General features: G+C 53.9%; 3 protein-coding genes across 8 annotated transcripts; 1 reads left to right on the top strand and 2 right to left on the bottom strand.

Annotated features, from left to right (window-relative positions):
- On the top strand, window positions 14,658–23,774 carry NES (nestin). The gene is made up of 4 exons (XM_018046299.1): window positions 14,658–15,574; window positions 16,627–16,751; window positions 18,530–18,603; window positions 18,839–23,774. Exons 1-4 carry the CDS (start codon window positions 14,792–14,794, stop codon window positions 23,233–23,235), a joined length of 5,379 nt encoding a protein of 1,792 aa, XP_017901788.1. The 5' UTR covers window positions 14,658–14,791; the 3' UTR covers window positions 23,236–23,774.
- BCAN (brevican) lies at window positions 31,835–49,532 on the bottom strand. 5 transcript variants are annotated; one of them, XM_018046296.1, is made up of 14 exons: window positions 49,328–49,532; window positions 45,298–45,408; window positions 44,236–44,610; window positions 43,793–43,967; window positions 43,365–43,492; window positions 42,356–42,649; window positions 40,197–40,430; window positions 38,998–39,639; window positions 35,502–35,609; window positions 34,664–34,822; window positions 33,979–34,061; window positions 33,474–33,618; window positions 32,690–32,880; window positions 31,835–32,362 (listed from the first exon to the last, which is right to left on the bottom strand). In XM_018046296.1, the coding sequence occupies exons 2-14, from the start codon at window positions 45,386–45,388 to the stop codon at window positions 32,255–32,257; spliced, it is 2,733 nt and encodes a 910-aa protein (XP_017901785.1). In that variant the 5' UTR covers window positions 45,389–45,408; window positions 49,328–49,532; the 3' UTR covers window positions 31,835–32,254. The 5 variants fall into 5 exon arrangements, with proteins under 5 accessions (XP_017901785.1, XP_017901786.1, XP_017901783.1 ...); XM_018046297.1 differs by having other exon boundaries at window positions 49,332–49,532; XM_018046294.1 differs by having other exon boundaries at window positions 33,474–34,061.
- HAPLN2 (hyaluronan and proteoglycan link protein 2) lies at window positions 63,058–68,426 on the bottom strand. 2 transcript variants are annotated; one of them, XM_018046292.1, is made up of 7 exons: window positions 68,301–68,426; window positions 67,692–67,753; window positions 65,421–65,526; window positions 64,864–65,217; window positions 64,551–64,667; window positions 64,225–64,407; window positions 63,058–63,827 (listed from the first exon to the last, which is right to left on the bottom strand). In XM_018046292.1, the coding sequence occupies exons 3-7, from the start codon at window positions 65,506–65,508 to the stop codon at window positions 63,547–63,549; spliced, it is 1,023 nt and encodes a 340-aa protein (XP_017901781.1). In that variant the 5' UTR covers window positions 65,509–65,526; window positions 67,692–67,753; window positions 68,301–68,426; the 3' UTR covers window positions 63,058–63,546. The 2 variants fall into 2 exon arrangements, with proteins under 2 accessions (XP_017901781.1, XP_017901782.1); XM_018046293.1 differs by having other exon boundaries at window positions 67,692–67,750.

Genomic DNA, 68,709 nt, shown 5'->3' with positions numbered 1-68,709 from the left:
GACTCCTCACTGGCAGCTGGAACCCAGAGGACAGGCTCCTTCCCTCAAGCGGGCTCAGGGACTGGCAAGAGGAGCAGTGTGGGCACTCCCCCGTGGGCACACTTTCTCCACCTCTCTCTTCTCTCTTCCCCACCCTGATCCTTTTCCCTTCCTCCTCTCTCCTCAGTCCCCGACTCCAGCTCCTCCTGGCTGCGTGCCAGCATTGTTCCTGCCTGGCTCCCCGCTCCCCTCCTCCTTCCCTCCCTGCTCCCTCCAGCCAGCCCAAGGGGCACCAGCCTGCCCAGTCCCTGCCCCCCCCACCCCCGCCCCGTAGCCCCACGCTAGAGGGCGGGGGTGAGACGAGACCTTTCTGGTTCCATCCTCTGCTTCCTCGTTGCTGGGCTTTCTAGTCCCCACTGACGGCTTCTACTCTGCCACAGAAGCCTGGAGAGCTTGGATTACTCAGGGGCCCTGGTTATTTTTAATGCCCTGGGCTCGGAAGATAAATATACCTCCCCTCCCCGCAGCTGCCCGAGACAGACCGACACCTCCTCCAGATTCCCTCCTTCTCCCACCATTTATCCAGTCTCCTCAGACTTGATAAATGCCTTTCCCCTGACAGCCCCTCTAAGTGGGTCTCCCCACCCTAGACTCCCAGCAGGAAGACAAATTGACCCCCAAACCCCATAGATGAGGTGGGAGGTGTCCTGGGATCCTGGCTCCACCTAGTGGCTTCTTGAGACATCACACCCAGCGCGCCCTCAAGAGGCTGCAGCCAGGCCTCAGAAAGCCCTGGGAAGGAGGCTCTGGCCAGGAGTCACTCCTTGGCCGCAGCCTCGGCCCTTGGACCCCCTCTTCTACTTGACCAGGTGAGGGGCCGGTGGCCAAGAGCCCACTACTTCTTCCTCTCCCTTACCCCACTTCATTTCTTCTTGATCCCACAAGGCAGAAAAGTTCTTCCTGGAATTAACTTTCAGGCCTCTTGCTTTGGCTCAAAGAACTGAACTCTGGCAGGGAGTTCCCTGGTGGTCCAGTGGTTAGGACTCGGCGCTTTCACTGCCACAACCCTAGCTCAATCCCTGGTTGGGGAACTGAGATCCCACAAGCTGCTCAGCACACCCAGGGAAAAAAAAAAAAAAACACAAAAAAAACACAAAAAACAAAACCCACTGACAGTTGTTCCTGGCTGGAACTGCAGCTTTCCAGAGAGGACATGGAGGGGGGCTGGGGTCAAGACAGACTGTTTTTCATTCTTGAAGTGTTGGAATCCCTGGAGTTGAAGAAGCCACCAAGGTCCTCTAGGACAGAGCCCAGAATGGATCACCCTAGAGTGTCCTGTCCCCCAATAACGGGGCTCACACTCCATCTGGTGGCAACTTCCTCCAGGACAGAAACAAGTCCTGTGGTCACCTCCTTTGTCTGGGCTGGCATCTGGGCCCATAGCTTCTACCCATCAGGTCTGGTTCTCATTTCTGGGCCCCCTAAGAAAAATCTGGGCCCTTCTACCCAAGGGCCCCTCAGCCCCTCAAGCACTCCATCAATAAAGAATTACCTTATGCACAGAGGTGCACCTCTCCATTCCCCTTACATCTCCTCCCTCCTCCCCAGAGGGAACCACTATCCTCTCCTTTTTTATTCAAACCATTATTTTGCCTTTCAAAAATATTTTTACTACATATGTGCATATCTCTAAATAGCACATGGTTTACTGTGCGGGTTTTACTGCAGCTTGCTTTTCTCTCTTAACAAGATGTTTGTGAGGTTCATCCACATTTGTGTGTTTTCACAGTTGCATTGAATGAACACATCTCACAACTGTGGAAAATTTAAAAACCTGATAGTACCAAGACAACGTGGAGCAATGGGAATTCTGTGCACTGTGGATGGAGAGTAAGCTAGTATACCCACTGTAAGAAATGGTGTGGCGGGAATTCCCTGGTGGTCCGGGGTTAACACTCCGTGCTTAGTCGGGATCAGACAAGCCTCACTACCAAAACAAAACAAAATGAAAATCCACTGATGTGACAGCATCCAGTGGAAGTGAAGACGTGCCTTCCCTCCCAGCAGCGATTTCCTTCCAGTTGGCTCCCAAGAGAGCAGGACGCACAAGCACACCAGGAGACCCAGCAAAGAATGTTTGCAGCAGCATGGGGGTAACAACCCAACACCCCTCAGCTTATTCACTCATTCATTCATTCCACAAACATACACTGAACGCCTGTTGAGGATCAGGTGCTTGGACAGACTGAGGGGTGACCTCTCTGTGCTCAGGTAGGGTGGGTTATTATCGCCCCCATTTTACAGATGAGGAAGCTGAGAACCACAGGTTAAGTGTCTCTCCAGGACTCAAGTCTGCCACCAGAGCCTGCACTCTTTTTTACCATTAACTAATTAATTTGTCTGCATTGGGCCTTAGTTACAGAACGTGGAATCTTTCGTTACAGTGCATGGACTCACTAGTGGTGGTGCCTGACCCTAGCCCTAGCCTTAACCCTGAACCTTGTGCTGTGTTTACTGAAGCCCACACACTCTCTGCTTCTGGCAAGTGGGTTTAGTTGCTCGGGGACATGTGGGATCTTAGTTCCCTGACCAGGGATCCAACCGGCATCCCCTGTACTGCGGGGCGGATTCCTAACCACTGAACCACAGGGAAGTCCGCAAAGCCTGCGCTGTTAGCAGTCTTGCCACTCGGTGGGTGCATTATGGAGTGTCTGTGCCCCTCTCCAGAGGGGTGCCCAGAGCCAAACTCAGCTATGGAATGTGGCCAGACCAACGTGGGTTTAGACAATCAGTCAGCAAACACCGGAGGGGACCTCAGTGCAGGCAGGGCATCGGGTACCGCCAAACACAGATGGCACCTTCCGTGTCTGTTCTGGGACTCCAGCTCGGTCCCAACCCTGGCCCCCAATTCCAGCTCCAGTCCAGCCCCAGGTGGCTTTCTCTGTCCACTTCTCAAATCGGGTAGGTGGGTTGTGGTAGGGTGAAGACTGGATGATTTTAACCAGGGGAGAGAGGTTTGAGTCTAAAGTTAATCGTCTCCCAGCTCCACGTGGCCCAAGGTGGTTCTGAGTGAGATGCCAGAAGAAGCGTGAGGGATGGCAGAGATGAAAGACTTCCATTTAACACACAGCCAGGACATGGAGACAGCCTAAGTGTCCATCAGCAGAGGAAAGGATAAAGAAGATATGGCGTATGCGCGTGCACACACACACACACACACACACACACACACACACACACACCGGAATATTACTCAGCCAAAAAAAGGAACGAAATTTGGTCATTTGTAGAGACGTGGGTGGACCTGGAGACACAGAGTGACGTAAGTCAGAAAGAGAAAAACAGGACTTCCCTGGTGGTACCGTGGATAAGAATCCGTCTGCCAATGCAGGGGACGCAGGTTCCATCTCTGGTCTGAAAAGATTCCACATGCCGCAGAGCAGCTAGGCCCGTGTGTCATGGCCACCGAGCCCGTGCACTGCACCCGCTGAAGCCCATCGCCCAGAGCCTGTGGCCTGCACTGGGCAAGGAGAAGCTGCCATGGTGAAAGGCCTGTGCACCACAGCGAAGAGCAGCTCTGGACTGCCAACTAGACAAAGCCCTCTGCAGCAATGAGGACCCGTCACAACTGACAGGTAAGTGATTTTTTAAAAAGAGAAAAACAAGTACCATATGTTAATGCATATATGTGGAATATGAAAATAAATTGGTGTAGACGACCTTATTTACAAAGCAGAAATAGAGACAGACACAGAGAACAAACAAACGGATGCCAAGGGGGAAAGGGGGAGATGGGATGAATTGGGAGATTGGGGTTGACATATATACACTGTCAACTACAAATTGGCACTTGCCATATACCTCGACAAGGATTAATTCACATGCTACTGCAGCTGCTGACCTGCACCTTCAACACCCCTGGAATGAGTTCAGGGTAGAGAGCACTCAGGGGGGAAGATTGGCACAACAGGTCTTCAGATAGTTAGATATTCTCAGGAGGCATTTTATGAGCCCAGTTCTTGTATCTCCCCATATCTAGAAAAGCACAAAAGTCCTTCATGTTGATGACTATTGCTCACGACTAGCAAACCTTCCCAAGACTAGCAGAAACCTTCTGGAAAAATACGTGCTTGGTCGCATGTATTCCTTCTTCACCAGAATCACACATGTACTGACATTTCCCTCTCTGCCTCACTGGAGCCGTTTCTCGGAGCTAATCTGAGGTGCTGTCTCCCAGGCTGCAGTCCTCATTTTGCCCCCAATAAAACTTAACTCACAACTCTCCTGTAGTGCATTTTTTAAAAGTTGACAACACTGTTGACACTATGTATAAAATAGATAGCTAAGGAGAACCTGGGGGCTTCCCTGGTGGTTCAGATGGTAAAGAATCCGCCTGCAATGCAGAAGACCCAGGTTCAGTCCCTGAGTTGGGAAGATCCCTGGAGGAGGGAATGGCTACCCACTCTAGTATTCTTCTTGCCTAGAAAATCCCATGAACAGAGGAGCCTGGTGGGTCCATAGGATCGCAGGAAACACACAAACTTGTCTGTGAAAAAAAAATTAGTCTTCCCCACGTGGTCCTCTATGATTCATCCTCTGACCCCACGGTGCACCCCCCACCCCACTCCTCTGCCCGCATTATCACCTTTTTCCCCATAGGGAGGTACAGGCTGAGTCAGAACTCTGAGTTCAATTTCTATTCGTGTGGTCTTGGATAGGTTACTTATGTTCTCTGGGTTATTTCCTTTGTAGGAAGTCATGAATGACAATGATAATATTACCGGCCTCACTGCTGCTGCTGCTGCTGCTAAGTCGCTTTAGTCGTGTCCGCCTCATAGACGGCAGCCCACCAGGCTCCCCTGTCCCTAGGATTCTCCAGGCAAGAATACTGGAGTGGGTTGCCATTTCCTTCTTCAACCGGCCTCACTACCCAGATATAATTTTAAAAAGAAACCTTGCGCGCGCGCGCTCAGGATTTCCCCAGGGAATGTAGCTTTTCTTGAGGTAATAGCGCCCCCTGGTGGCTGTGCCCCACTGCAGCCCCTTTTAATATTTTGCAGGGGTGGACACCCGAGCTGAGCCCGAGTCAGGCGACAGCTTCTTAGCAAGTTGCTCATCAAACCACAGACCCAGAGAGTCAGAAGTGAACAGCTCATTATTCTGCCCTCTATCTTCCCTCCCTGAAGGACCTAGTCCATGCCCACAGTTCCCCTTATCCACTCCATTCAGGCATCCTCTTTCTAAATGTGATCCTCAGCCCAACACATTAAGCATCTCTCCCTGGGCCACTATCCCTCTCTGCCCTAGGGCCATGCCACGTGTATGGGAATCTTTCCTGCCCTCCTTCCTCTCACATCTAACTCTTCCTGGAATGAATGCACCCTAAGCATCCTCATACTCTTCCCTCCTCTCCACCCCTAGGTTCCAGTCTCATCACTTCTGAGGTGGCAGTTGCCTCCCCATCCCATTAGGCCATGACTGTCTCCTTTCCACCCCACCTGAATTCTATCTTTCTAAGATGCAGAGCTGGTCAGGTTACCATAGGTTAAGTTTAAAACCTTTTCAAGGCTGCTTGCTGCCTGGAGGACCAAGGCCCAAACTTAAACCTGCTGCAATTTCCTTTGTCCCCTCCCCCTAGTTCATCACTTCGGTCAGTCAGTCAGTTCAGTCACTCAGTCGTGTCTGACTCTTTGCGATCCCATGGACTTCAGTATGCCAGGCCTCCCTGTCCATCACCAACTCCTGGAGTTCACTCAAACTCATGCCCATTGAGTCAGTGATGCCATCCAGCCATCTCATCCTTCGTCATCCCCTTCTCTTCCTGCCCTCAATCTTTCCCAGCATCAGGGTCTTTTCAAATGAGTCAGCTCTTCTCATCAGGTGGCCAAAGTACTGGAGTTTCAGTTTCAGCATCAGTCCTTCCAATGAATATTTAGAATTGATTTCCTTTAGGATGGACTGGTTGGATCCCCTTGCAGTCCAAGGGACTCTCTAGAGTCTTCTCCAGCACCACAGTTCAAAAGCATCCATTCTTCGGCACTCCAGCTTTCTTTATAGTCCAGCTCTCACATCCATACATGACTACTGGAAAAAACATAGCTTTGACTAGACGGACCTTTGTTGGCAAAGTAATGTCTCTGCTTTTTAATATGCTGTCTAGGTTGGTCATAACTTTTCTTCCAAGGAGCAAGCGTCTTTTAATTTCATGGCTGCAGTCACCATCTGCAGTGATTTTGGAGCCCCCAAAAATAAAGTCAGCCACTGTTTCCACTGTTTCCCCATCTATTTGCCATGAAGTGGTGGGACCTGATGCCATGATCTTAGTTTTCTGAATGTTGAGCTTTAAGCCAACTTTTTCACTCTCCTCTTTCACTTTCATCAAGAGGCTTATTAGTTCCTCTTCACTTTCTGCCATAAGGGTGGTGTCATCTGCATATCTGAAGTTATTGATATTTCTCCCGGCATCTTGATTCCAGCTTGTGTTTCTTCCAGGCCAGCGTTTCTCACGATGTACTCTGCATATGAGTTAAATAAGCAGGGTGACAATATACAGCCTTGACGTACTCCTTTCCCGATTTGGAACCAGTTCCAAATCAAGCCTCTCTACCCAATTGCATTCTACGGTTTCCACCTCTGTCTTCCAACATGCCTACTGGCTCCCTGAGGATGAGGCTCCCCGTAGTCATTTTTTTATCCCTTCATAATATTTATTTAGTGCCTCTGGTGCACCTGGCACACAATATGTGCTTTAGAAATATTATTTGAATAAATTAACATGGAAACCAAGACTCAAAGACGTGAATTGACTAGTCCAAGGTTGCATAGAGAGACAAGACTTTTTTTTTCGCTCCATTTTATTTTTTAAATTTTTATTGGAGCATAGTTGCTTTACAATGTTGTGTTAGTTTCTGCTACACAACAAAGTGAATCCGTCGTACATATCCCTATATCCTCTCATGGTTGGATATCTTTCCCTTTTAGGTCACCACATAACATTGAGTAGAGTTCCCTGCGCTGTACGCTAGGCTCTCATTAGTTCCCATCTTATACATGCGTGTGTGTGTGCACGTGTGCGTGCTCAGTCGTGTTAGACTCATTGCGATCCCATGGACTGTAGCCCGCCAGGCTCCTCTGTGTATGGAATTTTCCAGGCAAGAATACTGGAGTGGGTTGCCATTTCCTCCTCCAGGGGGTCTTCCCCAACCTGGGATTGAACCCAGGTCTCCTGCATTGGCAGGTGATTCTTTACCACTGTGCCACCTGGGAAGCCCAGTTTACGTATTATATATCTCCCCTAGAGAAGGAAATAGCACCCTAGGCTAGTATTCTTGCCTGGGAAGTCCTGTGGACAGAGGAGTCCGGCGTGTTACAGTCCTTGGAGTCGCAGCAGAGTCAGACACGACTTAGCGAATGACGGCAAAGTGTGTGTATGTCCATCCCAACCTCTGAATCCATCCCACCTTCGCTTCCCGCCTGGATATTCATGTTTGTTCTCTACATCTGTGTCTCTAATTTCTGCTTTTCAAGTAAGTTCATGTGTACCATGTTTCTAGACTCCACATGTGTTATTAGATGATATTTGCTTTTCTCTTTCCGACTTCATCTGTATGACAGTCTCTAGGCCCATCCATGTCTCAGCAAATGGCACTAGTTTGTCCCTTTTCGTGACTAAGTGGTATTCCATCGTATGTACGGACCATATCTTCTTTATCCGTTCCTCTGTTAACAGACACTTAGGTTGCTTCCTTGTCTTGGCTCCTATAAATGGTGCTGCAATAAACATTGGGGTGCATGTGTCTTGGAAAAATATTTCTGTATTTGGCCTTAGTTATAGCACGTGGGATCTCAGTTCCCCAACCGGGAATCAAACCCAGGCCCCCAGCACTGGGAGCAGGGGAAGTCTTAGCCACGCGACCACAAGGGAAGTTCCCTGCATGTGGTTTTGAACTGTGGTTTTCTCCAGGTATATGCCCAGGAGTGGGATTGCTGGCTCATGTGGGAGTTCTGGTTTTAGTTTTTTGAGGAAACTCGGTTATGTTCTTCATAGTGGCTGTGTCAACTTACATTCCCACCAACAGTGTAAGAGGGTTCCCTTTCCTCCACACTTGCTCCAGCATTTATTGTCTGTAGATGTTTTGATGATGCCCCTTCCATCCGGTATGAGGTACCACCTTACCCTTGTCACAGATTAGGTGAACATGGGTGTGTGGGTTTATCCCTGGGCTTTCCATCATGTTCCACTGATCTCTATTTCTATTTTTGTGCCAGGACCACACGAGAGATAAGGCTCTTTGTGCAATGCTTTTCCCATCCTGCTTGCAGTCCCTCGGTCCCTCCCCCAGCATGGAGGATGGGGAGGCCATCTGGAATTAGCGAAACGAGAAGGGTGCAGAGCCATGCCAGCCCCATCACCCCTCCAGCTGGGAAAGGAGAAAATGAAGAGAGAAGAAACATTTCTGTCTCCTGGCTCCAGCTCCAGCTCTAAGCCTCCCTCATGTGATGGGGAAGAGCAGGATGGAAAGGCAGGGTCCAGCCAGGACCCAAGGCTCTCAGGCCAAAGTCAGACTTCCCCCGAGGGGCCCTGGGCTAGCTCTCTGCTCTGCCGATCACTTCCTCAGCACCAGCTGTCTTTCTCTCTCTAGTTCTCCAGATCTCTTGGTACAGAGCTTCCCAAAGTTGTCATCTCTCTTACCATCTGGTCTCCATCCCGCTCACTTCCTTCTTCCCATCTCTTGTTGCCAAAAGACTTATGACTCCTTGCTGATGTTACGCCTGTCACACATGTCCAGCAGGACCCATCTAGTCCTGGAAGAGAGAAGGGGGATAGGGAGATAAAAAGGAGGGGCCAAGTTAGGAGCGAGGCAAGAGTGACTTCTCGGGACTTCTCTGGCAGTCCAGCGGTTGATACTCCACGCGTACAATGCAGCGGGTAGAGATTCCATCTCTGGGTGGGAACTAAGATCCCGCATGCTGCAGGGCCAAAAAAAGAAAAAAATGGGTGACTTCCCAACCCTGCCTTAGCCTCTGCATTAAAAACAAAGAAGTGGGAGGCAGGGGAGTTAACAGAATGAGCAGCTTTAGATCTTTCTGACCACTGCCGGAAATGACACTGTTGTGTCTGCCTCTCTTGTCCCTTAAGGACACTTTGGCAGGCCCCCTTCTGAGACCTCCTTATCCAGTGCTACAGCCAGACTCCCTCAGATTCCCTTGGCAGTGGTGATTCCCACAGCTTGCTGCCCGTTGGAGAGCTTCTTGCAGAGTCCTCTTGGCACATAGAACCTCACCTGTCCCTCTTGGTGGTCCCCTCTATTCTTAGCCACCTCTCTTCAGCGTCTGTGTCTTTTACTCAGCAAGGCCCAGGGAGCAGATGAACCAGGCCCCTGCCCTAGAAGACAGCTCCCCAGAAGTGGGACCCCAGTGTGCCTCTAGTGGGATGCCCAGTCCTGAGGAGTCATCCCCTTGAAAGGCCTCACTGACTTGCCTGGGTGGGTGTCACCTTTCCCCTCTGAGCAGAAGAGGGGAACCCACACCTGCTCTCCAGGGCTGGCCCCCTGCACTCCCGTCCTGCTGCATACAGCCTCTTTGCCCTCTGTCTCTCTCTCTCCTGGAGACTGGGACAAGGGTATGCCCTTCCATATGGGTCTGCCAACTTTCGTTAGGATATGTATGGCGCACAGAGCCTGTTATGTTTTAGTTTGAGAACGCACCTTCAATCCTGAGACATGAGTAGATTCAGAATGTCTTCATCGGGGACTTCCCTGGTGGTCCAGTGGCTAAGACTCTGAGCTCCCAATGAAGGGGGGCCCAGGTTCAATCCCTGGTCAGGGAACTGGATTCCACATGCTGAAACTAAAAGATCCTACATGCTTCTACGAAGACTGAAGATCCTGCGTGCCCCAACTAAGACCTAATAAAAAAAAGAGAAAATCTTCGTCAAACCGTATTCCAAGCTGGCTTACTAACTGCTCATCTTCCTCTGGGATCAATTCCAACCTGCCAAATTCCCTCTTAAAATACTGTGTCCAGAACAATATTCCAGAAGCGGGGGGCAAAAGGAGTGTCGCCACTCCTGATCTGGATGCCTTACATCTGTTAATCACTTGTATCCTTTTTACTTTTTTAGGTAGCTTCATCATGGCCCTCGGTTCACGATGAGGTTGCAGTCTGCCAAAATCCCCAGGTTTTCTTTACGAGATAGACTTTACTCTTTCCTTATGCTTTTGATTTTTTTGAAATCTAAATCAGATTTTACATTTATCCTAATTAAAATCCACCTGGTTCATTGTTTCTCCTATTCTGTCAAAGCCTAACTCCCATTTTCTGAATAATATGTAGACTAATATGTAGATTTAACCAATACAGTTTCTGTGATTTCATCCGTCTTTATTAAAAGTTTGTGATCTTCAGGACCAAGGACAGAACCCTGAGGGCCCAGGGAGCCCTCGGCTTTGTCATAGACGTCTCTGGGAATGGCTACTGAACTGCGTGTTTTGTTTGTTTGTTTGCTTGTTTAAATTTATTTATTTTAAATTATTATTTTTTAAAATATCTATTTATTTATTTGGCTGTGCCAGGTCTTAGTTGAGGCATGTGGGATCTAGTTCCATGACCAGGGATTGAACCCGGGACCCCTGCATTGGCATTTTGGAGTCTTAGCCACTGAACCACCACAGAAGTTCCTTGAATTACTTTTTATTGGAGTATAGTTGCTTCGCAATATTGTGTTAGTTTCTGCTGTACAGCAAAGTGAACCAGCTATACATGTTTCAGATACACATACCCCTCTTTTTGGGACTTCCTTCTCATTTAGGGCACCGCAGAGCACTGTATAGGGTTCCCTGCGCTATACAGCAGGCTCTTGGTAGTCATCTAGTTTGATGACTACATAGTAGATAGCACTGTATGTACGTCCATCCCAATCTGCCAATTCATCCCCGCCTCCTTTTCCCGCTTTGGTATCCATAAATCTGCTCTCTGTAGCTGTGTCTCTATCTCTGCTTTGCAGATAAGTTCATCTGTATCATTTCTCTAGATTACACATATAAGTGATATTAAACAATATTTATTTTTCTCTTTCTGACTTCCTTCACTCAGTATGACAGTCTCTAGATCCTTCCATGTGTCTGCAAATGGCATAACTTCATTCCTTGTTATGGCTGAGTAACAGTCCATTGTATATAGGTACCACATCCAGGTCTCCTGCATTGCAGGCAGATTCTTTACCATCTGGGGGCTTACTGGGGAAGCCCTCAACATTCCACTGTTGTACCGCATCCTCTTCATCCATTCCTCTGCTGATAGCCATATAAGTGAGGTGAAGCCGCTCAGTCGTGTCCGACTCTTTGCGACCCCATGGACTGGAGCCTACCAGGCTCCTCCGTCTGTGGGATTTTCCAGGCAAGAGTACTGGAGTGGGTTGCCATTTCCTTCCTTCTCTGGATAGACATATAGGTTGCTTCCAAATCCTGGCTATTGTAAACAGTGCTGCAGTGAACACTGGGGCTCATGTCTATTTTTTAAATTTTTATTGTTTATTTTTGGGTGGGCTGGGTCTTCACTGCTGCGTGTGGACTTTCTCTTGCTCCAGGGAGCAGGGCCTCCTCCTTCTTGCAGTGCACGGGCTTCTCACTGTAGCGGTTTCTCTTGTTGAGGAGCATGGGCTCTAGAGTGTGCTCTCAGTATCTGCGGCTTATTTGCTCTGTGGTCTGTGGAATCTTCCCCAAGCAGGGATGGGATCCATGTCCTCTGCATTGGGGGGTGGACCACCAGGGAAGTCCCCTCCATGTGTCTTTTCGGATTATGGTTTTCTCCAGGTATAGGCCCAGGAGTGGGATTGCTGACTCATGTGGGAATTCTGTTTTCAGGTTTTTGAGGAACCTCCATACTGTTCTCCATAATGGTGGTACCAATTTACATTTCCACCAACAGTATAGGAGGGTTCCCCTTTCTTCATACTCTCTCCAGCACTTATTTGTTCTGTAGATTTTTTGGTGATGCCCATTCTGACCGCTGTGAGGTGATGCCTCATGGTAGTTTTGATTGGCATTTCTCTAATAATTAGTGATGTTGAGCATCTTGTCACGTGTGTTTTGGGCCATGTGGATGTCTTCTTTGGAGAAATATCTATTCACATCTTCCACCCATCGTTTCATCGGGTCATTTGTTTTTGATATTGAACTGCATGAGCTGTTTGCATATTTTTGAGATTAATCCCTTGTCAGTTGCTTCACTTGCAAATATTTTCTCCAATTCGGAGGGTTTTCTTTTCATCTTCTTTATGGTTTGCTCTGCAAAAGCTTTTAAGTTTAATTAGGTCCCATTTGTTCGACTAATGAACTTTGTATCCACTCACTGTAGAATCAGGTAACCTATGTGTCCTGGGCCCAGGGACATAAAAAGAGCAAGCAAAGGCCTCACAAAAATCGCAGGAAGAGTGCAACCCCGCCCCTCCGCCCCAGGGAAGGAGAAGACACCCGGCCTGCCTTGCACCCACTGTCTCCTGGCCCATGGAGGGCCTCATTTTCCTCAGCTTCTCATCACATCAAGCAGTAGTTTTCTGTTTAGAACTGGCTGGGTCTTGGTGTCAGCTCCACCAGCTGTGGTTGTGGGACCCACCTTCTCCTGCCTCAGGAAAATCAACATCCCTCCCTCTCTTCTCCAGCATTTCAGATCATCTCTGCTTCCCAAGAGTCCCCAGACTCACAAGGGTGGCTCATGGAAAAGGTTTGCTCTAGCTTGATGGCTTTCATAGCGATAGTCCTCAAAAAGGCTTTTTGTACAAAGACTTCCCTGTACCTGATCTTGTTTGATCCTCAGAACAAACACCTGGATATGGATAAGTATTAACCTCCTTTTTAAAACAGGTGAATTGAGGGTCAGTTGGAGAACCTATGTGATTTGCCTAAGGTCAGTCAGCTAGAAAGTGTAAAAGTCAGACCCAGGGCTCTCTGCATGAGACACAGTGCCAAACGTCTCGCCTCTGGGTGACAGTGAGGGGCCCAGGAGAGAAAGTCTCCACCCCCTGCCACTCCCATGTCTCCAGGGGACCCCCTCATGGATCCCAGGGATCTCAAGTATCATCTCTCTCTGAATAGCCGGGAAGTGAAAAGGGAAGGAGAGACTCCAAGTCAGCATTCCTGGGCCCAACCCTCGGGAGGCCTCAGCCCAAACAGAATGGCAGGATTTGTGAGGTAATGTGGGGGTGGAGATGCCTCAGCCTCCCACACCATGCCCACTGGCCTCTGCCTTCCAGTGGACCAGTGAATTCAAACTCCACTTGGCCTAGTGGGATAGTCTCCAGGTCACTGATCCTGCTGTGCTCCCTTCTCAGAAACCTTCCCCATTCTCCGTGCTCCCCTGGGTCTCCGTGGACTCCTAGATGCTAAGTATTATGATAGCCTTATTGGTTACCCCCACCACCATTGTTGCCCTCCCATTACCAAATCATGAGCTCCTCCAGGGGTGGAACAGACTGCTGACACAGAGTAGGTTTCGAGCTAAATTGGATGCACATGAGCAGAAATTCCTTCCCCCTTCAAGGAATCTCATTATTCTCCGCTCTCCCCCTCTGACGCTGCTTCCCCTTTACAAGCCCCAAATCCCACCTCCTTCACTACCCAGTTCAAGGACCTCCCCTCCTCCAGAAGGCCTTCCCAGCTACTCCCGCCCTCAGAGAGCTCTTTGTCTCCTGAACTGTGAAGCTCTCAAAGGGATGCTTTGCGGATTCAGTCAGATAACGTAAATAAAATGTTAGAACATGATTTGGCACATTCCAAAGGCTGGATAAATTTGGACGCCTTGTGACTAAGAGATGCCTCTTTCTGCTTCCTCTTCTTGGCACAGTCTCAGAGCCACCAGGGGGCGCCCTCTGCACAAAAAAGCCCTTTCACCGAGGACCGGCCCGAGTGTCCTTCCTCCCCTCTGCCCCGCCACTCCCGACCCCACCCCACCCCCCGCGAGAACTGAGAGTGAGAGGTGGGGTTTCATTACCTAAAAGCTGGGTATATGAACTTCAGGTTATATGAAAGACGAGTAGAAAGGATGAGGTGAATAATGGAAAGAACACCCTTTTGCCTGCCCTTGTTTCCTGATGGAGACTGAGGACACAGGGTGTGCGTGCATACGCGGTGTCTTCCAATGCCGCATACTCGATGTTTTCCAGGCAATGTGTTTTCTGACCTCTGTCTTCAATGCAGCCTTCTCCCAGTATTTCAGGAGGGTGAGTCTTTGCTATTTAGGAAAAACATGGCCACATCTATCCTTTCAGCCGTCCCATGAGAGTTCCATCAGCACTCCCATTTTATGGATCAAGAAACTGAGTCCGAGAATTCAATGACTGACACTTTTCTTGGATGCCCTGAGTAACAGACTCGCACCCCCTCGCAAGCTTGAATCCCCTGGCACCCCTTCCACAGGCTCAGTTCTGTGTATAACCTCCTTTTATCTGGGGTGATGACCTTGCCTCACTGCCTCCTTCGCCTGAAAGCCACCGCCATCGGATCGGATTTTCCCGGCTCGGCTTTTCCTTTGGTTCTGCTCTGCAGTACCCCGGGGCGGCAGGGACAGAGGCTGCCGCCGTCGCTCTGAACCCTAAGGGGTTAAGGCCTGGGTCCCGCCCCTTTTCCCGCCAGGCTGGCGGGAGTATGAATAGCCTCGCTCCCACTCCCGACTCCCAGTCGCTCCGGTTGCTCCTTGCCCCGCCCCATCATTGTCCCCATCCGCGTCTTTTCCCTTACGTCCCCAAAGCTTTGAGAGCTGCTGGCTTCTCCTGGTGCTCAGAGTCTCTCCACCTTCGGTGGGTCAGACGAGCAGGATGGAGGGCTGCCTGGGGGAGGAATCTTTTCAGATGTGGGAGCTCAACCGGCGCCTGGAGGCCTACCTGGCCCGGGTCAAGGCGCTAGAGGAGCAGAATGAGCTGCTCAGCGCGGAGCTCGGGGGTCTCCGGGCACAGGCCGGGGATGCCTCCTGGAGGGCTCGTGCCGACGACGAGCTGGCGGCCCTACGGGCCCTCGTCGACCAGCGCTGGCGGGAGAAGCACGCGGCCGAGATGGCGCGCGACAACCTGGCAGAAGAGGTGGAGGGCGTGGCGAGTAGGTGCCAGCAGCTGCGGCTGGTCCGGGAGCGGACCGCGGAGGAGGTGGCCCGCAGCCGGCGTGCGGTCGAGGCCGAGAAATGCGCCCAGGCCTGGCTGAGCACCCAGGCTGCGGAGCTGGAGCGCGAGCTGGAGGCTCTGCGCGCGGCGCACGAGGAGGAGCGCGCCGGCCTGAACGCGCAGGCTGCCTGCGCCCCCCGCGGCCCCGCTCCGCCCCGGGGTCCCCCCGCGCCGGCCCCCGAGGTGGAGGAGCTGGCTCAGCGGCTGGGCGAGGCGTGGCGTGGGGCAGTGCGCGGCTACCAGGAACGCGTGGCGCACATGGAGACGTCGCTGGGCCAGGCCCGCGAGCGGCTGGGCCACGCGATGCAGGGCGCCCGCGAGGGTCGCCTGGAGCTGCAGCAACTCCAGGCAGAGCGCAGCGGCCTTCAGGAGCGCAGGGCCGCGCTGGAGCAGAGGCTGGAGGGTCGCTGGCAGGAGCGGCTGCGGACCACTGAGCAGTTCCAGGTGAGGAAGTCGGGGGCGGGGACTGGGCAAGACAAGGCTTCAAGAAGTCCTTTTGGGGTTCAGAGACCTGGGAAGGAGAGTGGGCAGTGGGGGTGGCTGTAGATTTAGGGGCCACTTCTTAGAAAACCATGCCTGGTACCACCAGCCTGGACTCTTCCAACTCTAGTGCAGGGTTGGAGGTTCAGAGTCCTCTCAAAGTACACCTCGAAGGGCCGAGCCCAAGACGTTGCAGCAGTCTCCTCCCTGTCTGGATGGCACCCTCCCACCCTGATGGCCTCTGGGCCCCTCCCTAGGCTCTGCTATCACTCAGAAGATGCTCAGGACTTGGCCTCTCAGTCTCCAAGTTCTCAACAGCCCTCCTCCCCTTGGCAGGAGAGGGTGAGGGGCCCTGGATGGGGGGCCACCAGCCCCTTCTCCCTTGTGAGGGCTCTTCAGCTCCTGAGTACATTCCAGAGGCCTGGGACAGCTGCTCCCCCTCACACTGCGCAGATGTGACCAGCAGCTGAGAAAACAGCCTCCTGCCTGGCCGAGACAGAGGTCTCACTATCCCCCACTCCCCCTTCAGAGGAGAAAGATTCCAGAACCTGAGAACGTGTGGGAAGTGGAGGGGGCGGGGCCGAGTGTTCCGAGCGGGAGACAGTGGCTGGGACGCGGGCTGTTTGGCTTCCAGTCCTGCAGGCTCCAGGCCTGTTGATTAATCGTTTTTCCTTCTGCTTCCACTTTCCCCCCTTCTCCTCCTCTCTGTTACCCAACTCCTCTCCTCCCTCACCTCCCCCTTCCTGTGGGAGTTGAATTCTGAGCCGCATGTGCTACCATTTAATCAGCATCCTCAGAGGAGGAGCCAGGCCGTGGGATAGGATTGAGAGGGGCCCTTCGCAGAGGCTCCAGAAGGGGGTTCTCTGGGCAGGGAGTGGGGTAGGGGAGGCAGGAATCTGCTCTGCGGAGAAGTTAATCAGGAAGCGAAGCTGCTGCTGCAGCAGCCAAGGGGGATGGAGGTGCGTGAGGGGGAAGGAGCCCTCCCCTTCACTGACTACCTCTGGCTTGCTCTGCAGCTGGCCGTGGAGGCCCTGGAGCAGGAGAAACAAGGCCTCCAGAGCCAAATCGCCCAGGTCCTGGAAGGTCGGCAGCAGCTGGCACACCTCAAGATGTCCCTCAGCCTGGAGGTGGCCACATACAGGTAGAGCCTGACCCTGACCCATGCGGACACACAGATACACAAGTCCATGTGGGGGCAGACTCCTCGCCTGAAGGGGCCCAGAGCCACGGGTGAGGTGGGGGCTCTGCCACCACTCGGTCCTGTGACCCTAGGCTAGGCTGATCCCTTCCACCTAAGCCCATCTGCTCTCCTATGGGTTCAAGACTGGAGAAGTATCCTGTGCCGAGGACACCCTCCAAAGAGCGGTGGTATAGCTGAGTGGGACAGCCTCGAAGGAGAAGGCTGGACACCTACAGGTCATCTGCAGCCAGAACATTACCCTCAGGGGGCTGAAAAGCACAGTCCCTGTGTGTGCACTCACACCAAGAGGGTGATGTCCTTGAGCAGCCTCAGGAAGGAGGAACCGCAGGTGTGGGCTGGTGGCACCGACTTGCCACCTGACCTGGGCCTCAGTCTCCTGGTCTGGAGGGTGGGAGATGGGCTAGGTGACGACCAAAGTCCCTTCCATCCTGAATGTCCGGGGGCCTGACTCCTCTCAAGCCTTGGTGCCCTTGGCCTTGGCCTTGCCCAGCCCTTCTACTGACCATACCCTTTTGGCTCAGGAAAGGTTGAGACCAAGGAAGTGCTTCTTCTCTGGCTTTGTGGCTTTGGACAATCCCACAGTCTCACCTGGAAAACTGACCTTGTTAGCCAAGGCCCCACTGATGGAGCCTGAGGAAGGAAGGGGCTTTGCCATGGTGAAGGCAAGCCCACAGGGTGGGGCCAGGGCTGGACAGCCTATGAGGACAGTGCCCCCAGAATCCACAGACGAACAAAAGCAGGGGCCCTGGAAAAAGCTCAGGAGGGGAGGGGAGGCAGGGCCCAGAGAAGGAAAGTCAGTGAGGCTCCAAGGATGAGAAGGGAGGGGCTCCACCTCCACAGAGATCAGAGAGCAGCGCGGTGCTGCAGCAGGAAGAACCGAGAAAACGCTAACCAGACTCAGAGATGATGAAGAAGAGCACAGAGGCAGTAGATGATCAGCATAACTTGTCGAATTGATTGGCCCTCCTTCCCTGCAATTGGCCCCCTCCTTCTCAGTCCCCATGGGACACTAAGGCAGGGGCATGGACACAAAGACCTTCATTGCCCTGAAAGGCTTGGGATCCAGAGTACTTAGAGATCCCCAGATAAGAGCCTTGACCCCTAGTCAAACCACTGAGGGGAAAGGTCTGGGCAGGCTTAACCTGGGTTTTGAGGCATGAAAAGGATTTGGAGAGAGGGAGCTGAATTCTTTTGTTTTTGTCTGTAACCAGCTCTGGGGGCCCTGGGGGAGGAGGAGGAGGAGGAGGAGGAGGGAGCCTATCCCATGGGAACGGCCTGAGAATTCCCACTGCCCCAGGGAAGCCCCCTCCTCAGACCCTCCAGATGGCAGTGTGGACAAAGGCAGCAATTAGCATGAGAATCGGCCCCCCACCCGGAGGATGAGGTCATAGGCCTGGGATGGGGAGGGGACTAGTCTAAGCGACGTGTGGGGGTGTGTGTACACTGTGTCGACTGTGTGGGAACCGCTTGTGTGTCTGTGAGTCCAGCTGTGTGTTCAAATAAGTGTGTGACTCTGTGTGAGCAAGTGTGTGCTATCTGTGGGTGTGACCATGTGATTTCATGTGCAGAGCCAAGTACAACCCCATTGTGGCTTTTGTGTGATAGTGGTGAAAGTGAGGAGGAGGCCTGCCAGGCGGGGGCTGTGACGTTCCGCTGGCTGGCTGGCCTGCTGGCCTGTGGGCAGAGGGCTGACCCAGCTTTTCTTCCCTCATCTCCAGGACCCTCCTAGAAGCAGAGAACTCGCGGCTGCAGACCCCTGGAAGCGGCTCCAAGACTTCGCTCAGCTTTCTGGGTAAGAGGAGGGGCCAGGTTTCCCCCAGAACTTTACCTTTGCTTCCTCTTCGTACCCCAGAGCGATTCATTTTCTGAGATGAGAAGCAGGAAAGCCTAACTCTTGACTCCGTGGCCCCTAACATCAACGAGCATGCTCTTAGTCCAGCCCAGAAAAGGCAGGAGCGGGATTAGGGTACTCCTCCCCGTCCCAGCTGATGTGTCCTGACGCCATTTTCCCTCCTCTGCCTTTCCAGACCCTAAGCTGGAGCTACATTTCCCTGGGACCCCAGAGGGCCGGCGTCCGGGACCTCTGCTTTCTGTCCTGAGCCCTACTCCCCTCTCCTCACCTTTGCCTGGTACCCTGGAAACACCTGTGCCAACCTTTCTGAAGAGCCAGGAATTCCTTCAGGCCCGCACCCCGACCTCAGCCAGCACCCCCATCCCACCCACCCCTCAGGCTCCCTGCCCTGCTGTAGATGCCGAGATCAGAGCCCAGGATGCCCCTGTGTCCCTGCCCCAACCACGTGTTGGGAGGCAACAGGTGCCAGAAGTCATGTGGGCTGAAGCCAAGGTGGCCGTCCCTGCCAGCATCCTGCCGGGACCAGAGGAGCCTGGGGGCCAGCAACAAGAGCCCAGTCCAAGCCTGTCCCCTGAAGATCGTGCCTCCCTGGCTCCAGCCCTCAGCCCTGACCACTCCAGTCTAGAGACCAAAGGTGGAGAAGCCAGTGGGTCTAGAGAGTCCAGCAGATCCCAGGAGGAAGATGAAGGCCAACTCTGGGGGCTGGCAGAGAAAGAAACAGTGGTAGAGGTCAAAGCAGTGAGCAGCTTGGAGCAGGAAACTTGGCAAGAAGAGGCGGGTCTGGACAGGAAAGAAATCCAAGATGCCCAGGGCCCTTTGGAAAAAGAAGCTGTGAACTCTCTGGAAGAAGAGATTCAAAAGCCATCGATTCCACTGGGAAAACAGAGCCATGAGACTGTAAGAGCTCTAGAGAAGGAGAGTCTGGAATCTCTGAGGTCTTTGGAAGAAGAGAACTTAGAAACACTAAAAATACTAGAAAAGGAGAATCAAGAATTGTTGAAGTCTTTAGAAGCAAAGGAGACGGAGGTAGTGAGATCTTTAGAAAAAGAGACTCTAGAACTACTTAAGCCTATAGGAAAAGAGGATCCACAGACATTGCCATCTCTAGAAAAGGAGAATCAAGAAATAATGAGGTCTCTTGAAGTTAATGGAGAGACATTTTTATATCCAGGAAAGGAAAATCAAGAATTAGTGAGGTCTTTAGAAGAGGAGAACATTGAGTCATTGAGAACTCTAGAAAAGGAGAGTCAAGAGCCACTGAGATGTCAAGAAGTAGAGAACCAGGAAACACTGAGACTCCTAGCCAAAGAGAATCAAGAGCCATTGGGGTCTCTAGAAGAAGAAGACCAGGAGACATCAAGACCTCTAGGGAAAGAGAATCACGAATCCCTGAGGGCTCCAGAAGATGAGAATCATGAGGCTTTGAGACCTCTAGAAAGAGAAAACCCAGAGTCACTGAGCTGTTTGGAAGAAGACCAGGAGGCAATGAGACCTCCAGAAAAAGAAAACCAGGAGCTGCTGAGGTCTCTAGAAAAAGAAAACCAGGAGCCGCTGAGGTCTCTAGAAGAAGACCAGGAGGAAATAAGAGCTCTAGAAGAAGACCAGGAGACAGTGACACCTCTAGAAAAAGAAAAACAGGAATCACTAAGGTCTCTAGAAGACCAGGAGGCAATGAGACCTCTAGAAGAAGAAAGCCAGGAGCCGCTGAGGTCTCTAGAAAAAGAAAAAGAGGAGGCAATGAGGTCTCTAGAAAACCAGAATGCAGTGAGACCTCTAGAAGAAGAAAACCAAGAGCCACTGAGGTCTCTAGAAAAAGTAAAAGAGGAGGCAATGAGACCTCCAGAAGAAGAAAACCAGGAATCACTGAGATCTCTAGAAGACCAGGAGGCAATGAGATCTCTAGAAGAAGAAAACCAGGAGCAGCTGAGGTCTCCAGAAAAAGAAAAACAGGAGGCAATGAGACCTCCAGAAGAAGAAAACCAGGAGCAGCTGAGGTCTCTAGAAAAAGAAAAACAGGAGGCAATGAGATCTCTAGAAGACCAGGAGGCAGTGAGATCTCTAGAAGAAGAAGGCCAGATGACATTGAGCCCTCTAGAAGAAGTGAAACCAGAGACACTAAAGTCTCTTGGAAAAGATCAGGAGATAGTTCGACCTCTTGAAAAAGAGAATCAAGAGTTATTACGGTCCCTAAATGAAGAGAGTATAGAGGCAGTGAGGTCTTTAGAAACGGAGGCTCCAGAACTACTAAAGCCTACAGAAGATGAAAACCTGGAAATACTGAAACCTCTAGAAAAGGAAAAGGAAAGTCAAGAGCCACTGGGGTCTGTGGAAGGGAACCACGAGACACTGAGACCCCCAGGGAAGGAGAATCAAGAGTCCCTGGGCTCTCTGGCAGAGTGGAACACAGAGAATTTGCAGTCTCTAGAGGAGGCTGACAAGGGAAGTCTAAGGCACTTGGAAGAGGAAGAGATCGTGGAGAAGGAAGAGAGTCAGGCGTCACTGAGGCCCCTGGAGGAGCAGGGGCAGGAGCTGCCACTCTCTGCACAGCAGCAGACGTGGGGAGATGCAATGCAGCGGGACCAAGAACTGGATCAGGACCAGCCCCTGGGGAGGGCTGGAGTGGACAGTGGGGATGGGGCAGAGCTGGAACTGGAAGAACGGGATAGCTTCCCTGCGGAGGGGGAGGTGGTGGAGCAGGGGCAGCTGCAGCTGACAGCCACAGGTGAGGCCTGGGGCCTGGGTGAGGGGCAGCCAGGCAGCCCTGAGCCCAAAGAGCAGAGGCTCCCAGCTGAGGGCACCGGAGGGGCAGGAGGCGCTGGGGGCCTCCAGGACCCCGAGGAGCAGCCAGAGCAGGTGGGGGCCTTGGGCCTCCCGGCTGCCCAGGGAATGTCAGAGGTGATGGAGCCCGAGTTGGAAGATGAGGGTGTGGCCCCGGGGGGTGGCCAAGCCTCCCCAGAGGTCACCTTGGAGTTAGAGAGGGCCATGGGCAGGTCTGCGGGAGTGGAACGGGGACTCCAGCAGGAGGCAGTAAGGCTGGAGGACCCAGGTAGCCTGGCCAGAGAGGAGGCAACGGAGCCACCCCTGGGGGAGGGAGGTGTGGAGGCAAAGAAGGTACAGGGCTTGGAAGGGCCCAGAAAGGAGCTGGAGGAGGCAGGCACTCTGGAGTCTGAGGTCTCCACACTGCCGGGCAAGAGCAGAGACCCACTGGAGACTCCTAGGGACTGGGAGGAGTCAGAATCTGGGGCCCCTGGGAAAATAGAAGAGCCAGTCTCAGCTGAGACCTTGTGCCACGAGGGAAGTGATACCCCCCAGCCCAGGCCCCTGGGGTCAGAGGGAGCCGAGGAGGATGCCAAATCGCTGCTGGGGCCCCCCAGTCTGAGGCCCACTGAGTCCTGCTCAACCAGCCTAATCCCTGAAGATGCCCCTGGGCCCCAGCCCCTGGCTGAGGGGAACCAAGAGGCCAGCTGGGGGCTGGAGGGTAGGGCTGAGGTTCTGGGAAAGGCAGAGGGTGAGCAGGAGGATCTGGGCTCTGGGGGGATCCCTGAGGGCCTCCAGGAGGAAGGGGAGGAGAGCAGAGAAGAGAGCGAGGCGGATGAGCTAGGGGAGACCCTTCCTGACTCCACTCCCCTAGGCCTCTACCTCAGGTCCCCCGCTTCGCCCAAGTGGGACCTGCCTGGAGAGCAGAGGCCCTCCCCTCAAGGGGAGCCCGGAAAGGAAGGCTGGGGTCCTGCGGTCCCAGCCTCCAAGGGCCTTGGGGCCCAGCCCTCAGAGGAGGAAGAAGAGGAGGGAGCTGAGGAGGAACGTGGCCGTGACTCTGAGCTGTCGGAAGAGTTTGAGGACCTGGGGACTGAGGCTTCTCTCCTTCCCGGGGTCTCCGGGGAGGGGGAAGGGGAAGAACCCCTGAGCCAAGTGCCCCAGCTGCTCCTGGAGCCTGCAGCCTGGGATCCTGATGGAGAATCTGACGGATTTGCAGATGAAGAGAGCGGGGAGGAGGGAGAGGAAGAAGAGGGGAGGGAGCCAGGGCCAGGGCGCTGGGGGCCAGCGCCCTCTGTGGGCAGCCCCCCCACCCCGAGCGGCCCTCAGGGAGGACCCCTCCTGGGGTCTGAGACTGTGGGTGTCAGTGTGCCCCCCTGGGACAATGTCCCAGGGGGCGCAGCACCCGACCCCCCCATGACTGCCCTGGAGACCGAGTCCCAGAACAGCACTGAGGCCTCGGGCTCAGAGGAGGAGTCTGATGCTGCTCCCCTGGAGCCGGAGGACCAGGCCCCTGGCCCTCTGGGGACCCTCAGTGGGGTGGAGGACACCCTTGATGGTGGTGGCCCAGGCCCCAGCCTGAAGGAAGAGCTGGAGCGCGTGAATGGGGGCGTGGTGAACGGGCTGGAGCAGTCCGAGGGGGGAGGCCAGGGGAAACCGGGGGCGGCTGGGGGGGACCGAGGGAGCCCCTCAGAGGAGGAGGGGGCTTCCCTGAAGGCCCCTTGGGCAGGGGCTCCTCTTCACCTGGGCCAAGGCCAGTTCCTGAAGTTCAGTCAGAGAGGAGGTGATGGAGACTCCTGGTCCTCAGGGGAGGACTAGAGAGAGCTCTCCCGCACGGAGGCATTGGGCGGAGGGGCGTGCCCGACCCCCTCCCTGCTCGGGGCAGCACCCTTAACCTGCACTCTCTTGACCTGTGGTTTCTATCCCAGAGGCCCGGCTGGCCAAGGGGAAACGGGTGTGGCAAAGGGGCCCGGTCCAAGCGTGGAGACTCCGGGAATAGATGCCAGCCCCCTGGCCTCTGCATAGCAGGGACAGCCTGCCTGCACTGTCCCGTGGGGCTGAAGCCAACTGAATCTGTAGGACTAGTCCCTCCTTCCCACTGCAGCTCCTTTCCTCCCATCCCATTAGCTGGGAAAGGCCAGGGCTCAGCGGCCCCTCCAAAGGGAGGGGCTGTGGTGGTGCGTGTGCCAGGGCTTGCCAGCTCTGCCCTTCCTCCCTGCACCCTCATGAGATGGTTGGCCGGTGGCTAATGAGGGTGAGGGGGTGCTCCTGGGTTCTGACCCCCCCCATAGACCTGCCATGTTATGGCCCCGTCTGCCTCATCCCTGCCTGAATAAAGTAATGCCTCCGCCTACAAAGTCTGGACTCTTCCTTCCTCAATTCAGGGGGGCCTCAGGGTTGACACAGGCAGAAGAGCCGGGGTAGAGGGGAGCAGGAGATGCTGGTGTTGGGGAGGGGCTGCCTGCTGGGGAGAGAAGATTCTGGAAGGCCTCACGGTGGAGACAAGCCAGGCAGATGAAGGCTGCAGGCAGGAGTGCTGGGGACCCGGGGAAGGCTGGGGGTGCTGCTTGGTCGGGGACTGGGGGTGCCAACCCAGGTGACCTTGGCGCCTGCAGAAGCCAGGCTTGTCATCATCTCTGTCCACAGCGCTGATTACAGGGATTAGGGCTTGGGGCCACCCCCACCCTCGCATGTCCTCCCTGCCAGCCCCTCAGTGCCGCCAGCATAATAAGCCCCCTTGCCCCCAAACCCAAACAATTGTCTGGTCTTGGTGTCTGCTCAGACTGGCCGGGTCAGAGCCGGGTGAGGGAAGAAGGAGGTCTGTTCTGCCTCAGTCTGGCTGTGTGGCCTCAGGTCAGTGCTCAACTTCTCTGAACCTCAGATTCTGCCACACAATGACAGACATGGGCCTCCCAGGGCAGAGAGAGCAGGGAGCAGGCTAGGGGAAGCCAGTGGGTTACAGGTTAGATCTTCAGTAGGACCTCCTTGCAAGCGGAAGCAGGAGACAGGGAAGACAAGAAAATGGGGGTGAGGGGGGATAAACTGAAGCTGTCGGGTGAAATGAAAGAGCAATGATGGGGTACGCTGATGCCTGGGGTCAGACTGGGGGTCCACCCAGCCACAGCATCTTCCCAAGAACACCCCCCATTTCCCAGGAGTTCTCTGGGTCCCTGTATAGGGCCAGGAGGGACCAGGGGTGCCTGGATTAGGCTGGGCTTGACGGCCTTGTAGTCAGGATACCCAAATAGAAGCCACTCCCCATCTGAGCTCTGGAGGGAAGAGCAGGCCAGCGACACCTCTAAATACTCTGGGTGGGGGTGGGGCAGGAGCTGCCAGATGAATGTTCCCCGTTGCAGAGACAATCCCAAGGCCAGAGGCGGCCTGCCTTTCTTTTCTCGGGCCTCAGGCTGAGGCCAAGGGAAGATGAGAAGATGAAATCTCAACCCCTCTGACTTCAGCTCGTCCTCCCGACAAGGAGGAGGTGGACAGGAGGCCCCCGACAGGACCCCACTGTCTGCTTCTCTCCCTACACCTTCTCCGCCGTCTGGGAGTCTCTGTGTTGGTTATCTAGGCTTCCATTTCACACACACCCTGGCCCTTGGGGTCTAGGATGCTGGCGGCCCTCCTGGCCTCCACTCTCCTTCCTGTGCCCATTGCTAACAAGGCCATGTCTGATCTCACCAGGCTGCCAGGCTGGGGGCCAGCACACTGGCATCCGGGCAAATAAGGCCCCCTCCCTGCTCCTCTGATGGGACAGACGAGCCCTGTACTTGGTCTCCCCAGGCCCTCGGGCACCCCCACTTAGGCAAAGGGCCAAGGACAGAGGGTGAGTCCTTCCCTGTGTCTGGGCCATCCTGCCACCCACCCAACACACACACACCAGGGCCCCTGGTCCCCTGCATAACTACCCAAACTATAGCCATTTCTGCTGACCGTCTCTAACAAGAGGAGGAATGTCAGACAGAAGTGAGGGCTCTCTAAAGGAGGTATGCCATGGCAGTGGAATTCTGTGCAGCTGGAGAAACGACGGTTGGGCAGAAACAGGGCCTGTCAGCTGCTAACGGGGCATGTACTATGCTCCACGGACCACGCAAGCAGTGGGAGTCCAGGGTTCCTGGCCCTGGGAGCTCTGCCTTCTAACTGAACAGGGGCTTCTGAGTGGAAATCATATTCGGAAATGGAGACAGGCAGGAGACTGCGGGAGCACACAGCAGGCGCCCACCTGATCTGAGCCGGGGGAGGCTGGGAGGAGGTGGTCAGGGAAGGCTACTCTAGGAGCCTAAAAGAGGAGCTGGAGCTGGCCAGTGTAAGGAGGAGGAGGCACGAGGAAAGGGAGGGAAAGGATTCTAGCCAGAGGGAACAGCATGTGCAAAATCCTGGGGCAGGAAGACAAGTTTGGGCATTTGAGGGACAGAACGAAGGCTTGTGTGACCAGAAGGTGGAGAGTGAGGGGTAAAAAAGTTCACAATAAGGCTAAAGAGGAGCTGGGGGCCAGGGGTCTAAGGCCTCCCTAGGCAGCCAGGAAATATGGCTTTCATCCTAAGGGCAATGGGTCTCCTCTGAAGCAGTGAGATGACAAGACCAGGTTTGCGTATTAAATAGAACTTTCCAGCTGCAGAGTGAGAGTGGATTGGGGTAGGCAGAACGGCTTCAGGGTCTTGCTGTGGTCCAGGCAGGGGATGAAGGTAGCAGTGGGGCTGGAGAGCAAGCTCGGAAGGGAAGCAGAGTCTCAGGACTTGGTGATCCATTGTGGGAGACGGAAGGGTAGAGGCTCAGATGGCAAAGAATCTGCTCGTGATACAGGAGACCCAGGTTCAATCCCTGGGTCAGGAAGATCCCCTGAAGAAGGAAATGGCAACCCAGTCCAGTATTCTTGCCTGGAGAATTCCGTGGACAGGGGACCCTGTTGGGCTACAGTCCAAGGGGTCACAAAGAGTCGGACACGACTGAGTGAGTAACACTTCACTTTACTTCTGGCCTAGAGGTCACCCAGGACAGAGCCCCCAGGAACTCTAGCTGGGGGGAGACACTTGGGCAGGAGCCTGAGAAGGAGGACCAGGGGACTGTGGTCCCTCGGAGACGGTGTTGTCTCGAAAGCCCCGGGACAGCGTGGCCTTGGTCTGACATGGTGCCTGGGGGCCCGAGGGTGCTCAGTAAACACAGACTGAATAAATAAGTGAATGAATGAATGACTGTGATGAGGTCAGACAACAGGAAGCACTCGGGAGGGTGGAGTCCCAGGGGAGGGAACCAGGAGGCAGCTCCCGCCATCCCCCCACCCTCCCCAGCATGAGGACAAGTGGGAGGTTATTCTGGGGCCTCCTCTGGGTAAATATAGCCTCTGAACGGGGTGGGGGCAGGGTGGGGGGCCGGAGGTGGCTTCCTCGGTTTGTTTGGGGCACTTCCTTATAAGGCTGTGCAGGCCGAGGCGCCTGGGAGGGTGAGGTCAGGGGCTGAGTTATCCTTTCAGCCCAGCCTGATGCTGTCCCTGCCGCCCGGCTGCTGCCGCTGCCAGAGTCGCAGAGGAAATCAAAGGCCTGGGCTTTGGGCTCTGGCCAAGGGAGCTCAGAGTGTGGCCTCTTAAAGGGCCCCTTCAGCCTCATGTCTATGCGGGAGCCCAGTCTAGGGTGGGACAGGGGGTCTGTCCAGGGTCCTCTCAGAAAGTGATACCGGAGGCCTCGGTTTTCCCATCTGCACAGCACCGCTCAGACTGGGTCATTCCCTGGGGCTCCACGCAGCTGGGAGACCCGCAGCCTAGCCTCTACCCTTCCCACTGCACTGTCTACAACTCTTGCTCTGATCTCTCCCTGGTAGCTCCGCTGGTAAAGAATCCATCTGCAATGTAGGAGACCCTGCTTCAGTTCTTCAGTTCCTGGGTCAGGAAGAACCCCTTGGAGAAGGGAACAGCTATCAACACCAGTATCCTTGCCTGGAGAATCCCATGGACAGAGGAGCCTTTCGGGCTAGAGTCCATGGGGTTGCAAAGAGTCGGACACACTGAGTGACTTTCACTGGAGACCAAAGACTCAGAGTCCATTCATCGCTTCCCAGGGCCCTGGCGCCTCGGCTCCCCTCAGCTCCCCACTCTCTGCCCCTCCTTGGGGGACCAGCTGCTGCCACTCGACCCTGCGGCGTCACAGCTGCTGTCAGAAATGCCGTCCTGTTAGGCAGGCCTGGAGGAATGTGATTTAATTTCAGCTGGAATGTGCCCTCTGCGGCTGCCCCTAGAAAGGGGAGCAAATGGACACTAGGCCCACCTAAGCCCAGGAAACCTAAGAAGGCTCTGGGCTTGGGGACAGGCCCCTGGGTCCCTGCGAGGCCCCCGCTCCCACCCCAGAGGGAATGGTAAGCTGCAGGCGTCCTGTGAATGTCGCTCTGGTGGATCAAGGGAGGACCCAGCTGCCCGTTCCAAGGTCCTCAGGCCCACTTGGAAAAGGCAAAGGGGAATCTCAGTGAGCCACCAGGGAAGGGAATTTTTGGCTCAGGGGCAGGAAAAGAGACAGAATGGCCTCAGGTGAGGGCCCGAGGAGTCTGCGATCAGAAACAAGGAAAACACCGTCCTCTGTTTCCTCTTTGATGATCCAAAGATTCCACATCCACTCTCCATCCACCCTGGGGGCCCCTCTCCCTTCTCCCCTCCCTTTCTAACACAGCACCCCCACAGCCAGATCGTGTTTCTTTCCCAACATTTGAGAAGCAATAGACTCTGCCTCTTGCTCCCCGACCCTCGCCCCAACCCCACCAACCCGAGGTCTCCAACGTGGACACCCCTCCTGTAACCCCTCCTGTTTCTCGTGCTGTCACGTCTGGGCGCCCTCTTTCCCCCGAGGGACAGACCCCAGGCCCCAGAGTCCCAGGTCCGAGAGGCCCCTTCGGTCTTCTCCTCTTGCAGTCATAAGCTCCCCTCCCTGCAGCCCTTATTCAATCTCCCCACCCCCATGACTCAGCTGTGGCGCCAGAAATAAACCGAGGCAGGTGCCAGGGGGCCACTGTCGAGGAACCACCTCCCAGCAGCTGCGGGCTCAACTGCTGACAAGTGGAGCCCCAGGGCCCCAGGAGGGGTGGCTGGGAGACTTCAGTTTCAGGGGTGGGGAGATGTCTGACCCCCTCCTCCTTCCTCCCTGCTAAGGAGAGACACCCCCTCGCTGTCAGCCTCAAAGACCCCCTCTCCTTCCTGTCTCCCCCTTTCTGCCTCTCCTCATCTTCCACGCTTCCACTTCCTCCCCTCCCTCCTCCCTGGCTGCTTCCCAACTCTTGAATCCTTTGATCTCTCCTGGATTCCCTCTTTCCCTATTGGCCTCATTTGCCTGGAAGTTCTGTGTTGAAAGAGAACTTCAGTTTACCTTGATGGGGATAAAGGTGCAGATAGACATTCTTGCCAAGGATACTGAGAATCCTTAGATGCCACTTGGGGTCCAAAGAACATGGGCCTGGGGGTGTAGGCTGCTCCTTGGCTCCAGTCCAAAGTGATCAAGCAACAGGCTTCCCTCTGTTAACAGCTTCTAAAGACCTCGAGGAAGAATCATCAGGGAATAAACACAGAGGCCACAAGATCTACCCACTCAGACTGTTGACAAGAGCCTAGAGTCTTTCAGTGGGGAGTTTCCTCCCAGAGTTCTTCCTTCTCCCTCTTTGCTTTTCTCTCCTCTCCTTCCCAACCCTTTTCTCCTGCTCTGCCCCAGGCTTTCAGGTCTCCCTTAGCAGGAGGAAGCAGGCAGTTTTACAGGAGGCAGACAGGAAGTGAGATCTCAGGAAGGACCTCGAGCCTGGGGAACAGAGGAAGCTTTCCATTGCTGGAAGCCGGGTACCTGGACCCTCACTCCAGCCAGGGTCTGACTGCAACTCCTGGGGAAAGCTCTCCCGCCCACGGGGGTCTGACAGGCTGAGCATTTTTGGAAGTCTTTGGGAGCTACTGTGTCGCAGAAGGCAGCCAAGACAATGGGGCCCTGTCTCTCTCTGCACAGGAGACAGGCTCACAGACTGGGACAAAGGCCCCAGTGAGGTCAGGGCAGGGTGCGGGAGTCGGAGTGGGAGAGTGGGAGAGGAATGGGGAAGGGGGTGTGGGTCAGAGCAGCCTGAGCAAAGCCGGGGACTCTGGCGGATGGAGGACCTCTGGAAAACCCACCTCCCTGGGCTCTCCGGCCCATCCTCAATGCTCAAGCTCCTCATCTAGGCTGGACCTCCTCTCTCCATGTAGACCCAGACATCGTCCAACCTGCTTCAACCCCAGGGGAAAGGAAACCCTGTGGGGGACCCCATTTTAGACATGTGGGAAGGTGGCTGGGAGCCTAACCCCATATCCAGGGGCTTGGTCAGCTGTCTGCTGTGTCCTGGAGGCAGAGGTAGATACAGGTGGGTCCCTATTCGAGCTGCCCAAAGAGATGGGGCTGACACTCCATGAGGGGCCAAGTCCCCCTATTCAAGCCAAGAGAGGCCACACACACACACTGGTCCAAGGGTTAGTTTCTGTACAGGGTGCTGAGTCATCCCTAGACCAGCTCTCCCTTCCCCAGGAAGCCCAACAAAGCCAGGAGCAGGCTTCCGTTTCCGGCAGCCCTGCCTAAGCAGCTCAGCAGGTGTCAGGGGAAGAAGGGGTAGGATTCTCGCTCCAGCCCTATATCTACCTCTGAAACTCTCTTCATCCACCGATCAGTGATGGTGGATCCCTGCCTACTGCTGTCCTGGAGATTCAGAGAGAAATCTGATGAAAAGGCTGGGAAACCAAGGCCCCTTCCAGCTCACCACCAGGGTCTCTCGGGGAGATTCAACCTGCTACCTAAACTCTATCTCTGTGAGGATATGTTTCTCAGACAACCTCCCTTAAGAACCCGAGGACAGACACTGCCCCTTCCTCAGCCTTCTTTTCAGACCCCATCTTCAAAGGCCCACTTTGGCCTTGATCCACTTACAATTCCAGCTTAGTGCTCTTGACCTCCCTAACGGTGCAGTGCGTGGGCAACTGCAAGGTAATACAGGGTAAAGCGGGGTTCTGCTCTGGCCCCAGGATCATCTTCCCAGCAGCTCCATAAGGCACAGTTCCGCTCCCTAGCCATGCTAGGCTGGGTCACATGGGGAGGGCAGAGGCTGGGACAGGAGAGCCTGGGGTGAAGAGAGGAATGTGGTGCTTGGTGATAGGTAGGTCTGGGAGGCCGGTGCTGGCGTCTCAGAGATCAGCTGGCTTGGGGTTTACATACCTGGGGAAGGCCCAGCTAGGCAGGAATGGCCTGGGAGCCCCTAGCTGCCCCAAACAAGCACGTGTCTTTCTCTGTCCTCTTTCTCTTCTCTGGTCTCTTCATATCGCCCTCTCTAAACTTCTTGCTCCTCTGGATCTGTCTCCCTGTCCTTTAGTTTTGTCCGGTTTTACTGACTTCTACAAAAGGGGATAAGAAATGCCTGCTTGTATGAATGTGGTGCCACAGTGGGCACAAGCAGAAGTGTGTACACACGTGTATTCACGAGTGTGGCCAAGTGTGGTTAAGTGTGAGCAACGGCAGCAATAAGATTCACCCCCATCAGGAAGACAGACGGCATCCTAACACACTTTCACCAGGAGGCGCAAGAAGGCACAATTCAGTGCCCTGCGATGAGGTACACACACACACACACACACACACCACACACAGCCGGTCATTCTCTTTTCAGTGTTCAGAGAATGACCTCATCATCTCATTCTCCGCTGACTCACAGACCCCAGGGCCAGCTCAGCCTGGCCGGAAGTCCTCCCCTCCCCCTGTCCCTAGCCCCGCAGCCAGCCACCCCGCTTCTCTTCCAGGGCACTCCTCAGAAAGACAGATCCCCGGCGCCCCCTGGCGGTATCCTGGGACTCCTACAGGTCGGTTCCACGCACGCACGCGCACACTTGCACGCTCAGGCCGACGTGCCTGCAGCCGCAGCGCCATCTGCTGGCCACAGCCTACGGGCCTCGCGGGTCATTCCCCAGAGCCCTGCGGGAATGGGGAATCTTCTCTGTGCTTATCTTGTTTCCTTGTTCCCTGCATCTCTCCTGCTCGAATAGGCCTGCTTGAAGTGTAACCCCCTTCGTTCCCTTCACCCTCACACTCCTTGAGAGAACTCCCCTCTAGAACCTCAGAATGGGGATACCAGGCACCCACCTCTCTGTCTTCCTCTCTGAACCCTCAGCCCCTTTCTCCCCAGACTGAACTTCTCCAGTCTGCTTTACTGGACACTCCGGGCACTCCAGCTTCTTCCAAATATCCTTATGCTGTTTCCCAAACCCCGTGTTTCATTCATTCCATAAACACTGGATTATTCTGTGCCATGAACTCATATCCACTGACATCTTGACTTCACTGACCTTCAGAAACTAATACACACAGAAGGTCTATATATCCTGTGAGGCCCGGCCCAACTCCACTTTTTTCTCTCTCTTTTACACACACACAGGCATCAGACTTGCTTGGGCTCAAATGCAGCTTTATTTTCTGCTTGTTTTACAGGTACCCCATCCTGCAAACCCATTCTCTTGGGAAACTGAGAATGAGTGGGAACAGTGGCCTCCAGGGGAATGGAGGGGACAGGATGGCTGGCAAGGAGAGGGCAGTTGAGGCACTTAGAGACCTACTCAAGGCCCTGAGGGAAAAATCTGAGGCCCAGAATAGGAGTGAGAAGGCCTAAGGCAGGACTGGAGATGCCCAGATATTGATATTACAGAAAAAGCCAAAAGGATTTTTGGCCAACCCAGTATTTCCCAGAAGCCCCTCCAGGCACTGCCACGTGGACTTCAGCTGCACCCCTCTCCTGCTGTCACTCCCTGTGGCGGAAGAGCACGGGTCTAGGGAGGGTTGGTGGCAGAGGGCAGTGCCAGGGGCCTTGCCCCTTAGGGGCCTGGAGCAGGATTGGGAGAGGGGTTCAACCGTGCCTTCCAGTGCTCCACGAGCCTCCTCTGACGTCCTTCTTGGGCCTCTATTGGGCGCAGAGCTCGAGCCTGGGAAAGACACACACTCACCCTCCACCCCTGGGCTCCTTTTCTTTTCTCTTCTCAGAGTCTGCCCTCTCGTGTTCTTGCTCCTTGACCTCTGATCTCATCAAAACACTTTCCCTGGCTCAGCCCTTAAGAGCCCAGACTGTGGCTGCATAGTCTCAGACAGCAGCGCTGAAGGGGACCCCAAGAGCATTCAGCCCACCTCCTCTGTGCCCCAAGAGAGCGGTAGTGATGACTCCAAGTTTACCTAGCCAGCGACGGGCAGAGCTAGGACTGGAGCCCAAGGCTATATGGGCTAGTGTCTCCCACCTTTCTCCTCCTGGCACTCACAGGCCTGTGGGGCACACAGGAGATCTGGGGGGGCCCCCAGCGACCATTCTCCTGGCAGCGGATCAGCGGTAGGTTGCGCTGGGTCAGTCCCTCCCGGCACCGGTAACGAAGCACTGTGTCGACTTCATAGCGCAGCCGTGGGCGGCCAAATACCTGAGCCAGGGGCAGCTCTGGTGGGGGCCCACAGGACACTGCAGGGAGAACACAGTCAGGAACTGGGAACCCGGCTCGAACCGTCCCCAGAGCTGGGATGAAGGAGGAGAGGAGAAGGCCATGAGCTGACACACAAAGAGAGCAGGCGGCGGAAGGGCTTCCCTGCTAGCTCAGGGGCAGAGAAGCGCCTGCCCGGGCAGGAGACACGGGCCTGATCCCTAATCTGGGAAGGTCCCAAATGCTGCGGAGCAACTAAGTTCACCACAGCTACTGAGCCTGTGCTCCAGAACCCAGGAGCTGCAACTGCTGAAGCCGGCGCCGAGGGCCTGTGCTTCGCAATGAGAGAGGCCACAGTGCTCCTGCACTGCCGCAGAGAGCAGCCCCCTCACCGCAACTAGAGCACAGCCTGCCCAGCAGCAAAGACCCAGCGCGGCCAAAAACAAATACAAGGACAAAACCGTTTAAAAGAGCAGGGGTTCCTAGTGAGCCCGTCTGATTTGCTGTCCCGCCCATGCTCGCAGCCTGGGGCACATTTCCGATTCCTCAGCGTAGTTTTGCACGCTCCTCCTGCACACACATCAGTTCCAGGACTCCCTGACCCCCACCCCTCCTCCCCCTTGCCTGCCCTCACCCAGCCCCATCTTGCAGGTGTAGGACAGGTGGTAGTTGCAGGGAACATCACTCCATTGTCCCTGATCGTGCCACACCATAACCACGCAGTTCTCTCCGGACAGGAAGTAGCTGTCTGGCTGCCCAGGGTTCCAGTTCTCATAGAGCTGGGAGGGCGGGGGGAGGATGCAGGAGGTAGTGAGGCGCTCCAGCACCAGGAGCACGGGGAGGAACGGACCTGGAGGACTTGCGGAGAAGGGGGTCGAGGAGGGGCACAACAGAGGGAAGGCTAGAGGGGTGGGGAGTAGGGGACCCCAAAGGGAAAAAATGTCAGGGGGCTTGGGGGTAGGGGTAATGGGAACCAGATGAGAAGAAAAGAGAAGGGGACACAAGAAGAAGGGACAGGAAGAGGGAAAGGTACAGGGCCAGGAAAAGGAGACGGAGAGATGGGGGTCACTGGGGGTACAGGGTAGAAGTGCTTCGAAGAAACAACCTAGACCACGTGAGGGGCGGTCGGAACCTCTCACCAGGGGGACACCATCTGACCACAGGAAATCCCCTTCGATGGTCCTGTCGTTGAGCCCGATCCACTGGTACTCCCGGTATCTATCTGGGGAACAACCGTAGGAGACGAAAGTGTGCAGTGAGCTCCGCTGCCAGCAGAGGGCGGCCATTCCCCGTCACTGAGCGGTCTGTGGGCGCTCGCGGGGCAAGTCCCCGCAGCCCCAAATCCACGCTTCCCGGTATCCTTATTTCTCCCTCCAACCTCTGCACACGGGCAGGAAGGAAGACAGGGGCGTAGGGGTGAGGGAAGAGGAAAAATATCACTAGGGCTAGAAAAGGGAAACTCTGGAAAAAGTAAAAACTTTCAATAGCGTCAGAGTCGGGGAGAGTAGATGGAGGCAGGAGAGCCAGCGAGGTGGGGAGCGATTATAAACGAGCCCCCAAGGAACCACTAGGCTTATGCAGGAGTATTTTCTGCGTATTTCTCAGCCCTCCCCTGCCAGAAGCCCCACTGCCCACGTGTGGAGTGGGAAGGAGGGAGACAGGGAGGAAAAGTGAATGAATGAATGAGGTAAGCCAAGTAGTGAGCACCTGAATGAGTGTATAAGGGAGCTAATTAACACACGCTTTGACTGACTGATGAGTGAGTGAATGCGTGGGTGAGAGAACAGGTGGCGAGGGTCGCCTCCCTCCCTGTCCCCAGCCCACTGTTGATGAAGTCCTGCTCCTCCGGCGTGCCGATGCTGGCGAGGTGCGCGCCGTACATCCGGCACCTGTTCTCCGCCTCCTCCCAGCTCCTTCGGGTCGAGAAGTGCTTGTAGCAGGCGCCCTGGAAGGCGTCCCAACCGGGGCTGCAGAAGTGGAGGCCTGGGGCACAGAAGAGCAGGCAGCTTAGCGGGGAGGGCCCCAGAACTCTTGAGAGGCTGGGTCCCCAGACCGGGAGACTGGGCTCCTCCCACCGCCGCAGGCCGAGGGGGCGGGGCTGAGGGCGGGAGGGCGGCGCCCGAGAGCAAGCGCCGGGTTAGGAGCTGGCGGGATCTCGTGCAGGACGGCCCCATGCCTTCCTTCTCTGCAGCGAGCGAGACCCATGGTGAAGGCTGGAGTCCCGACCTGGGTCTCCGCCATCCTCCATCCGAAAGAAAAGCCGAGCCTTCCTCTCCTCCCAGGAGAATGGAGACCTACAAGTACTGACTGTGCCTGCCAAGTTCCAGGCTCACAGACTCCCCGAGAGAGTCATTTTTGGTTCCACTTAACAGATAAGGAAATTGAGGGTAGGCCTCAGAGAAGTTGTGTGATTTGTCTAAAATGGTAATTCATTATCTGCGTTTCCACCGCAGGAGGCCCAAGTTCATCCCTGGTAGGGAACCGAGATCCCGCCAGGCGCGCGGTGTGTCCAAGGGCAAGGACAACAAATGGAGGTTCATTAATGACAGGTCCAAAGGGGAAGTGTCCCCTTCCCCCTCCGCCCCCCTCCCCCAGAACTAGTGCACTGTGGCAGGGCCTAGGCTTCAGATCTCCCCCAACCACAGCCCCTCAACACACTCACCAACATCGCACAGGTCCCCCCCATAGCCAGGCAAACACAGGCAGCGGACCCCCTCCTCCTCCTCCAAGCACGTCCCGCCATTGTGGCAGGGGCTGGGGACACAGTCACCTGAGGGGGAGAGAAGTGAGGTGTGGCGGCAGGGGAGCGCCGCTCTGCAGCCAGCCCTCCAGCCCTGACTCCCGTGTCCTGGGGGCTGCCACAGCATCACAGTGTTTTCCCTGAAGCCTGAGTTCTGGGTTTCTCCTCTCCTCACTGCCCCCGTTTCAGCACCGGCTCAGTCCTATGCTGGTCACTGTCATGTCCGCCAGTGTGGGCTCTAACAGGGACCAAGGGGATGTGTCCAGGAAAGCTCTCAGGGTATAACTCCACCAAGGGGAAAGATATTGGGCTATCAGTCATGCATCCTGGACTCTCACCTAGCTTCTGGCTCTGCTGGGTGACACTGAGATGGTCACCTTACTTCTCTAGGTCTAGAGTTTAGTCCCCCAGCCCCTGTCATTGCGCCAGGTCTTAGCATGATTCTGTGTAGTCTACATAGGCTGGGTGGAACTGAAGGAGAGGAGAGTCACCATAGCAACAGTAAGCTGTGACCTGCCTTTTACTGCTTCTGAGACCTGATGCCGGGGTGCTCCGGGAGGGAGCTAACCCCCTCCTCCTGCTATCCATTGGGCAGTCAGGCCCAGAAGCTGCTGGGGGAAGATCCAATGTACTTCCCTCACTCTGTGCCCTCTCCTTCCCCACTGCCCCCAACCCATCCCAGGAATGGAGCCCAGTAGCTCGCCCTGTCCTGCAGCACTGCAACATTCTCTCAACATTATCCAACCTCTTTGCCTCTCCTTCTTATCTCTTCAGACTCTCCCCCCTCACCAGGCTCCCCTTCCCCCCTCCACCTGGGGCCTCCTGAAGGTTCCCCCAGCCTAGAAACCCTTTCAACTCCTTCCTTCCGGTTTCCTCTCCTCCAGGCAGTCTTCTTGGATTAACACACTACCCTGAAGGCCTGCAATCTGTTATCTAGGTCCAGCTCCAGCTGGCTAGGCCATCTGCCTCCTTTTCTGGACTCTCTCTCAGGATGCTGGGTGGCTGCCCCTACACTGGGCCTGGGTGCTGAAGGGGCTGACAAATTTGACTGTTTTCTGTTCCAGATGACTGGGAGAAGATGACCTCACAGACTGATGGGACAGGTCAGGCTTGTCAGCCCAGCTTGGGGCGGGACCTTCAGACCATGCCATCCACTCTTAGAGGCCAAGGCCAGGGCCCACAATGCTTCACTCTGGCCGGAGATCCCACTGCCTGGTGGGGATCAGAGCAGAGGTGGGGGAGGAGGAGCTGGAGTTGGTTCAAAGAATTTTTCTGGGATGACCTAGCTGTTTTGGGTAAAATGAATCAGCTGTTCCAGCACCACTCCCCCTGTCATCACCCCTTCTGCCAACAGTTTCTTCCAATCTGGTGTTGCTGCCTCCCAGGGCAAAGCAGGGAGGGGAGGGGTTTTACTTAACTCTTTAAGCACCAGGCCCTACAGAAGGTAGGAGTCCTGAACTCCCTTTCCATTCCTCACACTTTTCTGCTCCCCCTGTGGTCCTCTCTGCCCAACCCTCCAATCCTGGCGGACAAAGACTCTCAAACTTGGTCTGTGGAGTCCCACCCAAGCCAAAGTTCCCTCTCCCTGGCTGTGAGTGGCAGAACCTGACCAGGAGGGGAGGCTGTGTTGGCGGTGAAAGAACTTCTCAAGACTTTCTGGTATTCCCATCCCCCCACCCCTTTTGGATCAACTATTATACACACTCAGAAAGTTCTCCCTGCCTTCCTGCTGCAATAGCGGGCTGGAGGACCACTCACTCATCCCCCAGGTAGGGTAACTAAGACACCACTGATACTTCCAATGGTGCTCCTCTCCCACCAAAGCCCCTTCCTGCCCAACGCAGTACTGAACTCCAAGGCCAGTTGGGCAGGGAGCCAGTAGTCAAAATGCATGAGCCCAGGTGTGATGCAGAGACCCTGAGCCCACCCTAGACCATCTAGAAGAGTGGTCCTGGGACTAGGAGGATCCCAGCCTTCTCCAGAGATCTCCATGTGGAAATTCAGCCTTCACTGAATAGGTAGGGCTTCTTGCTCTCAGACCCCAAAACCAAACTCCCCATTCCCCCTCCCCCCACACTTTCCATCTTCCCCTGCTGATCTGTGTCTTCTCCAGCATTAGCAACTTTGAGATCCTTTGAGTTCAGGGAGGGTAAAATAGGGGGTGAGGGTAGTCATTAGCACAGGAGTTAGTGGAGGAGGGAGAGATCATGGGCCTGAAAGTGAGATTCCAACCCCCGTGGATGTTTGCAGGAGGGGAACAGGCTCTTGGGGCACCTGGATGCCAGGGAACGGCCTCCACGCTAGGATGTGCTCTCTCTGTCAGTACCCTGTGTGTGCAGCTCTAGATGGGGGCCAAGAGGATGGATCAGAAGCGAATACAAAGGGACATATACACACACACACACGCACACACTCTGGGCTGCAGAGGTTTCTCCCTGTCAGAAGTGAGGGACTACGACTCCCACACCCACATACTGACAGACAAAGACGTCTCTGGGGTAACGTGTAGATCTCAGGAGACAGGAAGGGAGGCAGAGACAAGCCTGAGGAGAGCATGAAGGAACAGCAAGGGGCTGTTAGACTGCTAGGACAGGAAAGGGTGCAGGCTGAAGGCAGAAAGGAAGAGGCACAAAGACACACAAAGACCCAGGGAGAGAGACAGAGAGACAGAGATGGAACCACAAGAAGCACCAAAGAGCTACCCAGCACACAAATCCATGGAATGAAAGGGGCAAACAGCTGGGGTTGGAGACAGAGGGTGCCAGAGTTCTGGTTATAAAGCAGTTTAATAGAGATTTATTTCCAAGGCTTGTTTCCATGAAACAGTTGAAAAAAGTACTTCATAGAAGTAGTTGCTTAAGGCTCTGTGGGGATAAGGGCTCTCCTGGACCCCAAAGGTTGAGAGGTGGGAACGGGACTCCAGGCTCCCTGATACCAGTGGGAGGCAGCTGAAGTGGGGAGGCATACAGGATGGGGAGGGAGCAGCAGGAGATGGGCCTGGGCCTTGAAGAATGCAAAAGGCTACGAGGGCACCCACTGAACAAGGCCTGAGGGTGCTCTGTGGGGCCAGTGAGATGTGAGTCACAGGTAGAGAACTGAGGCTAGGAAAAAGTTCCACGTGGTTGGTGGTGGGACTGGGGGTCACAGTGAGGATTTCAGAAACGGGGAGAGGTCACAGGGTGGGAGTCACGGAGTTGGGGGTTATAAGGTGAGAAGTCAGAGAGCTGGGATGGTAGTCACAAAGTGGGGCATCCAGGATTGGAAGCCTGCAGGTAGAGGTGGGTAGGAGAATGAAGGTAAAGGACGAGAGAGTCTGGGGCAATGGTGGGTTAAAGGACTATGGGTCAGGTGATCCAGAGCTGCAGGGGGAGGAAGAGGAGGAGGATAAGGAGGGAGGCTGAGCCTTGGGCAAAGTTACCTGATGAGGGGGCCACGGCCACTCCACCACGGCTGGCACTGTCAGTGGGCAGCACCGGCTGGGCACGCACTGAAGTCCCTGCTGGGACAGTTCTTCTGGAATTCTCTTCAGAGGGGCTCTCCAGATCCCTGGTATCCCCAGGGGCCCGTGTGGCTGGAAGCAGGGAAGGGGCACCCTCGGAGCTTCCTGTCTCCTCACTCTCTCCTCGAGGGGCCCCAGAGAGCTCAGGACCTCCAGTCTCCTCCTCTCTCTCTCTTGCCCCAACCGGAGTGGAAGGTGGTGGGGATGCCAGGTTCCCTTCCCTGGGAGTGGGCAGGGTCTTGGTGGGTGGCCCAAGGACCCTTGGAGGCCTGGGAGCCTCTGGGTCGTCATAGGGTGGTGGTGATGCACCAGGCTGGAGGGCAGCCCTCACTGGAGGGGATGCCTGGGTGAGTGACTCCTCTGGAGCTGGCTCAGTGGGGAGAGGGGCCTCTGGGTCCAGGCTGCTGAGCTCACTGGGCCAGGCCCACAGGCCCTCATCCTCCACCTCTTCTTCTTCCTCTTCTTTCTCTTCTTCACCCCTGTATTTCTCTTCTTGCTCCAACACCTTGCCTTCCTCTTCTGAGGACTCCAGAGGAGGCACAATGGATTGGGTTTCGAATTCTAGGCAAAGCACAGATGATTCAGCACCAGGGACAGCACCCGCCAGAGGACAGGAAGAAGGAAGGGGAAGCGGGGAGAGAAGTGGGGCTGGGGAGGGTGAGCCCTGGGGGAGAGGCAAGAGGCTGCCCTGGGGAGGAATTGTCTTTGCTCTGAACCAGAAGAATTTCAACCAGAGCTGCAATATTGAGGCAACACTTGAGAAGGCTCTGAGAGCTGTCATTAGTCCAGGAAAACCTGGTGGTTGCAGCTCCCTCTACCAGTCTGTTGAAATTCTGTTTATTTTGGGTAGGTGATGGGGGGAGGGACCAAAGAAAGGAGATCCTTCCTTCCCAAAGGGCAGCTCCTTAGTCCAAGCATCTCCAGACCTAGCTATTTGGGAGTGGGCTCTGCTGGAAAGGCAAAGGTTGGGAGAGGGACAAGGGCGGTGCCTTGCACTACTGTGCTGTTGAGAGGGCAGAGCCACAGTGGGGACAACCCCGGCCTCAGCCCAGGCCAGCCCCTTCTGCTGCTAACTTCTTCCAGGCAAAGACAACCCCAGGATGAGAGATTTGAGTTACCTAGGAGGGTTCTAGGGGCCTCCGCTGGGTCTTCTGGAGTGGAGCTTCCACCACCTCCATCCTCTATAATGGGAATGGAGTAGATGGCTCCTCGGGACTCGCTTTCCACAGCTTCCTGGGGCAGCTTCAGTTCCTCCAGGGTCTCAGTCACTGTGACAATGGATTCCAGTGCATCAGAGGCCGGGTCAGAGCCTGGGTTGGCTGCCTCAGGGATGGCAGAAGGCTGGGCAGAGTCTGCGGCAGAAGGAAAGTGCCAGTGGGAGGTTAGAGAGGTGGCTCTCCCCCCAACCCAGGCCTGTATGTGAGGGCTCTGGGTTAGATTCAGAGATCATGGAATTCTCTTAATTCTCTCTCATCCTCTCTGTGGAGCACTCACGGAGCCCAGGGAGCACCCCAGGACTTCATCACTCATTCCTCAAGCATTAACCAAGTGTCCACTAGGCACCACGCCAAGCAATCTCCTGGGCACTGGGGACAGAGTGCAGAGCCAAATAGCATGATTCCTGCCCCTACAGAATTCATTATATTCTAGATACAGATAAGCAAATAAACATACATTATAATTTTACCATCTAAAGAACAATTACGCAGAGTAAGGAGATGGGAAGTACTGCTTTAGATAGACTGGTGAAGAAAGGCTCAGGAGAGAAGTCAGCCCTTGGAGACAGAAGGATGAACAGAACAGCCTCAGCACTGTGGGACCCTGGGTTTGGGGCAAGATGTGAAGGATCCCAGTTATTCTAAGACTTTAGAAGTGGATGGGGACAGGCTGCCATCACCACAGGAGAGCTGAAGGACAGAGAACAGGGAGGACATTCCACCATCACCACCAGACTATCTCAGTGTTGGGGCAAAAGGGCAAAGGATGAGCAGATGTATCATTTCAGGATCTGCTCTCTGCAAATAACCAGAGGTTTAGAATGAATTGACTTGTCCCTGGGGAAGGGAACCAAGAGCAGAAAACCAATGAAGGGAAGGTGGAATTGGGCTAGGAAAAGCCCTGGGGGCTGTCCTTGCTCAGCCACACTGTCACCTGCTCATACCAGACAAGCAAACCTGTGCCCTAGGCCGCTTCTGTCCCCACCTGCTCCCCACTCTAGTCATTCTCTTCCCTAGCCCCGTCTCCTGATTCAGTTCTTCTTTCCATTTCATCCCAGAATAGTGCCTGGCACATAATTATAATCAGTGTTAGAAGTGTTAGCTACTGTTATTATAATTATCATCATCACCATTATCCATGTTCCAGTAAGCCTATTCAGATGGACCTGTCTTCCTGTGGACTTGACTTCCCTACTCCGCCCAGACTCAGGCCAAAGCTGTCTGGAGATCAGTCCCAGTGGAAGTAAAGCTTTTCTCCTAGTCTTTCGTCATGCTGGGAGGGAGACATCTTGTCTTCAGTTAGACGGGGGCTCCCATGGCAGAAGTTGCATCTTCCTCCTTCAGACCAGGGGCTCCCTGAGGGTAAAGACTGTTTCTTCTCCCCCCATTTCTGCCTCCAGCAGAAATACCAGTACTAGTACGATTGAAGTACCAGTACTACTGAAGGCTCCCAGCTGGGGCAAGGACTCAGATACTCTGTGGCAACGCCTCCCTGACTGTCAGTCACCCTTGGCCTGGGCCCTGTGCCTCCCCTCTAGCTCTCAGTATAAGACGCGGGCAGAAAGCCATCTCTACACCCAACTGTCCTTAAGGATCTGCTCCCTGTGAGGGGTGGGGGATTACGTCTGTCCATCAGTATTTGGTGTTAAAGAGTTGATACCTTCAAGCTTAAGCTGAAGGCTCTGGAAACCCCACTGAGGGCTCTGAGGATATTTGGTTAACTGAAGTGGATTACTCCTTGGATTCAGAGAATGTTGGTCATCTCTGCTCTGTTCATGAGCTGACCAGAGATGGAGACATGATTGGCAGCCAAATAGGGGAGAGGCAGTGTTGCAACAGAAAGAGCAAGGCAAGAACTACTGATGTGAGGGCAGCTTAGGCAATGCGGAGAGGTAAGCCCTCCTTGAGGCCACACAGACCAAGTCAGAGGGCACTGCCTGCAGCACCAGGAGACAAATGGCAAAGACCCAAGAGAAACTGGTCAGGGCCGAGGTGGAACTGGAGGGCTCGACTCTGCCTGCCTGAGATTGGTCTCAGCCTCTGCAAGGGAGTGGGCTCACCTCGGAAGCAGTAGACGTTGAAGCGGCTGTGCTTGTTGGGGAAGCCGGTCTGGTTGGGGAAGAGGAAGAGAGTCTTGACACCAGGGAGGCCCCCACCACAGCGCTGGCTGGGAGTGACGATGGGGTAGCGCACACTGCCATCAGCCAGCCAGCCAGGGCTGCAGCGGTCCAGGCCACCATCCCAGGCTGCATACAGCTGGCCGGTGGTTGCAATCTTAGCACCCCGCTCCTGGCAGTATGTCCGTGCCTCCTCCAAGGTCAGCTTGTCTGGAGGGGCACCCAGGAACAGCTCTCCTGGGGAGGAAGAAGAGGCTGGGTTACCAGGAAGGTAGCTCCTTCCATCCGGGGCTCCCACTGGGACTCTGGGTGAGCTCCTCTGGGCCTCAGTTTCCTCATCTGTGACATGGAGCCCATCGCCCTACTTCACAGGATCGAAGTCTTGATAGAACCTTAGGATGGATAACACTGCTCAAAGGAACCTGGCCCAACTTCCTCATTCTGCAAAGAAGGAAACTGAGGCTCAAAGATGCTAAAATGTAAAGAGATGTATGGAACCTTCTGGTGGGTCAGATGGTAAAGAATCAGCCTGCAATGGGGGAGACTCGGGTTTGATCCCTGGAACAGGAAGATCCCCTGGAGAAGGGAATGGCTACTCACTCCAGTATTCTTGCTTGGAGAATCCCATGCACAGAGGAGCCTAGTGGGCTATATAGTGCATGGGGTCGCAAAGAGTCGGACACAACTGAGCCACTAACACTGGTTATCCGCCAAAGAGATGTATAGCAGGTGGCAGCAGAGTCAAACTCAGTCTCCTATCTCAGCCACCTGTCTGGAGGCTTTGGCCGTGAACCTGTCTCTATGACCGTGTTTGGAGAGAGGGACACTGTTTCCCTTACTCCTGGCTGCACACTTAAACACAGCATGGTAAGGTCCAGCAGAGGCCCAGGAGGACCTAAGGGCAGCCCCGGAGAGGGGTCTCTTCCCCTGGGAACCTCCCACCCCCAATCACCATTTAGTTCTTCAGCATAACAGTAAACATCATAGAGGTCATCCGGGTCGACCACTCCGTAGTTCCGGACCCCAGGGAAGCCATCCATGTCTCCATAACAGGCCTCTCGTGGCGTCTGGATGGGATACCTGGGGCGGAGGTACAAATGCCTTCACCAGGAGACGTTCCATGGTGACCCCCCCCCCCAATCACATTGCTTTCAGTGCAGCCAAGTGTCGTCTCAGCTCTGCAGAAATGCACCCCCGCCAGCACACGGTCCTAACCCGCCCGTCGCAGACCAACTTCATCTCCCACAGGCAGGGAGCCCTATATGGCCCGCCTGAGGCAGCAGCCGGTAGCCCCTGGTAGAACCAGAAGCCATAGCCCTCTCAGAAACAAAAGCCCCCTCAGAAACAACTAGAAATTCGTGGTCGACAGCCCCAGCCCACCTCACGGTCTGGTCGGACAGCCAGCCAGCGTCACACTGTTCATAGCCCCCGAGGTAGGCGGCGTAGAGCTGCTCCGGAGTGGCGATTCGGGCTCCGATGCGGGCACAGGCCTCCTGGGCCCCAGTGAAGGAGAAAGCGTAGCGGGCAGAGCCCTCCCGGTAGAGAAAGACGACCCCTGAGGGGCAGAGAGGACCCTGAGGCGGGATCACCCAGCACACTGACTTCCCCTTACCCTCCTTGTCACTCCCCTGTAGACAAAGGGTAAAGTCCAGATTGCGCTCGCTCTATAGCATGAGGGACTTAATTTAGATTGTGGGTAGAATTTTCCTTCACCTGAAGAAAGAAAGGAGGAAAACTTTTCCAATTCGGTCTGCGCCTTCTAGGTGTCTGCTTCCGCCCCACACAGTGGGCTCCCCTCCCGCTCTCCGTCTCCGACCTCTCACCTTTGACCTTGACCTCCACAGCGTCGCTGCTGTCGTCGATGCCATGCTGGACCTCGCAGCGGTAAATGCCTGAGTCGTTGGGCCGCAGCTCGCTCAGCACCAGGGAGACGTCGGTGAGTGACGCCGGGTAGGCAGGCAGTGCCACGCGGAACCGGTAGGCCTCGCTCACCTTGACGCGTAGGCCCCGCGCCACTAGCACCTCGGCCTCCCGGCCGCCGGACAGGAAGGTCCACTTAACCCGCGGGGAGCCCTGCGCGGCCCGGCGGCTCGGCGACGGCCGCAGGTAGTGGACGTGGCATGGGATGGTGAGGGCGCCGCCCAGCACGCCCTGCAGCGGCGCGTCGCCCGCGATGCGCACGCGGAAGGCCCTGTCCTCTGTGGACGGGCGGAGCCGGCTGGAATTTCGCGTTGTAGATCTGCCGCGCCCACCCCCGGGGTTTCTAAGCCCCGCCCCAGGACCCCGACGCCCCGCCCCTGGGTTCTCGTAACCCCGCCCCCTGCCCTCCCAGGAACTCAGGGCTCCGGCCGGTGAGTCCTGCAAACTCACCTGTAGGTCCCCCAGGCCCACCTCTCAGGGTCGACAGACCCGTCCACAAAGTCAGCTAGTTTTGCCCCCAGAGCCTCCCAGTACCACCCTAGGATTCCTGGGCCCCACTCTGGGTCCTCAAGCCTCACCCCTGGGTCCTGCAACCCTCTTCTCAAAATTTCCCTAGCCTGTTCCCTTCAGAGCCCCTTTCTGCATTTCTCCCAGTTCCGTCCCTGTTCAGCCTCGCAGCCCCATTCATCGTCCCGGAGTGTCCTCCATCCTCCACCCTGGAGACCGACAGCCTTGTACCTAGTGCCCCACCCCAGCCCTACTCCCCAAATTCCATCACCCTATCAAGGGCCCACAAATCGTCCCTGATTTTCAAGTGTCCCTGCACAGGCCCTCCCCGACAGTGCTCCCAGTTCCTCCCTGGTCCCTTGAGGCTGACAGAGGTTGCTTAGGGCTGGACAAGAGGCTCCTTCCTACTGCAGGGGAGATGTAGGAGACAAACGGTGGCCCTGAGTGGGGCTGCTTACCTGAGCTGTCTCCTTCCAGAGCATCAGCCAAGGCCGAAGGGATCCAGGCCAGAACCAGGGCTGCCAGGAGGGGCAGGAACAGTGGGGCCATGCTGCAGGATGAGGGAGGGACTGGAGGAGGAAAGATGGGGTTAGACCTCAGGATGGACTTCTGACTCCCCACCGGATCCACATGGATCATACATGTCCTGACTCCAGGAGCCCACTGTCCCCACCTCACTATTTATTAACACTACTTCTGATCCCTGTCTCCCCCGAGGGGATTCTTATTCAGAACCAAGACCTGGGTGCTGTCAGCTCACCATGTGACTTCAGGCAAGTTCTTTACTCTCATTAAGCCTTTATTTTCTTACTTGTAAAGGAGCACCATTACTACCACTTCACAGGTTGTGATGAGGCTATGTGCTTTGAGAGTGCATTCCATCAAAAAAGAAAAACAACAAAAACAAATAAACCCTGCATACAGTAAGAGCTCAACACGTGCTTATGGCATATAGCATAATGGCAGATGCTGTTATGCTTAGAGTCCCCTCTGTCCCTCCCAGGGCCAGACTTCTTTCGGCCCTCCTCCTCCCACAATACCCATCCAACCTTTCCTCCCGATACCTTCCTCCCTAGCTTCCTCCAGGAAGACTTCCTAGACTAAACCCAGGCAATGTACAGCTTCTCTCCAGTCTAACCCCTCCTTGACCTCCCCCGTCTACACTGCACCATTACTTATAAGGAAACTCTTCTCTTTACCCCCAAGCATCCTCCACCCCCTCCTCCTTGGCTGCCTTCTCCCTCCTTCCCAGGCTTTCCTTTCTGCCTGGCACGGGCTTTCCCACCGGATCTCCTGGCTCAGAAACCAGCTGGGACAAAGCCCCTGTCTCTGCTAGTCTGGCCTCCATCCAGCCTCTTCCTCCCCCCACACAAGCACCAGGCTAAGGGGGATGTGTGAGAATAAATGAGAGGGACCATTTCCCATCTGCCTTTGGCCATCAGAAGCTCTGAGAACTCAGACTATTCCTCCGAAAATCTCAAGGCACTTATTACACTCTCATAATGGATGGATGGGGGTGGGACATTGAGAAAGGGGCTCAGAGAGGGATAGGGTTGAAACTGAGTCCCCAGTGAAACCAAGTCAAGTACCAGGCCAGTGTGCCCCAAGGAGGGAAGGCTGCAGAGCTAACTTCATTTTTAATGGTTGGCCTAGCCTCAAAAGAGCATGGAGTCCCAAACTGCCATGGAATAGGCCAGGGGTGCAGCAGAAGAGATGAAGGTTAGACAATAAGCAAGACTTCCTTGACATCAGGCTTCTTCCCACTGGCTACTCCCCATCTTCCCTGACCAATCAGGCTCTGCCCTTGTATATATATATCCCATTTCCCGAGGCTGAGCTGATAGGAAATTACCCTCTTCTCCAAGATCCTCCTAAAGATCCCAGATCCTCCTAAGGACACCTCCCCACCACTGTGATCTCCGTTTCCCTGAGTGTGGCTGGGCATCATTTCCTCAGGGGTAGAGGTGTGGGTGGAATGGCAGGAGCCAGATACCCAGAGACTCTCTTTGACCTTTGAGAGGGAGGAGGTTCTTGTTGGGACCCAATCAGAGGATGCTGGGAGCAGCTCTGGGCATGGGAGCACTTGAGAGGACTGCTTTCTGGGGTTGGAGAGGGGACCATTTGGCATGAACAGTCAGTGCCTGCCGGGTGCTTGGGAGACTGTTTTGCCAGGCCTTTGAGCTGTGCCAGGTCCTGAGCTAGGCCCCTCTCTGGCGCCTTCCCTCCCCTCTCTCTGGGCTAGAGCTGGAGCTACTCACAGCTCTTTGACGGGCGGCCCAGAAACCCATATAGTTGGAGCCACTCTGGGACCAACACCCTAGAACCTCCTTTCACCCCTGTTATGTAGGTGGGGAAATGAGTGGAGAAAGTCTGAAGCTGATGAGTACCTGGATGCGCTGACTCATGGAGGGTATCCCACCCCTACCTCCAGGATTGGGAGTCACCGATTAGCAAGGCCAAGAGGGTGGCCCTGATTATGCGGTTCTCAGGAGCAGAGAGTCCTACACACCTCCCACCCCCTCACCAGTCCCACCAAGCTTGGGCCTCAGCCCCTTCCTGGAATAGCCAGGAGTCCTGAGAAAACTTAAGCATCCCCTCTTTTGGTCCCAGACTTAGCCCGCAGCAGGGAAGACTCAGGGATCCAAGCCTTAGTCTCCATCCCACGCATCCTCCCACCTCCGTTCCATCTTCTCATCCTCCAGAGCTGGACACACCACTCCATCTCTATCCTCAGGAGCTCAGCAGTCTTCCTGTCCTTTCCCCTGATGCCACACCATTCCTCCGCTCCAGCTTCTGGATTTCTGCCCTTGTGCTGAGTTTCCCCAGCTGTTTGGGAAACTTCCCTCATGTTACATTACCATTTCTGTCTGACGATGGATGTCTATCCCCTCACAGGCTTCATAAATCCAGTCCACAGAAAGTCAAGACCAGGCTGTGTGTGCTGTGTGTGTGCACCCAACGCCCACCATCTCCATGCTGAATGTCCACCGGCTGGCAGTTCAAGGTCTGCCCCATAGGAACTGAGCTCCAGTGCTCAGCAGAGTCAGCAGGGATGAACAGGAGGCCGAACTTTGGTCACCTCAGGAGGGAAGCTTTCAGGTATCCCCTTTGAGGCCATGTGAGGGGCAACAGGAACCTACACAATATGAGTGAGTCCTTAACAAGGCCTACAGGAGTAATTGCAGTCATTGTAAAAAATAGGCCTATTTATTGGAAGCACAACTAATAATATGATTAGCAACATCGCCGGCTGAGCTGTTGTGTAGTATAAAACCTGACATGTGGGTGATGCTGTTATCAACGGCAGTTAGCCATTACAGCATAGGCACTGGTAATACTTGGGGTGGGCCTGTGGGTAACAGTGTCCCTCGATCTCAGTGGTGTTACCTGGAATAGGAATAACACAGATACTAATGGTGCTAATAAAATTGATGGCAAATCTTAGTCCTGTTAGAACCCAGTGGGCTGAGCTATTCTGATAGGAAGGGAGTATGGACATACTTGATGGGGGAGGGGAGTGCTTCCCAGCCCAACAGCAGTGCTGGGAAGGAAAACAGGAGTGGTAGCTGGAATTCCAGCTGACAGTTTCTGACCGTCTACCTGAGCCAGGCCTCTTAACTAAAGGCTTCCCATGTGTGCCTGTGTGCGTGCTAAGTTGCTTCCAGTACTATCTGACTCTTTGCGACCCCATGGACTGCAGCCTGCCAGGCTCCTCTGTCCATGGGATTGTCCAGGCAAGAATTTTGGAGTGAGTTGCCATGCCCTCCTCCAGGGGCTCTTCCCCACCCCTTCTCTCTTATGGAACCCTTCTCTCTTATGTCTCCTGCATTGGCAGGCGAGTTCTTTACCACTGGTGCCATCTGGGAAGTCTTTTCCATGCATAACCTCAACTTTAAGAAAAATACTCTTTAGGCCTTACATCAATGAGGAATCTGAGGTTCAGGGAGGTCAACTAACTTGCCCAAGGTCACTTAGCAAGTAAGCTGGGATTCCATTTCTAGTGGGCGCCAGGACCACCCAATACAGAGGCTCCTGTCGGCTGTCGCGCGAGCTACGAGGAGGTACCCCTAGGGCGGCCGGCCCCGGCTCCTCCCGCTCTGCTGCCTGCAGCGTGGGTACCCAGCGGCGGGGGATGAAGGTCGGAAATTGGCCGTGGTGCTGGGACTGGAGCCCGCAGCAGGGAAGACGCGAGAACCCAGAGGGGCGTTCCCATGAGCCCGCGGGCTCGAGGGGGCTGCGGGTTAGCCTGCAAGCAGCAATGGGGGTGCCAGCGGCAGAGCTGGAGACGGCAGGATGGCAGCAGGGGCCGTGGGCGCTCCGAGCTGGCCGACAGCGGACCTCGCCGAGGTGTCAAGGGTCTGCGGGGTGAGCGCGCCGGGGCCGCGAGAGGCAAAGGCAGAGGGGTCGGGGGCGCAGACCGCAGGGCAGCCGCCGGGAGCGCCCTTCTCTCTCCCTCCCGCGGGGAGGCCGGGATGCCGTCACACTCACCTACCGACAGGCAGCTGAGGACCGGGGTGCGGGTGCGGCACCGCGAAGTTTGCCGCCTCCTCTGGGGGTCTCCTCTGGGTCCACGGCTCGGTCCTGCAGCTGCAGCCGAGACTGCGGCGGGGACTGCGCGGGCGCGAGGAGAGGCTGGGCCCGCAAGACGCTCGGAAGAGGGCGCCGGGCCGCCGGGCGCCGCACAAAACCCCCTTTCTTTCCCCCCGCCCCCGCCCCGCCCTTCCTCGAAGCCAACCCCTGCCCCCGGGATGGGAACGCGGGGGGCTCGGGAAGATCACGCGACTCGCTGCCTTCTCTGCATCGGTTCCCGGCGGCCGCCGCCGCGAGAGCAAGGACGAGCGAAGTAGGACATCGTCCTGAGGATGAGAAGCCGAAGACTTGGAGCAGAGAGGGAGGGAGGGAAGGCAGAAGGGGCGGGCAGGGAGCGCTCGCGATCTACAGGATGATGTTGCAGCTGGAGGGATGGAAGTTAGACTGTCTGAGGGACTTCCCGTTTTCAGGGGGAGAGGAGGAGGGACTCAGCCAGTAGAGAAAAGGATGAAGGGAGAATGGGAGGGAGGCTTTGCTCCTGGAGAGACATCACACGTATAAGTGGGGGAGGGAATCTCTCTTTTGGAGGCAGGATCAGGTGCAAGTGACCTTAACCACCTCCCTGGAGGAAGCTCTGATTGGGTTTTGTCTTCCGTGATGTTTCCACACCCTGCACAGAGGAGGAGCTGACTTTGCAGCTGGAGGGATGGAGGTTAGGTAGCAGATTCATGGGTTAAGGAAAGCAAGTCAGGACCTCTCTAGACATGGAGGAGGGGACGTGGCACTGAGAGCGGACATTACTGGTCATGCAAACCAATGTGCAAAATGCAGGCGTTGCTGGGAGCCCAGACGGCCCACAGGCCAGAGCTGTCGCTGATGAATGCACAGCCTGGTGCCAAGGGGTGGGCCTTGAGAGTTGCCCAGAGGCTGGGGACTCCTCAGCGCCCAGAATACCAATGACACCCCCTCCACAGCTCCAGAGCCTCTGCCTCCCTCTTCTTTCCCAGGCTTTCTCTCCCCTTCTCTCCTCCTTCCTGGGATTCCAGGTGAAGTCCATGGTACGGACTGTGGGCAGGACAGCCAGACGCCTGGATTCTCTCCCCTGGATACCAGGGAAGGCATTGAGGATAGATTGTCAGGGGCTTTGATCCCCACAAACTCCAGCAGTACCTCCAAAACATCCCAAGGAAAGTGGGCTGCCTGCAATGCAAATGCAACCTCAAGGGCGGTCCCTTGCCCACCCAAGCCCCTTCTGTATGGGATTCTGGACCGCACTCTGTTGGATGCCCCAACCGCCCCACTCATCACTGCCTGGGCTGCCATTCCCTGTGCTGGGACTTGGCTCCAAAGGTCTTGAGAAACTCGCAAAACAAACAAACAACAAACCCTCAAACAGAAAACCCTCCTCTCCGAATCCTTGAGGACCTAAAAGGTATTATTCTAGCCCTTCCCTAGAGACGCATCTACTGTAGAGATAGGGCAAGAAAACCATGCAGTAGCAGGTTGTAAGGTCCCTCAGTAAGAGACATGCCCCAGGCAGGGATGCAAAACTGATGGGGACAAAGCAAGGTGCCTGGGGAATCTGGAGAGAAAGAAACCTCAGTTAATCCATTGCATTAAACAAATACTGACTGACTGTCCACTATGGACCAGGTACTGTTTTAGATCTTGGGAATGCTGTCCCATGTTTTCTAGTGGAGAGGAGGGGATCTGAGAAGGCCTCTGGGGACAGATCTGGGCAGCACCTGGGTAGTCCTGGGACCTCCCTTTGCTCTCCTCAGACCTTGCATCCCTGAGCTGAGAGACAGTCTCAGCACTGTCTCAGGCTGAGCCCCGACATGGGGGCTCAGACAGTCTCAGCCCCCACTCAGGCTCATCCCCACATGGGACTTGATGGAGCTTAAGCACAGCCAGGCAACTGAGTGGCCGAAATTCAGTCCTGGTGGTGGCTCACATGTGACCACAATCCTTGCCTCAGGGAAACCTGGCTGTGACCGGAGAAGACAGAGGAGGTGGCCTTCCGTGCCACCTACCCTTGCGGCTAGAAATGTGGGCGCACGTTTCGGTGCCCTGGAGGAGTCCAGCCTCCAGCAGCACCTGGGTCTGGACAAGGGCTGGAACCAGTCTGTTCCAAGCCGCAGACCCCTGGTGGGAAACCAGACCTGGCGAGAGAACAGTCGCCGCTGCTGTAATCTCCATGAGAGCAGCACTCTGGAGTCATGGGCACTGAGGTCAAACTCCTGTGCCACCATCTGCAATGATGAAACCTTGGAAAGGCCTTTGTTTCTTTGGAACATTTCTTCTTGTGTACAACAGGCTGAATAGTATCTACTGCACTGGGTAATATCTACCACACCGGAGATGGGTAAGGGAGGCACCTGACCTATAGCTTAGGCTCAGCAAAATCTAATTTTTTTTCTTTTTTAATTGAAGTAGAGTCATTTACAATATTGTGTTAGTTTCAGGTGTACAGCAACAAAATCTAAAACCTAATTTCTTTTTCCTTTGCTAGTCATACACACAAACTGTAATCTGCACCAGATCTCCTGGCCAGGAGGTCAGAGGGCCACTCCCCTGTGAGTGGGGTACAGGGCTCATTATTTGAGAGAGGAGTCCTTTCCCAGGGAAGGAAATGTGCACCCTCCCAAGACTTTCCATTATTTCCAGATGTGAAAATTCATACCAAAGTCTAACCTTGGTCTTGATCTGGCAGTTTTTGATCAGGGACTTTCTTTACTTGCATCTTGACCCATGGCCATGGGACAAGCGCCCCGCCTCTCCACCCCAACTATTGCCCATTTCTATCCTCTTTCTCAGAAGAGATGAGAACCAGGACTTTCCCTTCTAGGACTCAGAAAGGATCCCCAGGGACTGGCTGAAAGAAAACAGGATTAAGGGAAGCAGGAAGACTGAAAGTCGGTTTTCAGGTAGAACTTTCTGCCCCAGTACCAGGAGGAGCATGTCTCAGGTAAACTTAGTATCTTCTGGACGAGGAAGATGAGGCCGGAATGGTGAAGTAACTCTAGGGTCACAGGGCATGTACTTGACACAACCACAATCAAGTCTCCAGACTCCCAGGCCTGGGTTCTTGCCAGGGACTACAGCTGTCTCTCTCAGGGGAGGGAAAATGGGGGAGGTAGAAAGAAGAGAGAAGTAAGTGGGGGGCAGCTGTCCGCCCTCTCCCACATGCAATCCAGCTGGCTGTCTCCCAGCCTCCTGGACCCTGGAGAGTTTTCCAGTCTCTCTGGATGAGAACAATCAATTTCCAGACCACTCCCCGCACCCCACCCCACCAATATCCTCCATCCAGGACAAAGCTGAGGCCATGACCTAAGTTCAGGAAACAGAATCTCCCCTCTCCTCCCCAAGTTCCAGCATCTCAACTCCCCACCGGCTCCTGTCAGCCCTGGGCCTTCCTCACTGGAGCGCCAATCACAGTCACAGTGGCTACTGAGCTTATCCTTCCAGCTTCTTGAACACCTGCCCCACTTTCCCAGACGCAGGGGTGGGGGCCCAGGCAGCTTGGATCCTCTCTGAGGCCCTGCGCACTGCACAGGCACCTGGACCCTGTGCCGTGGGGACGTGGCAGTGGGGCTGAGACGGGGGACGGGCACGGCGCTGAAGGCTGGCACAGCTGTGTTTGGAGAATAGGGGCTTTGATAGCTTCTGAAAAGGGCCAGGAAGCACGGGACCCCAGCCCTAGGGAGGGAGGGCACAGGAATGGGCTCCTGAGGGCTCCTGCAGCTGACTGTGGGTGGGAGGGGAAGTAGGGTGGTGGGAGACAGTGCGGGGACCTGCAAGCTACCCAGCGCTGCGGGAGAGACCCTGCGACGTGAGCAGGAGCCAACTGTCCCCCCTGAGCTGACCGACCCTCGCTTTGAGGGCTGCAAACTCGTGTTCAGAGGAGACCACAGCTGAAGGAACTGGAAGCCTCAACCCCGAGTACTTCCAAGCCTAGTTCTTGAGAAAAAGGTCCATGCCATCTGCAGGCTCCCTGCTGCCCCTCTCCCACCCCTGATGGGGAAAGACAGCTCACTTTTTCTATTCTGGGGCAGGTAGGTACTCTCTGAGTCTCAGTTTCTCCACTTTTAAAATGGTAATAACACTTTATTTTATGGTTTAGATGTTGGAACCATATAAATGCTTTATATAATTAGAACAAAAAAATTAAACTGGAAAGAATTAATTTTAAATTAACTTAAATGGAGGAAAAGGGATGCAATCCCTAAAATTTTAAAACAAAGGGAAACAAATGCACCTAATTATATATGAAGTTGGAGGTAACCTACACAGAAGAATTTTCTTTCAAGTGATTATAACACTCAGCATTTTCTATAGATCCCCAGGAACAAAAAGAACCATGGAGATATCTTATTGTTGGCGCTATTATTTTGAAAAGTGCTATTTATGTGATGAAGCAAACAAGTAATTATAGTAATGGTGTTCAGAAATAAGATTTTCAGTGTAAGAAAAGGAAGATTAAGCAAAAACTGCTCATCTTAAAACTGAATTGGAAATAACGGCATGAGCTCATGATTTACATATCTATCTTCTGAGAAAAGTTTCCTGAAAAGGCTTAGAAGCAATGACAAATCAATAACAGTGAATACCTCTTATGTCCAGACTGTGGTCTCTAAATAGTACTTTTCACTGAAAGGAACTCTTTGGAGAAATTCCAGGTCTGGGGCAGGAGAGCTTGTTATACTTGATAATAAGGAAGTTATAAGACTCAGGTCAAGTTCATGCGAAAAGGACCCAGCAGCCAACTTGAGAAGATTCCCACTGGCCAAAGATGAAACAAGGGCATTAAGCTGAAATGACTGGAAGAGACTGAGACACATGAAATGGATACAGAGTCTATGAGTCTATAATGTTACTACAAAATAGGATCACTGGTCATCTCTGGATAGTGATTAGACATCAACTCAATTTTGAAAATGAACAGGGTACAGCAGATCCTGTTGGTGGGCCCCATCTGTCTGCCCTTAGCAATCACCTCGATAGGCCAAAGGCTGCTGACTGCCTAAGGATTAGTTTCTGATGCGCAGGTACGCCTGGCTAAGTGCATCACAAGTCAGAATGGCCCTGGAAATGGCCCTCCATCAGCGGCAGAGAGCGAGCTGACAGACTGAAACCCAGCCCCTTGCCTCTCAGGAAGGAACCCTGTGAGGCAAGTTCCTCCCAGAGCTCCCGGCAGCTTTGCGCTTCAGCTGCCCTCGGTCATCACCTGCCCAATTTTATTTACTTAATTATTAATTGGATTCCTCCCTTTCCTATTAAGGTTTTCCTTTCCTATTAAGGTCTGGGAATTTTCAGACCCCTGAGTCCTGAGCACACATGGGTGGACACAGCTCCAACCCAGTGGTGCATTTGTGACTGGGTGTGAGTACACACAGAGGCATGAGAAAGCTGTGTGAGCAGGAGGCCCGGCCCCCACATAACCTGTCTCTGCGGCACCCCTGCCTTCCCTCAGCTCACCTATAACCTTGTGCGGTTTGTCTGTGACTAGGATGGACCTGTGCCTGGCCCATGCCTGGGTCACTGTGACATATTGATGGGAGCTAGACATGGGCTGTCACCATACTGCAGCCCCACCCATGGGTGGCCCTGAAAGGCAGCGGTGAGGGAGTATCCTCCCAGGGGGTTGTTCCAAGCAGTACACTGGTCATCTACTTTGCAGGGAGAGAGGTGACTTGAAGGAAGTATATACATGGACTCTTGAGCATGGCAAATGGCTTGTTGGTTGATCAGGCCAGGAGAGGGCAAGACTGGAAGGTTGGAGGTAAGGAAGTCTAGGCAAGAGCTGTAATGGATGGACCTACAGGAGTGGGCATTGTGTCTGATGGCAGTCCCATTTAAGATCATTCACTGCAGAGGAGACACTGAAGAGCTAGGGGCACAGAGGACTCCAGTGGATAACAGCCAGCCTTTGTCCCCCACCACGCCAGGGCTTGCACAGTGGGCCTGAGAATGGAGTAACTGTGGTAGTGAATATGGAGACTAGATAAGGGCTCACCAGCATGGGCTCCCTGTCACCAAGGCGGGTCTAGCTGCTGCCAATGCTGGATGTTCAGCCTGTCAGCAGCAGAGACAGATGTTAGCTCAACATGGTAGCATCCTTCGAGCACACCAACCAGCCACTGGGGAGCATGTTGATTACAACATACCTCTTGCAGTCTGGAGGTGGGGAGCAGTAACTCCTTACTGGGATTAATGCATATTCTGGATATGGCTTTCTGTTCCCTGCCCAAGTACTTTGACCATCACCAATATCTATGTCCAAGGACATAAAGAAAAGGGTTTATCCATATGAGACGCCATGTAGTATTACCTCTAACCAAGGGGATCTACTTACAGTGAAGTAAATGTGCCAGTGGGCACAGGACCACAGGGTCCACTGACCCTACAATATACAACGTCTCTTTGAAACTGCCAACCTAGTAGTACGTTAGTGTGGCCTCTCTACAGCATATCTAAATACCAGCTTAGGGAAAACGTCCTCTGGCATTGGAAGTATATGTATTTTGAACCAGTGGCCATTACATGGTGCTGTGTCCCAGATAGCTAGAAATCATGGGTACAGGAACCAGGATATGGAGGAAGAAATACCTCCTCACCAGTGACCCATTTAGGGAATTTGTGCCTCCTGTCCCTATCAATTTAGGCTCTGCAGGATTAGCAGTCCTAGTTCCTAGGGCAAGAGATGCAACTACCAGGTGTCACAGGAAGGGAATCACTAAACCTAGACTTATGAAGTGCTTTCCTAGTGGAACTCATTTGTATTGTATTGTGTTGACTTATTGTATTACTGGTCAACTTCCTGTCTGAAAGTTGAGGGCTGCTTCTGGGAGCGTTAACCCTTTAGCATTCCTGGCTAGCCCTGAGCACAGACAGGCTCCCACAGCCAGAAGAAGACACCCCCAGGTAGGGTCACAGATGCTCTCCCAGAAGCCTTCCACTTCAGGGGTGAATGCAAAGGATGTGAATGCAAAGCACTTCATAAGGCTGTAGCAGCTTCCGGGTCAGGTTGGGCACCTCGCGCCAACTGACCAGTAAGCAAAGAAAGAATTCTATTGGCAAAGATGCTTGATCTTGATTATCCCATGTCCAGTGGTAATCATGAATAGGCAGTTCCAGCAATGTTGGCCTGTTAAGGGCATGATAATAAAAGACTGAGGCCTTCAGGGATGAAGGTGAGGGTTTTTCCATTGTTAAAGCCTCATAGACCAACAGAATGAATGGTAGAGGAGGGAGAGGTTGAATATTGATTTCAGCCTTGGAACCAGCTGCAGAAGCTGTTTGTCCCACTAACCCTCCTATTGTAAGACTTTCTTTTTAAAAAATTGTATGACCACACCACAGGGCTTGTAGGGTTTTAGTTTCTCTACCAGGGATTGAACCCTGAACAATGAAACCGCTGAGTCCTAACCACTAGACTCCCAGAAGAATTCCCAATACTCTCTTTTTAAAGGGTTAGAAATTGTGATCAGCTACCACCTTGAAGAAGCTCAAATGGTAAAGAATCTGCCTGCAACGCAGGAGACCTGGGTTCGATCCCTGGGTCAGGAAGATCCTCTGGAGAAGGGACTGGCAATCCACTCCAGTATTCTTGGCTGGAGAATCCCGCAGATAGAGGAGCCTGACGGGCTACAGTTCGTGGGGTCGCAAAGAGTCGGACACGACTAACCCACCCACCCACCACCTTGAAGAATCAGTGAAGGAGAAAAGTGATCTTGTTATGGAGACACAAATGGGTCTGAGCAGTGCAAAGGGCGGAGCGTGGCTGTGGACCACATCCTTTGCATTCACCCCTGAAGTGGAAGGCTTCTGGGAGAGCATCTGTGACCCTACCTGGGGGTGTCTTCTTCTGGCTGTGGGAGCCTGTCTGTGCTCAGGGCTAGCCAGGAATGCTAAAGGGTTAACGCTCCCAGAAGCAGCCCTCAACTTTCAGACAGGAAGTTGACCAGTAATACAATAAGTCAACACAATACAATACAAATGAGTTCCACTAGGAAAGCACTTCATAAGTCTAGTTTGTTCATAAGTCCAACAAAGTTGGACCTAGGTACCCAACTAACAATCAGCTATATAGTACTGTATTGTAATAGGTTTATAATACTTTACACACTAATTATATGTACATAAAAAACAAACACAAAAAATAAAGGTAACATTTTAAACTTTATAGGACAGCACCTTGAAAAGTAAAATACAACAGCTGGCATACAGGGGCTGGCCTCAAGTGGACAGGCAAGAGGAATTATTGACTGGAGGAGGGAGAGGAGGTGGGAGATGGTAAAGCTGAAAGATTGTCAGCAATAGGAGACAGAAGGAAAGCCACAGTTTCACTCTCACCTGACGTTGATGGCACGGGTTCTGGTTCCTCTATGGTGTCAATTCTATCTACCCTCTTGAAACAACAATCCAGTGAAGAATGTTTGCATTTTTGAAAGCTTACAACTTGCAGGTTCGTATCTGGGGACTTACTGTACTTTAGTCTCTTTGCCCCTCAGGTGGTATTTCCTGAGAGAGGCTCTACACCACCTTCCAGAATTCCCGAGCAGGATTCAGCCACAGTTCTTCCGCCGGCTCTATCCCAATTTCTCATCAGCCTTCTCCCTTTTCCTGTCTCCCTTTTCCAGTCTTCTACCAGTGCCCCTTGGCATGACCTCCCAGATAAACTCCTTGCATTCAAAGTCTTGACTCACATCTACTTGAAGGGAACCCTGTTGTCTTAGTCAGTTCAGCCTGCTAAAACTAATTACCATAGCTGGGGTGGCTTAAATGTCTCACAGTACTGGAGGCCAGCATATCTGGCATCCAGTGAGGGCCTACTTCCCGGTTTGAAGGCAACTGTCTTCTCATTGTATTCTCACATGGGAGAGAGCGGAGACAGGAAACAAGCTCTCCCACGTCTCTTCTTATAAGGGCACTAATCTCATCATGAGGACTCCATCCTCATGACCTCTTTATCTCCCAAAGGTCCCGTCTCCAAATACCAGCACATTCAGGATTAGGATTTTAACAGGAATTTTTAGGAGCAGGGAGACACAAACATTCACTCCATAACACCTATCCAAGATAAATGGAAGAGAACCAAGCATTTTAACATTTTTATTTGTTTGGCTGTGCTGGGTCTTTGTTGCAGTGTGCAGGCTCAGCAGTTGAGGCACGTGGTGTGGTGCGAGGGTTTTAGTTGCTCCCATGGACTTCCCTGGTGGCTCAGGTGGTAAAGCATCTGCCTGCAATGCGGGAGACCCGGGTTCGATTCCTGGGTCGGGAAGATCCCCTGGAGAAGGAAATGGCAATCCACTCCAGCACTCTTGCCTGGAAAATCCCATGGACAGAGGAGCCTGACAGGCTACAGTCTATGGGGTCACAAAGAGTCGGACACGACTGAGCGACTTCACTTCACTTCACTTCACTTCACGGCATGTGGGATCTTAGTTCCCTGACCAGGGATTGAACCCACATCTTCTGCAATGGAAGGCAGATTCTTAACCACTGGACTTCCAGGGAAGTCCTGAGAATCAAACATTAATCCTACCCTCCTGAATGGCTTATCTGTCAGGTTAACAAAATAGTCGATAAGGGACATTTTTCTTTATAGACAATTCACAGCTAATAAGTGAAGGAGGAATGGCAAAATTAGAACATCTCCATTTCACACTCCTAATAAAATAATGGATCTAGAAAGTGATCATCAGTAGCCATTAGATAAGAAGTTGAGGAGGGTAGTGGGTTAAATGATGGCTACAAAAAGATATGCCCACATCTGAATCCCTGAAAACTGCAAGGGTTAACTTGCTTCGAAAAGGGCCTCTGTGGGTATGATTCATTACATGAATTCACTCCTGAAATTCGGTTAGTGTTTTTGAGAAGGGATCATCCTGGATTAGCCAGGGAAGGCAAATGCAATAACAAGTATCCTAATGAGAGACAGGAGAGGAGACGCAAGAAAGGGGAAGCAGAGAGTCCAGTGAAAGTGAAAGTCGCTCAGTCATGTCCGACTCTGCGGCCCCATGAGCTATACGGTTCATGGAATTCTCCAGGCCGGAATACTGGAGTGGGTGGCCATGCCCTCCTCCAGGGCACCTTCTCAACCCAGGGACTGAACCTCGGTCTCCCACATTGCAGGCAGATTCTTTACCAGCTGAGCCACCAGAGAAAGCCGAGAGATTTCAGTGATGCGGCCAAAAAAAGCCCAGGAATGCCACCCGCCCCCAGAAGATAAAAGAGACAAGAAAGAATTCTCAGAGCCTCCAGAGGGAGTGAGACACTGCCAACACCTTTAGTTTGGACTTCTGGCCTCCAGACTGTTGTTAAGAGGACAATTTCTGTTGTCTTAAGCCACCAAGTTTGTGGTGGTTTGTTACAGCAGCCATAGGAACTAACACAGTGAAGAACTTTATTATGAATGGATCAGACTCACACTACCTGAAGTTACTGGTCAGTCTTGGCATCACTATTCTAGTCCAGCAAACAGACACCATGTGCCTCCTGACGTGATGAAGGAGGAAGCGCACAGTGGTGGTTCAGTTGCTGCGTCGTGTTTGACTCTCTGCGGCACCATGGACTACAGCATGCCAGTTATCACTTATGAAGTATTCCTGGGGAGAAGAGTGAATATAAGCTTAACCAAACTCCCAAATATAATTACAGGGGGTGGAGGAATATATTTAATGACACTTCAGGGATACACTCAGCCAGATCCAGAAGGTGGGAAACTCGACAGGAAAGTGACCTAGTTTCATAAACAAGCAAACAAGATGGCATAGAAAAAAATGAAAGAGGAAGAAGTGTTATGGTTTAAAAGATGCTTAACCAAAAAAAAAAAAAAAATCAAATGCAATATAGATCCTGGTTTGAGCAAATAAACTATAAAGTTATATTTTTTAGACGTTCAGAAGAAAGTTATAATGAACTAAATATTAGATAACATCAGTGTAATTTTATTGAGGAATATGATAGTAGAATTATGATTTTTAAGTCACTATATATTAGAAATACAAACTGAGTACAGGTGAAATGATATGCTATTTAATATTTGCTTTAAAATACTCCAGCAAAAAGCAAACACAAATGAGAGGACTCAAGAGATAAGAATTTTTTAAGTCGTTAAGCTGGAAGATGGAGTCATTTGTTATTCTATTCTATTTTGTGTATGTTTTAAATTGTCTATAACAAAAAGATAATAGTATTAGCAATATGAAGAGTAGTTGTAAGAATTCATGGTTATATATTTTAATGGAGGAAGAAACAAAGCTTTGCAGCAAATGAAAAACTTCTCCCATGACCATTTCTCATATACTGAAGGAAAAAAAGCTATCTTCTTACAGTCTGAGTTGCGAGGCTTCAGATATTGACATTCTGGGACTCTGACTACATAATAGGCTAGAACTTAGAAACCCAGCAGAGCAAGGGAGTGGGTGACTACCAGTATGTCCCAGAATTTAGACTGCTCTCCCTGCTGCTGCTGGTAGCCATGGGTGCTGTTTCTGTTCACCAGGTATTTCCAGTTCTTTTAGGCCCCCTTGTGGCGGAGCGGGGCCCTGTGATTAGTTCTGGAGAATAACTTGTAGACAAGACTGGTGTCCCTGGGACCTGTGGCTTTTAATTGCTTGTATAAGACCCTCTGCTGCTGCTGCTGCTAAGTCGTGTTCAACTCTGTGCGACCCCATAGACGGCAGCCCACCAGGCTCCCCCGGCCCTGGGATTCTCCAGGCAAGAACACTGGAGTGGGTTGCCATTTCCTTCTCCAGTGCATGAAATTGAAAAGTGAAAGTGAACTTGCTCAGTCATGTCCGACTCTTAGCGACCCCATGGACTGCAGCCTACCAGGCTCCTCTGTCCAAGGGATTTTCTAGGCAAGAGTACTGGAGTGGGGTGCCATTGCCTTCTCCGTAAGACCCTCTAGAGCTCTTTTATTTTTTCCTTCTGGTATGGGGATTGATGGCATATGACATGATGGCTGTTCTATCAATCCGGACAGATACCTGAATGACTAAAATGAGAAGAGTCCACTTGTTGACCATAACGAACATGTGGCCAATTAAGAAATAAATCTTTATGTTTTAAACCACTGAGATTTGGGGGTTGTTTGTTATCAAAGCATAATTTAGCTCATCCTGACTAATCACTGCTGTACAGCAACAAATTCTACGGGCTACCTGGTAAGAACTTGAATAATAATTATTATTGTTATTCTGTTACCATCATTATTACTCATTAATTATTAAAGGTACCACTTACTGAGTACTTCTTATGTGTATCAGGCATGTACTACCCAGTCCATGCATTGTCTCAATTACTGCTCACAACAAATTCAGGAGGCAGTTATTATTATCCCATGACCAAGATGAGAAAATCAAAGCTTAGGAACTGTCACAAATATTTCATTTGCTATATGACAATTGAAGATGATATTCATTCAATCATTCTTTGTCCCTTATATAAAGTCCCATGGGATCAATTCTCTTTATCAATGATTGCAAGAATCCTCTTGGAAAGCCATTTTACAGCATGGATCAAGCATCATTGAAAATTCATACTCAAAAAAAAAAAAAAGAAAAGAAAAGAAAACAAAGTTCTACTCTTTGCTCCAGTCATGATTATTCTCCAGCCGAGGCTTTTTGTGGTATAGTTAGATTGCTAGAACAGGGAATTTCCTAACAGTCCAGTAGTTAAGGCTCCCCACTGTTCACTGCCTGGATGGTGGGGGAACTGTGGCACGGCCCAAAAAGAAAAGATTGCCTAAACAGAAATAAGTAAATAAATATATATAATATACATTAAGGAAAATGAATTAATGATATTGGAGTTTGTCTCTTGAGTTACAGGTATGTTTCTTTTAGCCTGATGTTAAGTGTTCCCAGTTAAGTTACCCCTTTTGCCCTGGCGGCCATGGCGGTGGTGAACGCTAAGCCAAATGCACAACCCCCCTGAAGTATTAGCCCTCTGAGGACCTTATTGTGTCAGCTTGCCACCTCCTCCTCCGAGTTTATTTCCTGTCAGTTGTAACAACGGAGTGACTTTCCTGCCTTTAATAGTAGTCATGAGAACTCTTCTGGGAGACTGACTGGCAGGATACAAACACATTTTGAAATATATTTAGGGCCACCCTCTGTTCTGTGGTGCCCAGGGGCTAGGCCTGGGGCTTTGGAGCGCGCCTAGCCAGTAACCTTAGGTAGGGGTGTGGCGCCCCCGCGTGGTGCCTGGCACAACATCACCCTGAATTCTATCCAAGGCCAGGCCGCCCACGGTGTGTCCCACTCTCCTAAGGCCTTTTGGTGCCCTCTCCTCCTTCCAGTAGGTGGCTCCAGGGTAAAGAATCTGCCTGCAGTGCAGAAGCAGCAGGAGCCACGGGTTCCATTCCTGGGTCGGGAAGATCCTCTGGAGGAGGAAATGGCAACCCACTCTTGTATTCTTGCCCGGAAAATCCCGTGGACAGAGGAGACTGGCAGGCTACAAATCATGGGGTCGCAAAGAGTCTGACACGACTGAAGCGAATGAGCACAGCACAGCACCTCGAAATCCCGACTCTCTTGCAGCCTCATCCCTCAGGGGCAGTAGCCCCTCCTTTTCCTCTGTATTCCGAGGCGCTGGCTCAGCACGCTGGATCCAACGCGATCCCCCTCAACCCCCGCGCCCCCGCGCCCCACGCCTCGCTGACAGCTTCACCCAACACAAAAAGTCCTCAGGTTATTTTATTGCCGGATAGAAGTCAGTTAATGCCCCTTGGACGCCTCTCCCGTCACCTAGCCGTGGCTGCATCGTCTGCTGCGGGGTCGGGGGGCGCGAACCGCCTCGGGTCAGAGGTTCGTAGCTGCGCACTACCGCCCGGGGCGCCGCCACTTCCCCTCCCCGACGCCGGGCCCGCCGGGATCCTCGGCCCGCAGCCTTCGGTCGAGAAGGCTGGTCAGGAGGAGCAGCTCCTCGTCCGATGGAAGGGGAGGCTCTCGGGAAAGTGGCGAGAGACCCCCGCCACGGCTCCCAGGCTTTGTCGCGCGCGCTGGAGGGGTGCTGCTGCTGCTGCTGCTAAGTCACTTCAGTCGTGTCCGACTCTGTGTGACCCCATAGACGGCAGCCCACCCGGCTCCCCCGTCCCCGGGATTCTCCAAGCAAGAACACCGGAGTGGGTTGCCATTTCCTTCTCCTGGAAGGGGTGCGGAGGGCCCCTATTCGGAGTAGCAGTAGGTCCCATAGGCCGCCTGCTGGGGTCTGGGGAAGCCGAAGCTGCGCACTCCGGGATCCGGGAGGCCCCCGCAGCGCGGCCGAGGCGTCGTGATGGGGAAGCGCACGCTGCCGTCCGCCAGCCAGCCGCCGTCGCATTGGTCCAGCCCGGAGAACTTCCAGGCGGCATAGAGGTGCCCGACCTTGGCCACCACGGCCCCGCGCCGCCGGCAGGCCGCGTGGGCTTCAGACAGCGTCAGCCGCCCGGGCACGAAGAACACGTGACCTGGGAACCGAAGCAGGTCACCGACTGACCGAGGGCAGGGCCGGCCGGCGCGTGGCGGAATTCATACTCTCGGGGGGCAGAGTCGGGGTGCGGGAGAGGGGCAGGTGTGGGTCGGTGGGTCCGAGCCTGGGTAGCAGGAGTGGGAGTCTAGAGACTGGGGGTGCAGGTGAGGTTGCAAAAGACAGGCTGGAGGCTGGGTGGGCAGAGAGACGGAGGGGCGAGGCCTTCCAGGGCGTCGGCCTGTAACCTCAGGCCTCTAGCTTTCTGCCTTCCCCGCCGCATTCCGGAGGCCCCGCTCGCCCCGCCCCCCGCCTCATTTCAGCTCGGATCCTCCGTCCGGTGCAGGTCAGGCCCCGGCCGCTCCCGACGCGGAGGATGGCTCGCCCCGCCCTCTTACCTGACAGCGCGGAGGTGAAGCAGAAGGCGTCGTAGCGGTCGCGCTTCCGGTCGCGGGGCCCGTAGCTGCGGATCCCGGGCCGACCTCGGCCACCGCAGGGCGCGCGCGCCGTGAGGACAGGGTAACGCACGGAGCCCTCGAGCAGCCAGCCCGCGTTGCACCAGTCCAGACCCTCGGTCCACGCTGGCGGGAGATGGCGGGGGAAGGAACGAGGGTAGCGGGATTAAACGCATCACAGGCGGGAGCCAAACCCGGAGTTCGCCTCCACTGGGGTCCAGGCGACAGCTCGGAGGGAGCCTGGGCGGTACCCGGGCTCGGCCACTCACCCTGGTACAGCTGGGCGTAGGTGGCCAGACGTCCGTCCTGCTCCTCGCACGCCTGCTTCGCCTCGTAGTAATTGAACTGGTACCGGCCCCGGCTGGGCTGGTACGGAAACACCACACCTGGGAGTGGGGGGCAGACAGCCTGGAGAGGGCCGGCAGAAGGAGGGGGGAAGGAAGGGCGGTGCAACCTAGGAGAAAGGGCCGGGGGCTCCGGGAGCAGGGAGGGGGAGAGGCTGGAGAGGAGCCCCGGGAGGCCTGAGACGAGACGGCCGAACCACCGCCAGAGAGGCAAGCGGCAGCAGCCGAAGGGCCTCACCCTCCAGGCGCAGGGTCAGCGCCAAGCTCTCGTCCTCGATGCCGTTGATGAGCTCACAGCGGTACCGGCCCTCGTCTTCCAGGCGCACGCCCGCGATGACCAGGGAGGCGTCCAGCCGATGCCCTCTTCGCATCCTGGCGCGCCCCCCCAGGGGCCCGTAGCCCCGGGCGTGCGGTCCGTTGGTGATGAGGATGGGCGTTTCCCGGAGTTCCCCGGGCTCCACTTTGCTCCAGCGCACCTTGTAGCTGGGAGGCGGGGCGCCCAGGACGCAGGGCAGCGTGGTCGTGGCCCCACGACGAGAGTGAATGACCTCGTGGATGGGGGGCAGGAGGTAGTGGGGGCCAGGGTTGGGTGCTGAGCAGAGGGGGCCACAGTGGCAGGAACCCCCTGACCCCCCCACTGCCCCAAGTGCCTGTCCAAAGCCAGCGTTCCCCAGACCCCACCAAACCTCTCTCCATTGCTCACTCAGAAATGACTCAGTCCCTGAGGACCTCCATCAACCCTTCCCACTTTCCCCACCACTGTTCTCCAGATTCTGGGCCGAATTAAGGTCTTACCTTGGCTCCCCAGGGCTCTGTGGAAGATGGTGAAGGCCCAAGGGAGAAGGAAGTGGCAGAGAGTGGGGAGGCTGATCCTGCCTTGCATGATGGGAGTCAGCCCAGTCTGTGGGGCACAAGGTTGGGCACTCCTTAGCACTCTCCTTCCTCGGAGAAGGCAATGGCAACCCACTCCAGCACTCTTGCCTGAAAAATCCCATGGACGGAGGAGTCCATGGGGTCGCGAAGAGCCGGACACACAAGACTTCACTTTCACTTTAGCACTAAGGAAATGGGGTGGGGAGATGATGAACTCCCACTGGGATTCCTCAGAGGGGACTGTTCAGCTGGAAGCCATGGCGGCAGATAAAGGGGCTGAAATTGTCAGCAAAGGAAGGTGATGGGGAAGGGGCAGTAACAAAGTCTCCTCCCTGCCCCCTGCCCCCCAGGCCTCCTGGGCCCATCCTTCTTCCTCTCTTGTCCCTTCAGTCAGCAGGTCCTCTACTATCCATTTTTCAGCACAAGTGCTGCTTCCCAAGTCTTCCCTTCTGGATTGCCACCTCTGGCCTCTGTCTTCACCCAACACCCATTCTCCATCTGAAGCCAGAGTAAATATGATCTTGTCACTCTCCTGCTTAAAGCAGTGACTCCTTGTTGCCAAGGAGGATCAAATCCAGTGTCCTAACCCAACTTCTAAGGCTCTCTGTGATCCAGCCTCTCAGGGCACCTCCAGCATTGCCCCCCTACCCGACCCCTCACCACCTGTGCCCTCGGCAGTATGCCGCAGACACGTTCTGGCTCCAGCACAGTCCGAGTTCACCCTCACCTTCTCACAGGCCATCAGTTTGGGCCTCGCCCCCTCTGGGAGCCTTTCCTCTCTCCCCCCTCATCACACTGCAGTGCACTGTGGTCTGCCACTCTGGGTTCCCACTGCTCCGGACTCGGAACTTTTTCCCTTAGAAGTATTTCTTTTAGCAGCTAAATTAGCAGTGTGAATTGGAAAAGTTAAATACATATGCATATGTAGACTACATCAGTGAGCTCTCCAGTAATTATAAAGTATAAAATTATAAGGCTACTAAAAATTATTTTGAACACAGCTGTCTATTTCAGTAGTTGATTTTCCCCCTTCTTTATCTTATCTGTTCTTTATCACCTTGGCCATTTTTTAAAATAATTGGACTAAAGACCCCTAACCTAGTTTATCCCTTTTTAAGATCTAATTCCTCTACTTCCTTTGAACAAGTTGCTTAACCTCTCTCTGATTCAATGTCCTCGTCGGTAAAATGCGGGGGATAGTGGCACACCTACCTCACTGAGTAGTTGTGGAGTCAGATGAAGTAACATACATGAAATGCTTAAATAGGTCCTGATATCTATTTCAGCATTTTATGGATAAGTGCTATGTATATGCTAGTTGTTATCTGCAACTGCCGGCATAGTTGCTGGCACACAGTTGGTGCTAAATAAATATGTGTGTTAATGAATGAGCTCACATGAAGGACTTTTGGGAAGAAGAGCAGGGACATGGCAAGAGGAAGGAAACTTTGAGGAGGACTCGGAAGGCTAAGGAGCCAAGTTCCATCTTCCTGCAGATGAAGGTCAGAGCTGAGTATGCAGCAGGAGACAGAGGTTAGGTGCAGAAAGGACTTCCCAGTGGTTAAGAAAAGCATCTGCGACAAGGAAGTCAGTGAGAGAACATGTCTCCTGTACAGGACAACCTGGTAAACACCTGGTTGACACAGTGGGAACTGGTAAGAGAGAATGGGAACTGAGATCAGTTGAGGGATCCATAGTAACCACAGCCAGCACCAACACAGTCAAGTTAAATGTGCCTGAAACTGCTCTAAGCACTTTTCAAGTACACTTTTATATTTACTCCCCTTAGCAACCCTATGAGTTAGGAATGGTTATGAATCCCAATTATACATGCTCAAAGGAGCTCCCATGTCAGGATTCTCGAATGAGGTCACACAGCTGTTAAGGGGAGGGGTTTGCTGGGACTTGAATCCAGGCTTGAGCTGAGGTTCAAGCTCTTAGTCACTGGCCTGCATTTCTGTGTCTCAAAGCAGGCACACACATTCCTTCTCCACGTCCCTTACAGAGAGTGAGAGAGTGGCCAACCGCCCCAGTGCCTACTCCCTGTTTTGTTTTCACTTACAAAGCTTTATGTAAGAGGAATATTCAAAATTTTTATGGGATACTTTTAGATACAATACAAAGTCATTTCTCTGATAATTATTTTATGAACATTTTGATCAATAATATGCTGTAAGATACTTTGACACTGACCTGTTAGAAGTGGACCTCTTCACAGAGATGGCGGGTGCAGTGATTGGCAGCTTTTGGTCCTGCTGGAGAAAGAGTTTCCAGGTGAAGGAGTTGCCTGGGTCCTGGGAGGTCCAAGCACTTAACAGCCTCAGGACTTGGGCCCCTGATCAGTGCGGTCTCTTCTTTTGCACCTTTGAGGAAATGCTTCTGCCCTGAGTTCAAAGACGCCAAGGTACCAGAAACTCCCCCACTCATCATTCCACTAAGCCACATTAAGTGACTCGGGTCCAGCTTTGTGACTGGGCACTGGGTCTGCGGTACTCACTGCCCTGGGCCCAGGGGAAGACACAGAATGAAACGAGAACCCATGAAGAGGGATGGGGTGAAGGAGGCAACCCAGGAATAATTGCCTGAAATGTTGCAGACAGTGGGGTGCCCCATTTCTTATAGATGCTCTTGGACCAGAGAAGGGATGGATTGATTGGTGAGTATAAGGATGTTGGACTGCTGGGCAGGGGGATGAATTACAAATGAGGCTCAGAGATCTATGTGTCGTTCCAGCTGCCTCTGCTTTTCTATATGATCCTCCTCTAAGCAGCACCCCTCTCCCTCCCCCAACAGAGTCCTCACCTCTGCCCTCCGTCACCTGGGTGCGCATTGCCTATGGGAAGAGGCTGTCAAGGTGGGAACCAGACTTCCAGGACCTCCACTTGCTTCAAGAAACCTGACCCCTTCTGTCCAGCCCCCTCTGTCTGTCATCCGTCTGTCCTTTCCTTCTCTGTCCCCTCCCCATCGGAAGCACAATTTCCCATTGTCTCCTTCTTTTCCCCTATTGTTGGATAACAGGGGCCCTTTCTTTATCCTCTGGGTAATGGCAACGAAATGTCAACAGCTGGGGATGTGGGATGCAGGACCGGCTGGCACACACCACCGGAAAAAGGGCGGGTTCAGAACAGGAACTGACATCCCCAAGGAGAAGAAAATGGGGAGAGAGAGAAAGTTGGTGAGAAGGTTGAAATGGGATCTGCCTTAATACTCA

This window comes from Capra hircus, chromosome 3 (genome assembly GCF_001704415.2).
Source record: "Capra hircus breed San Clemente chromosome 3, ASM170441v1, whole genome shotgun sequence".
Taxonomy (NCBI): Eukaryota; Metazoa; Chordata; class Mammalia; order Artiodactyla; family Bovidae; genus Capra; species Capra hircus.
Note: the sequence above shows the minus strand (reverse complement) of the source record. Positions and strands in the feature narration are given on the sequence as shown.

Bases quoted from the DNA above. Each gene is read 5' to 3' on its own strand.
- NES (XM_018046299.1), top strand. From the start codon at position 14,792: ATGGAGGGCTGCCTGGGGGAGGAATCTTTTCAGATGTGGGAGCTCAAC. The intron at 15,575-16,626 runs GTGAGGAAGTCG...CTTGCTCTGCAG, and splicing joins GGACCACTGAGCAGTTCCAG to CTGGCCGTGGAGGCCCTGGA. The intron at 16,752-18,529 runs GTAGAGCCTGAC...CCTCATCTCCAG, and splicing joins CTGGAGGTGGCCACATACAG to GACCCTCCTAGAAGCAGAGA.
- BCAN (XM_018046294.1), bottom strand. From the start codon at position 45,388: ATGGCCCCACTGTTCCTGCCCCTCCTGGCAGCCCTGGTTCTGGCCTGG. The intron at 34,823-35,501 runs GTGAGTGTGTTG...TCTGTGCCCCAG, and splicing joins GGGGGACCTGTGCGATGTTG to GCCTCCACTTCTGCAGCCCC. The intron at 32,881-33,473 runs GTGAGGGCAGGC...TTCTCCCTGCAG, and splicing joins CACCTGCAAGATGGGGCTGG to TGTCCTGTGGGCCCCCACCA.
- HAPLN2 (XM_018046292.1), bottom strand. From the start codon at position 65,508: ATGCAAGGCAGGATCAGCCTCCCCACTCTCTGCCACTTCCTTCTCCCT. The intron at 65,218-65,420 runs GTAAGACCTTAA...CCCTCTGCTCAG, and splicing joins CAGAGCCCTGGGGAGCCAAG to CACCCAACCCTGGCCCCCAC. The intron at 64,668-64,863 runs GTGAGGCCCTTC...CCCCACTCCCAG, and splicing joins GCTGACCCTGCGCCTGGAGG to GTGTGGTGTTTCCGTACCAG.